Source organism: Pelobates fuscus, chromosome 3 (assembly GCF_036172605.1).
Source record: "Pelobates fuscus isolate aPelFus1 chromosome 3, aPelFus1.pri, whole genome shotgun sequence".
In the NCBI taxonomy this organism is placed as follows: Eukaryota; Metazoa; Chordata; class Amphibia; order Anura; family Pelobatidae; genus Pelobates; species Pelobates fuscus.
In genome coordinates this window covers 273,044,211-273,099,702 of record NC_086319.1, presented here as the reverse complement: position 1 = coordinate 273,099,702, position 55,492 = coordinate 273,044,211, and the positions used below count along the sequence as shown (strand labels likewise).

The 55,492-nt window shown below is 42.2% G+C and overlaps 4 protein-coding genes and 1 long non-coding RNA gene across 5 annotated transcripts; all 5 read left to right on the top strand.

Moving 5' to 3' along the window:
* The first annotated feature begins 4,778 nt into the window (after positions 1-4,778).
* Positions 4,779-9,612, top strand: LOC134603009 (interleukin-1 beta-like). Its single transcript, XM_063448575.1, has 7 exons — positions 4,779-4,802; positions 4,899-4,953; positions 5,633-5,678; positions 6,501-6,723; positions 7,392-7,571; positions 8,391-8,524; positions 9,093-9,612. The coding sequence occupies exons 2-7, from the start codon at positions 4,901-4,903 to the stop codon at positions 9,294-9,296; spliced, it is 840 nt and encodes a 279-aa protein (XP_063304645.1). The 5' UTR covers positions 4,779-4,802; positions 4,899-4,900; the 3' UTR covers positions 9,297-9,612.
* A 5,824-nt stretch (positions 9,613-15,436) lies between these two features.
* Positions 15,437-17,908, top strand: LOC134601770 (interleukin-1 beta-like). The gene is made up of 4 exons (XM_063446271.1): positions 15,437-15,584; positions 16,077-16,256; positions 17,081-17,214; positions 17,864-17,908. Exons 1-4 carry the CDS (start codon positions 15,437-15,439, stop codon positions 17,906-17,908), a joined length of 507 nt encoding a protein of 168 aa, XP_063302341.1.
* An 18,760-nt stretch (positions 17,909-36,668) lies between these two features.
* Positions 36,669-37,572, top strand: LOC134601117 (uncharacterized). Its single transcript, XR_010090400.1, has 3 exons — positions 36,669-36,718; positions 36,814-36,868; positions 37,527-37,572. It is a non-coding gene; the product is annotated as an uncharacterized LOC134601117 (long non-coding RNA).
* Positions 37,573-38,494: 922 nt separating this feature from the next.
* LOC134601769 (interleukin-1 beta-like) lies at positions 38,495-41,736 on the top strand. The gene is made up of 4 exons (XM_063446270.1): positions 38,495-38,642; positions 39,306-39,485; positions 40,305-40,438; positions 41,061-41,736. The coding sequence occupies exons 1-4, from the start codon at positions 38,495-38,497 to the stop codon at positions 41,262-41,264; spliced, it is 666 nt and encodes a 221-aa protein (XP_063302340.1). The 3' UTR covers positions 41,265-41,736.
* An 8,813-nt stretch (positions 41,737-50,549) lies between these two features.
* LOC134601768 (interleukin-1 beta-like) lies at positions 50,550-55,280 on the top strand. The gene is made up of 6 exons (XM_063446269.1): positions 50,550-50,724; positions 50,821-50,875; positions 51,043-51,088; positions 51,437-51,659; positions 52,380-52,559; positions 55,261-55,280. The coding sequence occupies exons 1-6, from the start codon at positions 50,550-50,552 to the stop codon at positions 55,278-55,280; spliced, it is 699 nt and encodes a 232-aa protein (XP_063302339.1).
* The last annotated feature ends 212 nt before the right edge of the window (positions 55,281-55,492 follow it).

Below are 55,492 nucleotides of genomic sequence, written 5' to 3'. Positions count from 1 at the left end.
CTAGTGCCCAGTTAAAATACTTGACTCTTACTTACCCACACTCAGTCATGCCATACACATTTCACCACTACTCTCACTGAATCCCTCTGACTACGGCTAAATTCATCTTCAACATCAGAACAATACTCCTAAGATTGGGTTGTATCCATGTCTCGGGTCTTTCATTTAGAATAGGGGCAGCTTCGGTCTCCTTCAACACTGACACTCTAGTGCATATTATTAAAAATTGGGCAGATGGAAATCCTCAGTCTACAACCGAAATATTCCTCATCCCGAGAAAAAATGAGGAAAGCTTTTAAAAGTTTGGCTTTGTAAATTTGATGCAATAAGTGTGTTTTTCTTTAATACCTTTTCACCCTCTTTGCATGAACCCGATTTACATATATTACTAATATGTTTCTGAACATATATATTATTCACTCACTCACTCACTCTCTGGGCCGGCCTAAGACATCATGCTGCCTAGGTCCAACGATAAATGACTATGGGGGATAATGTATAATAAACACAGGTTACTGGCTATGGGGGGGGGGGGGGGGGGGGGGAGTAATGTATAATAAACACAGGTTACTGGCTATGGGGGGGATAATGTATAATAAACACAGGTTACTGGCTATGGGAGGGATAATGTATAATAAACACAGGTTACTGGCTATGGGAGGATAATGTATAATAAACACAGGTTACTGGCTATGGGGGGGATAATGTATAATAAGCACAGGTTACTGGCTATGGGAGGGATAATGTATAATAAACACAGGTTACTGGCTATGGGGGGATAATGTATAATAAACACAGGTTACTGGCTATGGGAGGGATAATGTATAATAAACACCGGTTACTGGCTATGGGAGGGATACTGTATAATAAACACAGGTTACTGGCTATGGGAGGGATACTGTATAAAAAACACAGGTTACTGGCTATGGGGGGGATAATGTATAATAAACACAGGTTACTGGCTATGGGGGTAATGTATAATAAACACAGGTTACTGTCTATGGGAGGATAATGTATAATAAACACAGGTTACTGGCTATGGGGGGATAATGTATAATAAACACAGGTTAGTGGCTATGGGAGGGATACTGTATAATAAACACAGGTTACTGGCTATGGGGGGATAATGTATAATAAACACAGGTTACTGTCTATGGGAGGATAATGTATAATAAACACAGGTTACTGGCTATGGGGGGATAATGTATAATAAACACAGGTTAGTGGCTATGGGAGGGATACTGTATAATAAACACAGGTTACTGGCTATGGGGGGGATAATGTATAATAAACACAGGTTACTGGCTATGGGGGGGTAATGTATAATAAACACAGGTTACTGTCTATGGGAGGATAATGTTCAATAAACACAGGTTACTGGCTATGGGAGGATAATGTATAATAAACACAGGTTACTGGCTATGGGGGATAATGTATAATAAACACAGGTTACTGGCTATGGGAGGATAATGTATAATAAACACAGGTTACTGTGTTTATGGGAGGGATAATGTATAATAAACACAGGTTACTGTGTTTATGGGAGGGATAATGTATAATAAACACAGGTTACTGGCTATGGGAGGATAATGTATAATAAACACAGGTTACTGGCTATGGGAGGATAATGTATAATAAACACAGGTTACTGGCTATGGGGGATAATGTATAATAAACACAGGTTACTGGCTATGGGGGATAATGTATAATAAACACAGGTTACTGGCTATGGGGGGATAATGTATAATAAACACAGGTTACTGGCTATGGGGGGATAATGTATAATAAACACAGGTTACTGGCTATGGGGGATAATGTATAATAAACACAGGTTACTGGCTATGGAGGATAATGTATAATAAACACAAACACACACAAAAAAAGAATGCAGCTTCAGAATTAATCTAAATTGTATGCTGTCTAGGAGGTGGGAGGGTCTGGGAGGGAGGGTCTGGGAGGGAGGGTCTGCTGCTGATTGGCTGGAATGTGTCTGCTGACTGTGAGGTACAGGGTCAAAGTTTACTCAATGATGACGAATAGGGGGCGGACCGAACATCGCATATGTTCGGCATCCGTAGCGAACAAGCTATGTTCGCCAGGAACTATTCGCCTGCGAACCGTTCGGGACATCACTAGTGCTTAACATTTAAAATCATAGGTCTTAAAAGTTTCTTGCCACTGTGAGTCTAGAGAGTCCATGACACACTCACCATGGGTGAATTCCTAATTGCCACAACTAAATCGATAGGGGCAAGTGGAAATTATGAGCCTGCCAGAAAGAATGGGAGGAATTATGACTGCTCGCCAATGAGCGTGCACCTCCATGGACCTACTTAGAGCTAAACATATTCTATTAAAGGAGAAATGGGTGCCCTGGTGTCAACAGAAGCTCCTAAGCAGTTCCTAATTGGCTGTAATAAGTAGAGTGAGAGCATTGCTCAGCTGACCCGAGGAAAGAAGTCAAAATATTCTAAAATAGTTTGACTACTTACAATGTGGAACAAGAAAAGTCAGAAAATGTGCAAAATAATGGCGCTACAAAAGGTGCTGCCAAAAACCCCATAAAGGGAATAAATTCCCCAATTCCCCAAATATACAATAATACCACAAAGACACACTGGGTGGCACACTGAGCATGCAAACAGAAAGTGCAAATGCAGGATAAATAAATTAATTAATTAATACCCGATTTTGCTATTTTCTTGGTGATTGGCTGTGAAAAAATTAACTTGATATAGAGCAGTATAGTTCAAGAACATATGAACATCTCCCACATATATGTATAGGATTATATATTCACATCCCGCTCACATTTTTTTGAGCCTGTAAACAGACTGGCTCAGGTAAAAGCTTTTATTGAAGTGGTGATGGTAGTTCAGTATTTACTCCAGCAAAGAGCCTCTCTCCCAACATATATGAATGGAAAGGCACCATATTAGATATAAACATTTAATTTATTGAACAAATTTTTTTTTAAATCTTACATGAAAGTTCACAGTCTTCAGCTTAAATATGCCTATAAACACAATGCGTTTCAACCTCTCAGTAGGTCTTCATCAGGTGTAATGAAGTGTGTCCGGTCACCTAGGTGAATATATACCCCTCTGAATAAACTGAAAACTGGTACACATGAGGCAGGAGCCCTCCCCTCCTTCCCATATCGGATGTACCTTCCGCCACCTCTAACATGGCCGAACGTCCGGTTATAAACCAAAACACAAAACATACTGAAACAAGCAGCTTAGTCCCAATTTCTGTAATTTCGCTAGTTTGTAAATTGGCGTTGCGGTAACTTCCGGTGATGTATTTCTGTTTGGCGTCTTCCTGTTTTGTATCTTCAAATGGCGTCACGAAGAGAAAGTCTTTAAAGGGTCCATACCTTGGATGTTTCCATGGCAACATATACAACTCCATTACTTACATACATGGAAACAGACAAAATAGAGTTATATATAAAATAGATATATAAAATAAGGCTACATAACCTATAAAATAAATGTATATCCATTGCATTAAAAAGAGATATGTAATCAAATCCCATCACTCAGCAGATACAAACATCTATAATAAGGAGCCCTGAGAGACAGAAAAAAATAAGAACATTTAGAGAGAGAAACCACATCAAATTCATATAACAAAGAGCCCTAAATTGTTTAAAATATATATTCAAAATAACATATTAAATATTAAAAAAATTTGTATATTAGAATTTCTTATATTAAAATTTCTTATATTAAAAAAGGGATATTAGGGACACGAAAAGTGGTACAAGTAAAGGTTATATATAACCACAAACCTCAACATCTATATTTAAACCAGAAGGGGGTCAAAGTGTCCATTTCAAAGATCCATCGCATCTCACGTTTATTTAGTTTTTCAACATGGTTTCTCCCCCCTCACCCCCCCCCCTCCAAACTTCTTCCACTTTTTGTATCCCAATAAAGTGCAAGTACTTAGGATCTCCATTGTGAATTTGAGCAAAATCAGCATCCCCATCCATGATGCTCTCCCACCTCTGTAGCCCCTCCATGATGCCCCCCTCCTCCCCAGCCCTTCCATGACTCTCCCCCCCCCCTTACCTGCTCGTCGCATGGGGTACCCAGTCTGCCAGGAATTGCTGTCTCAGTGAGCACGTTCTGTCAGACTGCGCTCCTGTTTGGCCACGCTACATACAGTGACCGGCAGGAGGGGAGTGCTGTGTACTCCGCTCCTCCCGAGCTCCAGGCGACTGCAGGCCACAGGCCGGTGTGGCTGTGGCCCATGGTCCCAGGGTTTGACAGAGCGGCTGGGCCCCCTGGAGTGACGAGCCGCAGTTGCGACTCCTGCAACCGTGGTAGTTCTGCGACTGACGAAAACCACTAAAGTGCTCTGTTGCAGTCATGGTGATTGGAGGTTTCCTTTTTTTTCCAAATAATCCTAACCATCTTACAGATACATAGTCAATATTTAAGCATGTTTTTTAGACTTTGTGTAATTTATTTAAATAATACTATCTAAAATTAGTTATGATGGTGAAGAGTTCACTTGAATTGAATAAATTCTAAGTAAAGTTTTACTACAAAATTACTGCCAAGGAATATCCAAAATATTATATTTGGAAAAAAATCGAAGCACATCATGTTATAAATGGTGAAACATATTTTCCCACATCCTGCAATGTATATCTAGTGACAATGGCAGGAAACTGTGGTAAAACCTTTCTTGCACAATCATACAGAGGGCGTGTCTGCAATGTCTTATAAAAGCAGGACGAAGCAGATTATACCAAAGAAGATCTCAATCTCAGGACAGATCAATATCAGGTATTTATCATCCTGCCTGCTGTCTCATATCTACATCAGATGGATAAATCCTTCTTTTAGCTAAATCATTGATTTCTTTATTTTATGTCTAAACAGAAATGACAATGGCACAAGTACCAGACATGGAATCCGATCTAATGGACAATAACAGGTAACGTGGCTTAATTTAGCAGAATTACATGTTAACTCTCAGGAGCTTTTCTATTTATATATGTATTGTAGATTGTATATTTGTATATATATATATATGTATGTATGTATGTATGTATATATATATACAGTGAGGGGAAAATAATATTTGATCCCCTGCTGATTTTGCATGTTTCTGACAAAGAAATGATCAGTCTATAATTTTAATGGTAGGTGTATTTTAACAGTGAGAGACAGAATAACAAAAAAAAACCCCAACAAGAACGCATGTCAAATAAGTTATAAACTGATTTGCATGTCAATGAGTGAAATAAGTATTTGATCCCCTATCAATCAGCAAGATTTCTGGCTCCCAGGTGTCTTGTATACCGGTAACGAGCTGAGATTTATATTGTGGCTGGAGGTCGCACCGGGGCAAACACAAGACCTGGGAACTTAAGAGCTGGGACCGTGGAGATATGTATATGTATATGTATATGTATATGTATATGTATATGTATATGTATATGTATATGTATATGTATATGTATATGTATATATATATATATATATATATATATATTGTAGATTATATTTGCATTGCATTAGCATTTTCATTTCCATTATTGTATTTTTAGTATTTCTAAGTTTGCCCCTGAAAAGAGAAACTAAACACATGTGTTTCTTTATTTTTTTTTTAGTGAATATGAGGGAGATTTTTATGGAGTTCTTTCCAATGGATACAAGGTAATTTCCACCACAATTTATATTTAATTTAAATATAAAACATAACATATTATAATTAATACACAGTCCATTTATGGAGACTTGATTAAACAAGTCCTCTTCTTCTTGTATGGCTATATTTTTTTTCATAATCAATTTTTTTGATCTTGCGTTTAAAAATTGAACAAAACCTTTGATATTAAAAAAGTAATATATTCACATTAACCAGCAAAAATACAAATTTGCACAGGTTTATGTTCCTTACAATAACGTGTCCACCCAGGAAATACTACTATCTAAACTTGGCTTACAAAATAAAAATGTAACTAAAAGAATTATGAAGAATTAGAAAATGTGCATTTTTGTTCTAATAAAAAATAGGTGTAGACAGAGGTTTTATTGAAAAACATAATATGCTAATCCCAACCCACACAAATGTACCCAGAAAGGGGGTAGAGGGCAGTTGGTCTTGCATTACCTAGGCCCTCTTAGCACACCCCCTGCGCACACCTATGAACAAGGGGAAGTGTAACGTGACATGATGATGAAAAGAGAGAACTCCTATAAATTGATAGAAATTTAGTATTAATATAATGCTTATGCTCAACAGTCTATGTGCGGTATATCACTCCCTGTCCATGTATTCCCTAAAATCGCCAGGTTGGAAAAATAGTAAAACTGCAATAATGTTGGTTTAAACTTTCCAATCTGTTTCTCAGTTGTTGGTTTTGTTTTTTACTATTTAGTGAATAATCCCCTAAATCTGCCATGGGGTGTTTGACTGTCTTGTATTTGGAATATTATTTTAAAACATAGTTAATGTGGCCTATTGTCTTTTCACAGAAAGGGGTTCACAATTCCCACTGCATCTCCTGTCACAGAAGGTCCTGTGTGTGCAGTTCTGGAATACATCTGGAGATGGCCACAGAGGTGGATTCTGGGTACTCTTTCAGGAAAACCGTGGTACTCGTGGTGGCTGTTGAACAACTGAAAAAAGGGTTAATTTGCAACACGGGGTTCAAAGACACAGATTTACTAAATCTGATAAATGACATTTTTGTGCAAGGTAAGGAACAAAGTGGTTAACAAGAGTTTATTACATTCAATTTATCAGCACTGAGGGTTATAAACGAAGAGCATTTTTTTTTATTTTTTTTTAACAAAATGCCAGAAGTGGAGCAATCAGATGGAATATTTAATTGGTTGGCAAATGCTTCTTGTCACAAATATATCCCCAGAATGATTAGCCAGGTACCACAACTAGACATGTGTAGCGTGTGCTGTATTCTACAAACAGATGGAGATACTATGACTTAACTGCTACACAAGTTGGAGACAAGATGTATTACATATCAATAGCAATTACTATGAGACTGTTAAAATGCAAATGTATATTATAAAATAATCTTGTTTGCTTGTAAATAGAAATAGACATATAAAATATAATATTGTATTTCTTATTTAGTGGCAGATTGGTTAGTTATAAAACTATAGAGTTAAATAGCTGAAATAATTTTGGCAGCAGTGAATGTCTTTTGTTAATGATCATCTGAGTGCTCAGTGCCAGATGGATTTAGTGTCAGTATGGCTTAATATGTTGACCAAAAACATTGGAATTTTATTTAAAGTAGGAACACACAGCAACCAGTTCTGTAGAGTTTTCGAAAGTAAAAAAATAAGACCCTCAATGTCAAATTAAATTCTAACAGATTGACTTTTTTTTTTTTTTTTTAGAAGAAATTTCATATGAGAAGACAGAATTCACTTCCGCTTCCTTCCCCAATTACAAGTACATTAAAGCAAGTGAATGCAATATCAGAGATTCTCATAATAAGTGCATGGCTTTGCAGCAATTCCCTGGGAACGCCAAACTTGTAGCTGTTTCGCTTCAGGGTTTAAACACCCAGAGAGAAGGTAAGTCAGCGTTATAGTGTTGTCAGAGAGTGATAGGCATAAATCTCTGCTTATAATGATTCATTAGGAAATCAACAGTCAATCAAACCAATGATGGCTGTGAGAAAATACTCTTAAAAGACAATACACATTCTATGGTATAGAACTCTTGAGGATGCACCACTTTTCTGACCCCAATAAAATTAAATATGGCTGCCAGAACCAACAAGATTGTCATTGTCTGACCTATTATAGCAATTGAACATAAAACAAAACTTAAATTAAGAAAAAGAGAGATTTCTGGCGCTTGCTTTTTATATCTGTAGCAGCTCCAACTTCCCGAACCAGAGTCTCTTCCTTCTGGTCGTAGAACAAAACTTGTTTAATGCCCTGCATTTTGTCAGAAATCCCATAACCCAGAAACTGCTTTCAGTGTCAGACCATAGGCCAGGGGCCAACATTTGGTACTGTAGCCGATATAGACTATGTCTCCTATGATGCCCAGACAGTTGTCAAAGCTCACCTATCACTATCACAGGGTTATTCAGTAAAGTTAGTACTGTCAGGAATCCACAGTGAATTTCAAATTTAAGGCCAAAGTAGCTGAACTGGAAACACAGCTGACTTGGAGAATTGTTTTCATTGTGTATGATTTAAAATTCACTTGGCATTGCTGACAATTCTCAGTTTAGTGAATAACCAGTTTGTTGATAATGCAGATCCCCTTTAAATGCAGTGTTTATTATTTGTAGCGAATCCTTATTCATTATTATCATCATAATTTCTGCAGCAATTGATTATGGGTTGTTATATTAACATTTTTTTTTCTTTTCTTTACAGAGAAGATTACCATGTCTTTTTACGCTACTCAGAGTTTGAGCTCAGAGCAACAAGCAGTAACTCTGGGTCTAGCTGGGAAGAACCTCTACCTATCATGCACCCTTGTAGAAGGCGAAGCTCAGCTGCATTTGGAAGTAAGTAAAGTAGTAAATGTAACCAAAAGAGCATTTTCATTTCCCAGCATTGACGGGTATCTTACCTAGGCCACAACTTAATATTTTTGGATAAACTTCTAATATGATTTTTATTTTCAAAATATTACAATATAAAAAATATATAATATATCAAAACATGGATATTAATAATATACATTTTTTTTCTAAATATGAATAATTGTAAAAGCTTTCCAAAAACATTAGAAAATTAAATCTTCTTTATTCATCCATATCCTGAGAAAAGTTCACATAGATGAACTGAAACGTTAACTGTTGTTTTTTTGGATTTATGTATAAAGAAGATTTGATTTTTTTTACAGACCTTGAGAGCTAGCATAAGTATGGACTTGTGTGTGTGTGTGTATATATAGTGAAATAACGAATATATTTACTAGCAAGTTTACTACGACATTGCAGAGATAAAACGTATTATTATTTTGTAGACTACACATATATAGGACAAGTGCAGCTCAGCTGTTCAGCCATATAGTGACAAGCCAGTATTGCACAATATTAATAATTCCAACATTTCTTATTTTTTACTCAGGAGGTCAAGGACATTAAAGAAGTGAAAAATGAGGACTTGTTAAGATTTATTTTTCAGAAGTCTGCTTTTGGGTCTAGATTTACCTTTGAGTCTGCGTCTTGCCCTGGCTGGTATATCAGCACTTCTCAAGCTGAAAACGAATTGGTCCAGATGAAGCCTGAAGCTGATCAAAGATATATCAGAGAATTCTTAGTCCTTTCCTAGAATATATACTTATATATTGCTATATATGTGTAGCATAATCTGTTATCCAACCCAATATCCTGCATGTATGTACTGAGTACAAGGCAGAAATAACTATAAGCGTCTGGTATAGAAACAATCTTTATGCACACATTGTGCTGTCATATTCCAGTCACATGCATAGTTCTAAAGAATCAGTATGTAATGCATTCTGGGATTGATTGCAATGCAATGTGGGCATGGGTTGCAACCTTTTCACATGCAAAACAAAAGAAAAAATATTTGTAACATAAATCAATTATAGCACAATGTTCATATCAAAATATTGAAGCTCTACATACATACCAGACCCTTGTAAAAATGCAAACAGCATTTAGTTTTTATGTTTTAACTTTTATAAAGTTTACGTTTCTCTGTGAGAGATCATACAAGTAGCACCGATTGGGGTTGCTTATTTGTTTCAGTTGAAAATGAGCATTAATTTATTTTACATTTTGTCATTGTATGTTTTATACAGTATGTATTTATTCACTGCTAATTGTATATAATATTTAAAATTATTGAATTGAATTAAAATGCAAACATCAAATTCTGTAATTTCTATGTTTTTGTTTGACATTTGCATTTTTTTTTAAAGAATGTGAATGGTATTGCACTGCGGAATAAATTAATATTCGTATTTATGATGTCTGCATATTTGTTTATTAAAGGTGAGCAAAACTGTGTTTTGGGATACTGCCACCTGAATGAATAACACTGCCCCCTTCCCATGCTGAATTAACAACTTATTGTACCGTGTATGGTTCTTTCAGGGCCGGATTTATATGTCAGATGTTACTTTGTGTGTGAGACAATTTGGTTTTCATAAAGAAAAGGCTTGGTTACTTATTCAGAATGCATAGACATTAGGGTGCCTAGTTTGGTGCAAGATTTTAAGATCAATGTCATTTGGCTCAAACTGGAGTTTACTGAATGATTTGTAAGTAATTACTTTGATGGAAAAAGAAGCTGTATGAACAAGAAGCCGATCTTAATATGACGCTCTGAGAATAGAAAGCGATCTGCAGTCTTCAAATATGAAGCTGGCCAAATAAGAAGCTAACGTCCGCATCATAGTTTAGTGTTATTGAAAAGGGTGTTTGTGACATGAGGAATTTGAGGTTTATTTGCAGAGTACTCACTGTCCTATTTATTTTGTAGTCCAAACAGCCTTCTATGAATGATATTAGGGCTACAATAACTGGTATACAGTGTGCATCACTCAACACTTTAATTCTCTTCCTACAAGTAATTCCCCGTGTGAGAGGCTGTTAGCGGGCAGATGGGAAGTGATCACTTTCCCATTAAGTCCAGCCTCACACACAGACACTGGAGGAGCTAGGACAGCAGTGGGTTATACATTCTCTAAAACTGTTCCTGCAGCTCTGCTAACAAGCTTAGGTGACTGACTGGACTGCAGAAGACCCTAACCAAGTTACTGATCTCCCCACCAGTCAGCTTAAAGGGAAACTATAGTACTGAACATAACAATTGTTTTCCTTCTGTCCACGCACTTTGATTTTCAAAAAATTAAGTGAAATAAAGATGACTTGCCTCCTATCTAGTGCTGGGACTGCTCCTCTGCAGCCATCCTCTCCTCCTTCAGAGATGTCAGCATGCCTGCTGATGTCTTAACACACATCCTAAACTACTCTTTCATCTGGTGTTGTCACTGCTCCCCTTAAGCATGCTACTATTGAACCCATCCTAAAAAAGCCATCCCTAGACTTGTCTTCCCATTCTACCTATCATCCAATATCCCTTCTTCTTTTTCCTCAAAGCTTCTAGAAAGACTTGTCTTTACTTGTATGACTCACTTCCTGAATTCCAACTCCCTCCTCGATCCTCTTTAATCTGGCTTTCACCCCCTACACTCTACTGAGACTGCTCATAATAAAATTACAAATGACCTAAATCCAAAGGCCACTACTCCAAACTAATTCTTCTTGAACTCTCTGGCGCCTTTGACACTGTTGATCATGTCCTTCTTCTCCACACTCTTCAATCCCTCAGTCTCTGTGACACTGTCCTCTCGTGGTTCTCCTCCTATCTCTCCCAATGTTCATTCAGTGTCTCCTTTTACAATGACACCTCCTCCTCTCGCCCTGTCTCGTCTCTTTTGGATTCTGCTACCATCTGTATGCCAATGACACCCAGATCTGTATGCCGACGACACCTCTGATCTCTCCCCCGTGGTCCTACAACGTGTCACTGCTTGCCTTTCTTCAATCTCCGATTTGATGTCCTATCGCTTTCTGAAACGCAATCTCTTCAATCTTCTTATTTTCTCCCCTCATAATGCTGATCCTCCTCCTTCGCTTTCCCTGCAAGTTGATGGTGCTTGCATTAGTCCGTCCTTGCAAGCTCGCTGTCTTGGTGTTATCTTTGATCCTGGCCTCATCTTTGCACCTCATATCCAGAATGTTGCTAAAACCTGTCGATTCCACCTTAAAAACATCGCCATCTTCCGCCCCTTTCTCACGCAAGATTCTGCCGAGGAGCTTGTTTATGCTCTCGTAATCTCTCGCATAGATTACTGTAATTATCTCCTAGTTGGTCTCCCCAGAAGCCGAACTGCCCCGCTACAATCAGTAATGAATGCTGCCGCCAGGGTGATCTTTCTCACCCGCCGCTCCTCCCATTCCTCGCCCCTCTGTCGATCCTTACACTGGCTTCCTGTATCCTATAGGTGTTAATTCAAAATACAAACCCTTACCTATAAAGCTCTAACCAACTCTAGCCCCTCTTACTGTCAGGATTACAGAATGATCCAGCACATAGAATTGTGTAACACAGAGGTAACGTATACCGGACCTTAGAAAGGCTGTACTAACGTACCAAAGATTAGTCAGGAATAGCCGAGGTCAAGGGACACAGAAAGAGACACAACGATAAGGAAAAGCCAGGGGCCAGGGATGCCAGAAAACAGGGAAGTCAAATAACCAGAAAAAACAGAATCAATAACGCGCTCTCGGACAACCACCAGGGAAACCACGACAGAGCATTGAGCAAGAGGAGAACTGGGCCTAAATACCCCGCCTGTGCATCAGATTTGTTGTAACCGGCCTTTGACCCTAAAGGCAGTTACCAGGTTCCTATTTGCATGATTGCTGCTCAGCACAAACCCTCCTTTGGATTGATTGCTGCTCGGCACAACTTTTACTTTCAGGACAGTAATTTTGTTCGGCACAACTTTTCCTGTCAGAACAGTAAATGCCATTAATCACATTTTTATGTGCGGAATACGTTACACTTACATTTCTTCACTGATTCATAGATATGCCCCTTCTCGATCTCTCTGCTCTTCTGGTGACCTTCTCCTGTCCGCTGCTCGCACCTTTACTGCTAACTCGCGCTTGCAGAACTTCTTTCAGGTTGCTCCCTTCCTTTGGAACAGCATGCCTGCCCCCATCAGACTCTCCCCTAGTCTTCAACTGTTTAAAAAGTCCCTCAAAACGCATCCATTCAGAAATGCTTATGGACTCCCAGAGTAACTTATCTATACCTACCCATATCTGTCTCTTGCTCTCCTAAAGAGCCACACTCCACTCTCTCCTCCAGTTATGCTACTTTTCCACCTTGTTTGGTGTCTGTCATCCTTGTTGCCCTGTTGTGTATTTGTACCCCACCTCCTCTAGACTGCAAGCTCGTTTGAGCAGGGCCCTCATCTACCTATTTTTCCTGTGTCACTGTGTAAATATCTCATTTATTGTAAACGTCCTCCATTAATAATAATAATGTCTTCAGCAGTCTCCTACAACCCATATGTATGCATGGGAAATGCACTGCATTTGACCCCAGGACACCTATTACACAGCTCATGTAGACAGAAAATGGTATTGGCTAAATGATTTGGGTTCAGGTTTTGTTCAATAAAATACAAGGGCTTACAACAACAAATAGTGAATTATTATATGGGTGAAAAAAAACCTACAATTCTACTTAGATTTAATTTTAAGTCACCAAAAAGAATGGAATGGCCCACAAATGTTAAGTTTTCCGTAGTATTGCAACAAGTCAATTAAAATAACCTTTAAGTTTTGTGAAATGTACTATCGGGTCTGTCATGTACATGTTTGCATCTAGTAACACCCCAACTGGGACCAACATTTACTGCAGGATGTCTCACAGGGTCATGGTAGGGGATGATTTGACTGTAACTCTACACCATGGGTAGGGAGCCTACAACATTACAGATATTGTGGACATCTCCCCTGATGCTTTGCCAGCATTATGGCCATGAGAGCATTATGGGAGAAGTAGTCCACAACATCTGGAGTGCCAAAGGTTGCATACCCCTGCTATATACTTAATTGTGATACTTCTCAGGGTAGATTTTGCCTAAAATTCAGATTCAGAGAAATGACTTACACTTGGTGGATTACTTGAAAGGTATATACCTCCAAAACAGCTTTTCGTGACTTGTGACGTGTTTCCCAAATCATAATACTAGATCTATACCTGTTACAATGCATGTTAAAAATGGCTTGATGAACACAGAAAGTTTTTCTTTTTATTATTATTATGTAAAGGATTATTTACAAAAGTGAAAATTTTAAGTGAATTCAAAGTGAATATAAAATTATAAGCCAAAGCAGCTGAACTGGAAGCATAACTTAATTTTGAAATTCACTTTGACTTCTAACTTTAGTAAATAACTCTTGAAGTATCCAAAGCAAGGAGCTGGGCAAGAAGAGATCAGCTATATCAAGAATAGTTTAAACTAAACCAGTGGGAAGGGATACAAAGAACTGGCATCACTCTTCAATTCCATGCTGCATATTTATATGGCTATCAGCTTTGACTATAGATACACTTGGGGGTTGGTAGAACCAGAAACAGCGCTTACCATTTTAAATCATAGGCCTTCTAGTTTCTTGCCATTGCAAGTATAGCGAGTCCATGGCATACTCACCAGTGGTGAATTCCCAAGCACCACAGCTACATTTTTACTCCCCAACGAATAGTGGAAAATGGAAACATTGAGCCTTCCCAGATCCTAGACACCTGGATGTAGAATTATTTTTTTTGTGTCACCATGTAGGCGTGGTTAGCTTACAACCCCTCCCCTTTTGCAAATGTCCAGTTCAGACATGCATGTTTCTATGGCAACACCATATACACACATACAGACATACACTCTCATGAACGATACACAATTTCACTGATTTGAAACACACTCATTGACAGACAGACAGACACACACACAGACACACTCACTCACTGACAGACACACTCACTGACAAAAACAAAACCACACTCTCACTGATTTGAAATACACTCACTGACAGACACACTCACTGACACACACTCTCAATGACCAATACACAGTTTCACTGATTTGAAGCATACTCATTGAGAGACACAAACCCACACTCACTGACAGACACACTCACTGACAGACACACTAACATATATTCTGAATGACAGGCACACACTCTCACTGATTTGAAACACACTGACAGACACTGACAAATTGACAGACACACTCACACATTTACACATTCTTGCACACACACTCACGAAATCATTGTGGTATTATCTAGTTTTTTTAGGCCCATCCATCCTCCCTACATTTGGGAGAGCTGGTGTGCATCTTCTCCCTGGGGTCCAGTGGGGATCTTCTCCCTGAGGTCTAGTGGCTCCTGTAATTTCCATTCCTCACTGCTCCATCACGCAATGTTTAGTAATGCTGGGTCCAGAGTGATGTCACCTTACATTGCCACATTTAAATAATGTAAAACACTCTTATATATTTATATGTTGTATTGATATAATGTTTATGCCCAATGATTAGTGTGAGGTATTTCACTCCCTGTCCATGTATTCCCTAAACATTGTGTAGATGACATTAAAATCGCCAGGTTGGAAAATTAGTAAAACTGCAGTAATGTTGGTTTAAACTTTCCAATCTGTTTCTCAGTTGTTGGTTTTGTTTTTTACTATTTAGTGATTAATCCTCTAAATCTGCCATGTGGTGTTTGACTGTCTTGTATTTGGAATATTATTTTAAAACATAGTTAATGTGGCCTATTGTCTTTTCACAGAAAGGGGTTCACAATTCCCACTGCATCTCCTGTCACAGAAGGTCCTGTGTGTGCAGTTCTGGAATACATCTGGAGATGGCCACAGAGGTGGATTCTGGGTACTCTTTCAGGAAAACCGTGGTACTCGTGGTGGCTGTTGAAAAGCTGAAAAAAGGGTTAATTTGCAACACGGGATTCAAAGACACAGATTTAATCAATCTGCTAAATTACATTTTTGTGCAAGGTAAGGAACAAAGTGGTTAAGAAGAGTTTATTACATTCAATTTATCAGCACTGAGGGTTATGAATGAAGAACAATTACTGAATACTATGACTGTTAAAATGTAAATTATATAATATGATCTTGTTTGCTTGTAAATAGAAATAAACATATACAATATAATATTGTTTTTGTTATTTTAGTGGCAGATTGGTTAGTTATAAATAGCTGAAATATTATTGGCAGCAGTGAATGCCCATTAGTAATGATCATTTGAGTGCTCAGTGCCAGATGGAAGTTGGCAAAGTGACATTAACCAACCCAGGGAATTTTGACAACTAATAATGTAGTTGATACACTGACCTAATGTCAGTTAGCATATAGACAAAAACACTGGAATTTTATTTAAAATAGGAATACGCAGTCAGAAAGAAGACTGGTGTAGATTTTTTGGAAGTAAAATAAGTTCCTCAATCTAAAATTAAATTCTAACAGATTGCATGTTTTTATTTTTAGAAGAAATTCCATTTGAAAACACAGAATTCACTTTCGCTTCCATCCCCAAGTACAAGTGCATTAAAACAAGTCAATGCAATATCAGAGATTCTCACAATAAGAGCATGGCTTTGCAGCAATTCCCTGGCAACGCCAAACTTGTAGCTGTTTCGCTTCAGGGTTTAAACACCCGGAGAGAAGGTAAGTCAGCGTTACATGTTTCAGAGATTGCTAGGCTAGAATTCATGCTCCTAAGGCAGATCAGCAATGTTTAAGCTGGAGGGTTAAAACAGGGGGCATATGGCACCCAGACCACATCATTGAAATAAAGTAGTGTTCCCTTACATGCCAAGTAACTTTCTAGGGCCGGGGTAGACAACCTTCAGCACTCCGGATGTTGTGGATTACATTTCCCCTGCCAACATTATGGCTGTAAGAGCATTATGGGAGATATAGTCCACAACATCTGAAGTGCAGAAGGTTTCCAACTCTGCTCTAGGATATAGAACTCTGAGGATGCACCACTTTTATGACTCCAATACAATTAATGATGGCTGCCAGAACCAACAAGATTATCAGACTTTTTATTATAGCAAATAAATATAAAAAAACTAAAAAAACTTTAAAAAGAAATAAAAAAGCAAAACTTCCCATAACACATAAACTGCTTTCATTGTGAGACCATAGGCCAGAGGCCAACATCTGGAACTGTAGCTGATTATGTCTCATGTGATGCTCAGACAGTTGTCAAAAGTGAGTACTGTCAGGATTCCAAAGTGAATTTCATATTTAAGGCCAAAGTAGCTGAACTGGAAACACAGCTGACTTAAATAATTGATTTTATTGTGTGTAAATTAAAAATTACTTAAATTGCCCAATTCTCAGTTTAGTGAATAACCTGTTTGGTGATCATGCAGATCCTCTTTAAATGCAGTGTTTATTATTATTATTAATTATTATCATAATTTCTGAAAAGCAATTGATTATGGGTTGTTATATTAACATATTTTTTCTTTTCTTTACAGAGAAGATTACCATGTCTTTTTACGCTACTCAGAGTTTGAGCTCAGAGCAACAAGCAGTAACTTTGGGTCTAGCGGGGAAGAACCTCTACCTATCATGCACCCTTGTAGAAGGCGAAGCTCAGCTGCATTTGGAAGTAAGTAAAGTAGTAAATGTAACCAAAAGAGTATTTACGGGCATCTTACTTAAACCGCAATTTAATATTTTTAGATAAACTTGTCAAATCATATGATTATATTGGATAAACTTCTAAAACATTTGTTTTAAAGTATTAAAACATCTACAAAATATCATATATAAAACAAATATTAATACGTAAAAACAAAAAAATTTATATTAAAATATTTTTCCAGTTGTTAAATAATTATAAAAGTTTCTCCAAAAATGTTACAGAAAGTAGCATTTTATCTCTGCAATGTTGTAGTGAACGCGCTAGTAAATACATTTGTTTTTTACTTTTATATATACGTATATAAATGCACGTAGATCCAGCACTCTACCAGTCTTGTCCTTACCTGGGTGCCAAAATATAGGTATAGGTAAGGAAGGTGCACTCACAGGACTTTGTAGATACATTTTGAAGCTTTATTTTGCAATCATACACCAGAAAATGTGTCGATGTTTCAGTCCTCTATGGGAGTTTTCTCAAGTCTCAAGTATGTGTACATATATATATATATACATACATACATGATATATATATTGTAAATTTCTTTTGTAGACTACAAATATGATGGAGGACAAGTGCACAATAAAAATTCCAACCTTTCTTATTTTTTACTCAGGAGGTCAAGAACATTAAAGAAGTGAAAAAATGGGGCGTGGCCTGACCGTCAAGGGGGGCATGGCCTGACCGTCAAGGGAGCTGGACGTGTCCGACTAGAGCTCCGCTCCGACCGCGCTGCCTACAGCTAACATCAGCCTCACAGACTTACCCACAACCTTCCAAATGGAGAAACGACAATCCAGGAAGGCAACCAAGAGAGGCCCAGAGGGCAACAACACTGTTGCGGGCCTGTTTGCCGCCCACAGAAACAGCCAACAGGACCCACAAGATGGCGCCGAAGATGGCGCGGCATCCCAGCCGCCGTCGCCACGTGGAGCACCTGGCGAACACACGATCCCTGGCAACACCTCCCAGATACTCACCAAATTATCCGAGGTGCGTACCTACCTGGCCGGGGAGATTGTGAGGTCGACCGCCCTGCTGCAAACCGAGATCCAGGCCCTTGGAGCTAGGACACATCGCCTGGAGACTCGCCTGGAAACTACCACTAAGGCCCATAATGCAGTCGTGGCCCAAGTGAACAATCTCACACACCGCCTATCTGACGCTGAACTTATGATAGAAGATATGGCGAACAGATCGAGGCGCAATAACCTCAGGCTGAGGGGTCTGCCTGAGGATGAGGAAGAAGGGCCGGTTAGAGACCTCGTGCTGGAGGTGCTTCAACCCCTACTACCTGATATCCCACAAGATCACTGGACCATAGAAAGGGCACACAGGGCCTTGCGCCCCAGGAGGACGGACACAGCATACCCCAGAGATGTGGTCATTCGCTTCCTACACTACCAGACTAAGTAAGCCCTGCTCTGCAAGAGCCGTGAAGGCCCCATAAAATTCAGGGGGGCAGATATCACCCTGTTTCAAGACTTAGCACCGAGCACCTTACAGTGCCGCCCTGAGTGGAAGCCTATAACTGAAGCCCTCAGGTGGGCCGGAATCAAATATGCCTGGGGATTCCCTTTCAAGCTCCTGGCGTTCAAAGAGGGCCGAACACATGTCCTTCTGCAGAACGGGGACCCAAAAAATCTATTTCGCAGCCTGGGGCTACAACCGCCACTCAACTTGCCCATGGTGCCCACCACGCCTGAGGACTTGAGCAGCTTACCGACTGAATGGCAGGAGGCCGGAGGAAATGGACGTTAGCGGCTGTAAGGGTATCGTATAAGCAGGTTTCAGACTGACTTTCTCATACTGGGGACTACCACTTATCTATCGATTTACCATTGGGGACAGTTGGGGACTCCTTGGGCGGGGGACCGGGACTTACTCTGACCGCAAGCCACTCTCTATGGCGGCCTGGACCCGCAGGCAGCGGGCCCTTTATCGGGACTTTGGACACTGGGCAGGGGCGCTGGCGGGGCTTGCAGAGCTTTGCAGTATTCTTTTGGGTGGGGAGTGGGGGCTGGACATTCCCACCCCGGGGGTGCACAATGACCACAGAGTCATGTAGGAGGCCCACAAGACACCGCAGACCGCAGCACCATCCCTACCTGGGACACCCTGCGCCTTGGGGCGAGAACAATGTTGGACTGTGGTCCCCATGGACTCTTAGAGACTCAGTCATTAACTTGTCTAATACCTATCACACGTCGCCACACCGCCTCCGGGCGCTGAGGCTCTAGCTGGCGATGGCCTCCGTTAAACCGGCCCCCTACCAGACTGCCCCGGCCAGTTTATGCTTCCCCCCCCTGCCAGCCCAGCCGCCACTCTGCATGGGCCTTTGCACCCACTCAACCTTCATGAGTAACCATAGAACCCGTGGCACATCATATACCCCCTATCCACAGCGATTCCTACCACCGTAACATGCGGATGGGGGGCTGGACACAGGCCCAAGACGCGTAGTCCGCGTCTGGGGACCCCAACACCCCCATAAGACTCCTCTTGGGGAGTGGGTGCACTGCTCTGAGGGCAGGGCAAGAGGCAGGGGCCAATAGTGTTTTGTTAGCCCGCCCGACCACACCAACGCTTTACAATGGGATACATCTTCGCATGATCATGTTGTAATGTAGTGTATGAGATAATGCTGAATGCCCTGGGTACACACGCCCCCTTCACGCTCCTGGGCTTTGGGTCCGCCCCGCGCTACCGCACTGTATGGGGGCCTACCGCACGCTCAGGCGCGGGGCGAGCTCTGGTTCCAGCAACGCTGCCCCGCTAGGACGTGTGCCCAGGGCATGGACCCAGCCCTTGGCTATCAGACCACCCTATCCCTCCCCCTCAGAACCCCAGCGCAGACGGCTAAGCGGCACCTGCCCGGATCCCCGCCCCCCCATCACAGCTTCACCATCCAGCACCTCACTGAGGCCCCAGTAGGTCACCAGAGGAAGCGGACTGAGCCTGCCTATTTTAGCACACCAGGAATGTTTCACTGTTTCATTGTTAGGGGGTACATGTTCTTAATAGTTAATTTGACGTGTAATTGCTAACACGTTGTTATTGATTTGGGTTGTTTGATACAGCTTCTCCCTCACCTCGGGTGGGAGCGTTCCTTCCCAACGCCTGCCCGAGGAGGAGGGACAATTGTTACTGATAATAAGCTATGCAGCGCATCACGGTCATGGCTACCGGGCTCGATTCTCTCACTTGTGCAGGTCACAGTGGAGGAACGATCCATGGTACCCAGAGTACGTCTGGCAACTGGTAAGACCAGACCCGAGCCGCCTCCATATGGAGGCGTTTCATTCACTTTTTTCCTTTTCTCCCTCTCTTTCTCTTCCCTCTCTCTCCCCCCTCTTCCTTCACCCCGTCCCTACGTGGTGCTGAGCAATGCCCTCAGGTCAGATGACACAAACCTAGTGCCTACAGCGAGACTTTTGACTGGCAACTTCAGTGACAGCGGGTCTAGACGTGCGGAGATGGGCATACAGCATAATAAGATACTTCCAACACAGTCCTTAACGTTAAGGGCTTAAATTCCCCTACCAAGAGAAGACTGCTCTTCCGTGAACTAAAGAGAATGAAATCTGACGTGGCGTTCATACAGGAGACCAACTTACCCAGGCACTTGCAGCTACAGCTGCGTGACCACACATACCACACCACATTCGAGGCACGCGCACACAGGAAGAGCAACGGAGTAGCGATATTAATTAGAAACAGCTGCCCGTTCCGAGCCACTAAAACCGAGATAGACCCTGAGGGGCGCTACCTCATTGTAACCGGCACCCTGCTCTCGCACACTATTCACCTCGTCAATATTTATGCACCCAATCAACCCGAACGGCAGTTCTGGGAACAAATGCAACGCCTAGTACAAGCCCTCCCCCACGGAATGATTGTGGTTGGAGGAGACCTTAACGCCGCGCCCTGCCCCGCAGTCGACAGAAGTGCACACCGGGGAATACCCAGATCACACAACCGGGGCGGCCAAGACAAATTGCTCCACAAGTTCATGACAGAGACTGGCCTTGTGGATGTGTGGAGAGCGCATCACCCAGACACAGCGGACTTTACTTTTTACTCGGCCCCCCACGACACATATTCCAGGATAGACCTGTTCCTGGTCAACGACCATTGCATGGCCAGGGTCACGGACGCTTCCATCGGGTCCATCACGTGGTCCGATCATGCGGACGTGACCCTGACACTGGGCAACCTTAGCAGGGCCACCCCGTGGACCTGGAGGATTAATACATCCTTACTCAGGGACGAAGCCGTCACTACACAGATTAGGCAGTAACTCCTGGAATACTTCACCACGAACGACACCCCAGACCTAAAAGGTAGTATGATTTGGGCCGCACACAAAGCGGTGATCAGGGGCTCGCTCATTCGTCTAGCCACTAGAAAGAAAAAATTTAAATTCCAATCCCTCGAACAGCTACTCTTTGAGCTGCGTGCCTTAGAGCAGGCCCACCAAACTCACCCAGACAGATCGACTTTTCAGAGACTCGACGCCAAGAGGCATGAAATTAGGACGCTATTACTGGACGACACAGCCAAGTCCCTGACCTACTCGAGACGTACATTCTATGAAAAAGCAAATAAAATGGACACATTGTTAGCTAGGACCCTAAACCCCCGACAGAGACGGAAACACTTCACCGCGATCAGGCACCCGGACGGAAGGACCAAAACCTCCCCGACAGAGATAGCGGCAATCTTCACACAATACTACAAACATCTATACAACCATACCCCAAGTACAGCAGGCAGTAGGGCGACCGAACTCACTAACATTAACAACTTCCTCGCGGACCTACGACTGCCCTCGCTCCCTCCCGAGGCCCGGGCAGCCCTAGCCTCTGAAATTACTGAAGTAGAAATAGATAAAGCCATAACAGCCTTAAAGGGTAATAAATCACCAGGTCCTGACGGTTTTGACGGCGGTTATTATAAGGCGTTCAGGGAAGAACTAACACCCTGCCTCCTCCGACTGTTTACAGAACTCAGAAACGGTGGTATCCCAGACCAGGACATGTCCTTAGCCACCATAGTGCTGCTACCCAAACCTGAGAAAAACCCCATGCTCCCGTCTAGCTATAGGCCAATCTCCTTGATAAACCACGACATGAAGATACTAGCCAAGGTCCTAGCGTCCCGCCTAAACCCTCTCCTGACGTCACTTATAGACCCAGACCAGGTCGGTTTTGTCCCTGAACGGCAACTTTTCGAAAATACTAGGCGCAATATAGATCTAATATGGAGACAGGCCACCCTGAATACCCTGTCACTAATTGTATCACTAGACGCCGAAAAGGCCTTTGACAGGGTGACCTGGACTTACCTGTTCACAGTGCTAGAGCACCTAGGGCTACCAGGGGAATTCACCGCACCCATCAGAGCGATGTATAGTAATGTCCGGGCCCAGGTACAGATCTCGGGGGCTCCCCTCCACCCCTTCAGTCTTCACAGTGGTACCAGGCAGGGATGCCCGCTATCCCCACTCCTGTTTGTTCTAGCCCTTGAACCCCTGCTGCAGACCCTTAGGCAGCACCCCAGAATCACTGGAATCACAGTGGGGGGCAGCGAGTTCCTGGTCTCGGCCTACGCCGATGACGTATTGCTTACCCTCACTAACCCATCCCAATCCATGGCGGCTCTGCAAGAAGTCCTCCTGAGATACGGGGAAATCTTGGGCTATGTAGTAAACATGGCCAAGTCCAGCGCGCTTCCTGTGGGCATGTCGGCGAATGACGCTACAAAGATAGGACACGAACACAAGATACGCATCGAGCACACCTCCATTAAATATTTAGGAGTCCACTTAACCGCAGACCCCAGTAAACTATTCCAATACAACTACTCTCCCATTTTCAAAACCCTAGCTAAAGACCTGGACAGGTGGCTTGACAAGCCGATATCGTGGGTGGGACGGATTCACACTGTTAAAATGAATATCCTCCCACGTATCCTGTTCCTATTCCAGGCATTACCACTGCAACTGTCAAAAGCCCAATTACAACCACTGCAACGAACCATAGGCACATTTATCTGGCAAAACAAACGCCCCCGGATTTCAAGACAGATCCTTTACAGACACAAAACAAGGGGGGGACTTGGGTTGCCGTGCCTATATTATTATTACCTAGCTGCCCAACTAGCTCAGGTGGCGATGTGGCACACTCCTCCAGGCAAAAGGAAATGGGTAGATATTGAATCCCTCATGATAGGGGCAGACTTACCACAATTTGCCATGTGGGTACCGAGAGAACAAAAACCTATACTCAGAGCTACATGCCCGGCGATTCTAAACTCACTTAGATTATGGGACCACACCCACACGAAATACAGCCTGGCATCCTCACCCTCCCCCCTAATGCCCTACCTCCGCAACAGAGCCTTTACCCCAGGCATGACTGCCAGGGATTTCCGGAACCTGGAACACACCGGGATACAGAGGATTTGCCACCTCTATAACGGCCCCGACATAGTAGGGTTCACCGACCTCTCGCAGGGGAGACACCTCACACCTAGCCATTTCTTTAGATACGTCCAATTACAAGACTTCGCCAAACAACCACATATCAAAAGCGCAGCGTTGAAACCGCTTACATTCTTTGAACGCTGGTGTATATCAGAAAACTTGCCCCGGGGAACGATCACAATGCTGTATGCCCATCTTTGTGCTAAGACGAAAGAGTGGGGCCGACTAACTTACTGACCAATGGGAACAGGAGCTTGGAGAGGTCCTGGAGGGAACGGAGTGGCAAGAGATTTGGGAGGCCAACGCCACCGACTCTGTATGTGTGACCCTCCAGGAGCAATCATTTAAGACATTGTTTCGGTGGTACACCACCCCAGTAAAACTATTGCGGATGCGCAAAACTATAAATGACGAATGCTGGAGGGGTTGCGGACTAAAGGGGTCGTATCTCCACATGTGGTGGGAATGCCCCAGTATGGTCAGGTTCTGGAAGGGAGTCCAGACCCTCCTGAGCCGGGTTTTCTCCAGGACTGTAGAGCTGGATCCATGGGTCTATCTACTCAACAGACATATAGAGGGCTGGACCAGGGCTGAGCAGAAACTCATACATAAAATTACCTTAGCGGCCAGGAAGGCTGCAGCAGCCTCATGGTTAAAACCCTCAACCCCTACCGAGCCAGAAATAGTGGCCAGAATTAGAGAGATAAGGCTAATGGACGACCTAACAGCTAGACTCAGGGGGTCCACTAAAACCTTTCACAAGATATGGGACCTCTGGGATGACAGCGAATTTGGTTGAACCGCCTCCCCCACTCCCCCCCACTCTTTGTTGGCCTCCAGATAAGGAAAGACTGGCAGGGCCTCAGCACCACGTACATCCCCATCCCCTCCTCCCTTAGCTCCTCCGCTCTCCTTCACGTTAGGACTACCTCTATAAATTTTCTCCCCCCTCATCCCCATATGAGCCCCAGGGGCGGCCCTAAACCAAGGGCATACAGGTACCACACAATCCACATCCTTGCTTGCGAACCTAAGATGTATTCTATCCCGCTCACTGGGGGAACTATCCTTTTACATCTATGCACTACCTATAAAATAGAGCCTTTGCCGTCACTGTCCCGTCATAGGCAACAACTCTTCTTGACTAGAACAAAGACACAGGTCGCCCGCGATACCAAGCCACCTTCCATGAGCCCACCGTCTGAACCCTTACCTGGCTGGTAACCTCATGACACGGGTATCACCCACACAGAGAAGGGAACTAGACAACCAAAGCCGGGACACAGCATAGTGGTGGAGGACTGCAGCATTATCAGTCCCTATCTCCCCTATCCCCCTCCGCCCCTTTTATTTTTCATCTCTGTCCCCCGCTCCCTCTTACCTCTGTCCCCACTTCCTTCTCTTTCCCCCTTGCTGTACAAGGGAACCTCACAATTACAAAAACCTCGGTGGAATTCAGGGATACAAACCACTGTATATGCATATCCTACTATGTCACTCTTTCATTACTCTTCTTACTTATGTACTGTAATAACTGACACAGTTTTATGTGACGCGGGCTTCTGCGTAAGCCTAAAAGTTGTTAATTGCACTCCCTTTCCTGCCGAGTGAAAAAATAAAGAATTTAAAAAAAAAAAAGAAGTGAAAAATGAGGATAAGAATTATTTTCCAGAAGTCTGCATTTGGCTCTAGATTCACCTTTGAGTCTGCGGCTTGCCCTGGCTGGTATATCAGCACTTCTCAAGCTGAAAATGAATTGGTCCAGATGAAGCCTAAAGCTGATCAAAGATATATCAGAGAATTCTTAGTCTTTTCCTAGAATGTGCGTCTTAATATAGATATATTCCGTATATATAAAGAGAGAGAGAGAGAGAGAGAGAGAGAGAGAGAGAGAGAGAGAGGAGTTATATATGTATAGCATAATATGTTATCCAACCCAGTATCCTGCATGTATGTACTGCGTACACGGCAGAAATAACTGTGCTGTTTAATATAAGCATCTGGTATGGAAACAAAACTTTAAGCACACATTGTGCTGTCATGTTCCAATCACATGCATAGCTGTAAAGAACCGTTAAGTAATGCATTCTGGGATTGCCTGCAATGCAGTGTGGGTGTGGGTTATAAACTTCTCAAATGCAAAAAAATACTTTATCAGTTCTTAACAAAAATAGATCTTCACACAATGTCCATATCCAAACTAACATGATCTACATACATACCAGACAAAGTAAACAGCATTTAGGTTTTTATGGTTTAACTTTTATAAAGTTTAGGTTTCTCTGTGAGAGATTATACAAATAGCACCGATTGGGATTGCTTTCTTCCTACAGTTGAAAATTACGATTAATTTATTTTACCTTTTGCCTTTGTATGTTTTATACAGAATATATTTATACACTGCTGATTGTAAATAATATTTGAAATAATTTAATGGCATTTTGTAATTTGTGTGTGACATTTGACATTTTAATTTTTTAATAAATGTGAATGTTATTGTACTACAGATTAATGAATATCCATCTTTATGATGTCTACATATTTGTTTATTAAAGGGTAAGCAAAACTGTGAGCAGAAATTTAGGATACTTCCACCTGAATGAATAACACTGACTCCTTCCTATTCCTAATTAACTTCATGTAAAAGATGTGTTCCTTTCAGTCAGGTGTGTGTGAGCCAGAACGAGACAAACGAGGGAAACTATTCCCCCAACTAGTTGTAAACAATGTGTACACAATAATAATTACACCTAGAAAAGTGTGTGTAAATAGTACAGGTGGAATCTCACCTAAATGCTGGTTTTAAAACAAACAAAAAAGGCTTTTAGGATTGCTAAATATAGATAGCGCTATCTCCTGAGTGTCATTGTAGATACAATAAATAAATCTAGATATTACTAGGGTAAACCTATATAAAATAAATGACCTCGGAATGCTCAACAGGGAATATCGCCTACACACAATATTGTTAAATAAATACCGGTATATGTTTGAATAAGTACATTATTAGATAGATGCAAGATGGGTATACTTATAAGTACAAATGGAATGTTGCCTAAATAGAGATTTCGAAAATCAAACCAAAGGGGGGCAGTTTAATTTGGTAATGGTGGTTACTGCTGTTATCTGAGTGTCGTTGGTAACATATTGATTATAACTGAATATCATTAGGGCAAATGTGATCTAAATAAGTAGTCTTAGAGTTCTCCATAAAGGATATCGTTTGCAAGCGATTTCACTTGGTGAATATGTAAGTATATCTAATACTAGAATTGGTGTGAATATCTAGTTATGCCAGAGGCTTCCGACATTGGAAATGTTTATTAGCAAGTCGAGCCTTTGAAACATAGTATATACAATAACTATGTGCAATGTTGCAATCTCCCAGTGTTGGCATGTGGCTTATATGGTGATTCAGATACAAACATAAAGATACTATAATTCCTAAGTTGGTTAGACTGTCTCTCAACATGCCTTTGAGGGCATCTATCTATGTAATATAGTAAAAACCAAAGAAAAACAAGTTACCTGCGCTCTCTATGTATTTTTAAACAAATGGAGGTTTTTAAGTTACCTCCAATGGCCATGACAGGATGAGCCCACCTGCCAACGTCAAGGCAGACCCCCCTACGTGGATCCTAACTCTAACCATTCACCTTGCTTCCTTGAGCCTCTGGCAAAAATCTCTACTGAGACAGAAAGGGGTATTTTTTATATACACCCCTATACATTATTAACCCTTAATAGGGAACATATGGGATGGGCAGCTGCATTGTAACAAGGCTGAGTGATACAAAAAATGGATACAAATGCAGAAAGATAAGTCCTGCGCTCACTCCCATCACTGGGCGGCTGCAAATGACTACACTACACATCAGCCCCAATATATAGTAAAAACCAAAGAAAAACAAGTTACCTGCGCTCTCTCCTTAATCCCTATGTATTTTTAAACAAATTGAGTTTTTTGTTACCTCCAATGGCCATGAGAGGATGAGCCCACCTGCCAACGTCAAGGCAGACCCCCCCCCCACACCCCCCCCCTAGGTGGGTCCTAACTCTAACCATTCACCTTGCTTCCTTGAGCCTCTGGCAGATTTATTTTATGGAGATGTGCATGTGCATATACTCAATGTTTCAGACCAACTTCCTTGAGATATTAAGGAAAGTTTGGTAATGGAATTGAAATGGTGAATGTGTACTATTGCACAACTGTAAACAAAATTATAAAAAAAGAATCTGGTGTGGATTCCAAATTTACACAGTAACAAGGTGGAACTAGGCAGCAATTTGTGAAGGAAGAGTTTCCACTGAAAAACCTGCAGGGACATGCTACAGACACAAGAACCAGTACATTAAGCTGTAATCTTCTGGTAACTATGGTTAATGAGACATTGTCCCAGGCACACCCCCTTTTGTTTAATTTAAAGAATTACTTACAAAAGTGAAAATCTGAAGTGAATTCAAAGCAAATATAAAATTTTAGGCCAAAGCAGTCGAACCAGAAGCATAACTTGGCTATATTGACCTTAGTTTTAAAATTCACATTGACTTCTAACTTTAGTGAATAACCCTTGAAGTATCCAAAGCAAGGAGCTGGGCAAGAAGAGATCAGTTCTATCAAGAATATTTTGGACTAAACCAGGCTAATTGGATTCAAAGAACTGACATCACTCTTAGCGGAACAAATGTCTACAAGAGCTGAACGCTAACATCTTCAAGGCTGGAATTTAAAGACAAATCCTACTGCCAAATGCATTGCAGTTGTGTACATGATGATGTTTATCTGTGCGTCTCTTTGTGTCGGGTTGACACCATGTGCATCAATATGGCTGCAGTCAGGGCAGGACTGGGGAGTTTTGAAAACAGCAGCCCATTGAGAAGGGGGCGGGGCCAAAGAGGATTTTTTATAAATTAAATATTTAAAAAAAAATTGTATATTAGAATTTCTTATATTAAAATTTCTTATATTAAAAAAGGGATATTAGGGACACGAAAAGTGGTACAAGTAAAGGTTATATATAACCACAAACCTCAACATCTATATTTAAACCAGAAGGGGGTCAAAGTGTCCATTTCAAAGATCCATCGCATCTCACGTTTATTTAGTTTTTCAACATGGTTTCCACCCCCTCCCCCCCTCCAAACTTCTTCCACTTTTTGTATCCCAATACAGTGCAAGTACTTAGGATCTCCATTGTGAATGTGAGCAAAATCAGCATCCCCATCCATGATGCTCTCCCACCTCTGTAGCCCCTCCATGATGCCCCCCTCCTCCCCAGCCCTTCCATGACTCTCTCCCCCCTCCCCTTACCTGCTCGTCGCATGGGGTACCCAGTCTGACAGGAATTGCTGTCTCAGTGAGCACGTTCTGTCAGACTGCGCTCCTGTTTGGCCACGCTACATACAGTGACCGGCAGGAGGGGAGTGCTGTGTACTCCCCTCCTCCCGAGCTCCAGGCGACTGCAGGCCCCAGGCCGGTGTGGCTGTGGCCCATGGTCACAGGGGTTGACAGAGTGGCTGGGCCCCCTGGAGTGACGAGCCGCAGTTGCGACTCCTGCAATCGTGGTAGTTCTGCAACTGACAAAAACCACTAAAGTGCTCTGTTGCAGTCATGGTGATTGGAGGTTTCCTTTAATTTCAAATAATCCTAACCATCTTACAGATACATAGTCAATATTTTTTTTTTAAATTCTTTATTTGTCAGGTCATGCACAAGCTGGGTACAAAAGTGAGCACATTACTCATGGTAACATATACATAGGGAAACATATTCAATCGATTTTGCTTAGTCTCTGAGAAGGTCTAGGAAAGATGCCGGGTTAGCCATGCACATTTTACATATCTGTTACACATATACAGAGGGGCGGCCACACAGGGATGCCGGGATGGACACATGTTCATTGTAAGCTGTCTATTTACATTCAGTATGGTGGTTACAGGAAGCCTTCATAGTGGTTATATACAGGCATCATTGCTTTTGTGTACCCGAGCCACAGCCCCCATGCGCGGACATCCAGGCGGCCACACAGAGACACCAAAGATGGCCCTGCACCGCCGCCAAGACGGCCACACACAGTAGGCCACTCGTTCCCACCCCGACACCCGCTAGGGGCACTCCACACGGCATGCACCTTCAGTTCTTCTGGTTGCTGTTGGTGGTGCTTTTGTCAATACCTGGCCATTGTATTTCAACGTTGCGTATTAGTGTCGTTCCCTATCCGTAGTTTGTACTTTAAGTACTCATGCCACGATCGAGAGTGCTTGAGTTTAGGCATGAGTTTTCCTTTATTTTAGTAGAGGTGAGATGCAGTATGAGGTAGTGAAAGATAAGGAGAGAGAAAGAAAGAGAGGTGGGGGGTGGGGAGAAGCTTAGGGGGGAGGAGCGGGACGGACTTACACTTTGCAGTTGGAGCTTGGGCTATTCGTCTGTAAATGCGCGCAATGTTCTTGTATGTGTGTGCGAGTCAGTGTTATGTCGTCTAATGGTCGGTATAGTCTTCCCAGGGTTCCCACGTTTTGATAAAGGAGGGGTACGTGTCTCTGAGTTGAGCTGTGAGTTTGTCCATGATATGTGCTTCTTTTATGTTACCAGTAACTCTGTCCATTGGGGGTAAGTCGGCGTGCAACCACGTCTGTGCCATGGCTCGTCTGGCTGCTAAGTTTATTTTATTGAATAGTTTTTGTTCCCTGTGTGTCAGAGCATCTAGTGGTTTTGCGATTAAGAATGCACCGGGGTCCGGTTGTATGTGTTTGTGTAGTACTTCTGTTTGTAGCTTGGCTATCTCGCTCCAGAAGGCGCTCGCTTTTGGGCAAGTCCACCACATGTGGAAGTATGTCCCCTTGTCCCCGCATCCCCTCCAACATGTGTCTGTGGTTGTTTTACCCATTCTGCATAGTTTGACTGGGGTGGTGTACCACCTCATCAGGGTTTTGTAGCATTGTTCCTGGTGTAGGACGCAAATGGATGCCTTTGCTGCCGCCTCCCACACGTCCTGCCATTCCCCGCACTCAAGGGGTTGTTGTAGATCTGCCTCCCATTGTGCCACATATGTGGGTGTCTGTGTGTTTTTTGTTGGTGCGCTTAACTGTGTGTAGAGGAGGGTGATGAGGCCGGTACGTGGTCCCCCGGTTGTGCACATTGTTTCGTAGAAGGTAAATTTGGCCTGAGCTGCTGTGCGTATTTGCGGTTGTCCCGCAAAGTCACGCAGTTGCATATAACGAAAGAAGTCTTTCGTGGTTAGTGGGGCCAATGCTTTGAGGTCGTCAAATGTTTTGATGTGATTCCCCTGATATAGTTGGTGATAACGCTGTATGTCCGTATTTTCGATGTTGCGGAAATCCCTCGCCACTAGTCCTGGTGGGAATGCTTTATTACGGAGGTATGGGGTTAGTGGCGACACTTGGTGTGTTAGGGCATATTTATGTGCTGTTAAGTCCCAGATCCTGATTGAGTTCAGGATGGCCGGGCACCTCGTTCGAAGTTCTGGTCTGTCGGGTCGTGGCACCCAGATCCAGAACTGCGGGAGGTCGGAGCTCATGAGCAGGGTCTCTAAGTCGACCCATCTATGGGCATCTGGTGGTGAATGCCATTCGATGATTTGTGCAAGCTGTGCTGAAAGGTAGTAGAGGTAGAGGTTCGGGAGCCCCAGTCCCCCCTTGCTCTTTGGAGTATACAATGTCTGTCTGGCTATCCTGTGCCTCTTGTGCGCCCAGATAAAGTTGTCTATGGATGTTTGTAGTGTTTTGAGATCTCCCTTAGTTACTTTGACTGGTAGTGCTTGGAAAAGGAACAGGAGGCGAGGGAGGAGGTTCATCTTAACGCTATGGAGTCTCCCTATCCAAGAGATGGGTTTTTCGTGCCATTTATCAAGGTCTTTTATTAGGGTGGTCATGAGTCTCTGATGGTTTTCCGCATAGAGGTCCTTGGGGTCGGCGGTTAGTTGTACACCTAGGTACTTGATTGGTCGGGGGTGATGTGTAGGTTCGTGGCTCGTTGCAGCCAAGTCACGTCCGTCTCTGTCAACCCCAGTGGCATGCCCACCGACTTGTCCAGATTGATCTTATAGCCAGAGACCAGTCGGTACTCTTCCAGTAGGGTGATGAGGTTAGGTACTGAGCGTGTTGGGTCGGTGAGGGTGAGCAATATGTCGTCTGCGTAAGCAGAGACCACGAAGTCTGTCTGCGCTATAGTCATGCCCGTTATGTGGGGGTGGGCTCTGATGCGTTGTAGTAGTGGTTCAAGGGCTATTATAAATAGAAGGGGCGAGAGGGGACAACCCTGGCGTGTTCCGTTCGTCAAAGTAAATGGGCGTGTTTCAGCGCCCTGGATAAGCGTTTGCGCTCTGGTGTTGGTGTACAGGGCCTTCACAGCCGTTATAAAAAGGTCTGGTAGTTGTAGCTTACGCAAGACCGCGAACATGTAGTGCCACTGGATTCTGTCGAACGCCTTCTCCGCATCCAGAGAGAGGATCAGAGAAGGCGTTCGAGTCCTCCCGGCCCACCACATGAGGTCAGTGGCCCTTCTCGTGTTTTCATAGAGCTGTCTGGTGGGGACGAAGCCCACTTGATCAGCGTGTATGCATGTGGTAAGGAGGGGGTTTAATCTATTTGCAAGTACCTTGGCATAGACCTTCACGTCATAGTTTATGAGAGAGATGGGGCGATAGTTGGTGACTTGCGTGGCATCCCTCCCTGGCTTGGGGAGGAGTGTTATATTCGCGGTCGCCATGTCTGGGTTGGGGGCAGCCCCCCCAGTCCACTGTGTGTACATTTTCGTTAAGTAGGGTGTTAATTCGTCCTTGAAGGCCCTGTAGTAGGTGCCGTCAAAACCATCGGGGCCCGGGGCTTTGTTCCCCTTGAGCCCTGCGATTGCTCTTTCTACCTCTTCCGCATCTATGGGCTCTCCCAGGGGTGCCATAAGGTCGGCCCCTATCTGTGGTAGCTGGGTTTCATCTAGGAAGGAGGACACCGTTGCTGCGTATGTTGCATTATCTCCTGCTAGTGTGGGGGAGTGGTTATACACGGACTCGAAATAGTTTGTGAATTCCTCATTTATCTCTTTAGGGGTTGTGAGGACCTGTCCATGTTTGTTTCTTATAGCTGTTATGAAGGTGTTGGCAGCTCTGGGTCTAAGGGCTCTCGCAAGGAGGGTGTCCATTTTGTTAGACTTTTCATAGAAAAGTCTTTTAGTCCTGAGGAGGTCTTTAGCAACGTCATCTGTCATGAGTTCTCTGAGGGATCTTCTTGTGTTTGTCAATTCGCTAGTCGTGGCCGGGGTGGCTGTTTGCTTGTGTTGTGCTTCTAGCTTGCGTAGTTGATTTTGCAGGTCTACTAACCTCTCGTGTTTTTTTTGTTTTTGTCGTGTCGCTATCTTTATAAGGAGACCCCGGATTACTGTTTTATGGGCCGCCCAGAGGGTGGTTGGGGATATATCAGGGGTGTCGTTGGTTTGGAAGTAGAGGGCTATTTCTTTGAGGAGGTCCTCTTTGATGTGTGGATCCCTGAGGAGGGAGGCGTTTAGTCTCCACTTCCAGGGGGTGTGGTTGCTTGGGGTTTTTAGAGTAAGAGCAATGTCTGCATGATCGGACCACGATATGGGGTTAATCTCGGTGGTCTTAAGCCAATGCATGCCGAGTTTGTTTGTAAGGAACAGGTCTATACGTGAGTAAGTGGTATGTGCCGCGGAAAAGAACGTGTAGTCCCGTTCTCCAGGGTGCTGGAGTCTCCATGGATCCAGCAGGCCTGTGCTCTGGATAAACTGGTGTAGGAGTTTATCTTGCACTCCCCTGTTATGCGAACGGGGGAGGCGTGTGCCTCCACTACGGTCAGAAGCGGGACAGGGTGTGGCATTGAGGTCGCCTCCCAGGATGAGTATCCCCCTGGGGAGGTCCCTAATCAGGCTTGTTAGGTTCGTCCAGAACTGCGGGGTGGGGGTGTTTGGGGCGTATACATTTATTAGGTGATACGTATTAGCGTGCAGCGTGCCTGTGAGTACCACGTACCGGCCTTCAGTGTCAGTGTGTGTGCCCGTGATTTGAATGGGGCACCTTTTATGTATGAGGATCTCCACTCCGTTTTTTTTATAAGGAGCTCTGGAGGTGTATGCTTTTGTGAAAATATGGTTTGTTAGCTGCGTTTTAGCTGAGCGCGGTATGTGGGATTCCTGTATGAATGCAATGTCTGTTTGTTGTCTGCGTAGCTCCCTGAGAAGTAACCTGCGTTTGTTAGGGGCGTTAAGTCCGTTAACGTTCAGTGAGGTCAGTTTGAGGTCCATTTTTTGTCAGTGTGTGTTGTAAAGGTGTACTCACTCTGTGCCTTGTCGCTTACTGTAGGTCCAAGGCTCGCCCGTCTGCTTCCGTGTAATCTGTGTCCTTTCAGGAGTTGTAGCGCCTCCGAGGGGGAGAAGGTGGGGGGCGGGGGGGGGGAGAGAGAGGAAAGCAAGAGAGTGGTAGGAAGAAAAGAGAAGATGAGGAGAAGGGGTAGTAGACGATAGGTGGTCTGCTACCTTAGAGAAAGCAAAATACAATTTAGTATTGATCTGCGTGTTTACCGTTCACAGTTCTACAATACAACCCCCTAAGTGGTGGGTCGGTATAACAGTGTATAAATACGATACTGTAACAAAATAATAATATAACAATATAACAATTCCGGGTCTTACCAGTCGCCAGGAGCTATGGGGGTGTGCATCCACCGCGCCGAGGGATTCGCCTCAGGCGGGGTGGAGGCTCAGCCGCCTAGCACCCTAACGAGGCTCCCATTTAGAACAAATACAACCTTAGGTAGTAGGGTTCACATGCTGTTGTTGGTGGGCAGGGTAGGACTGGGGTAGGCATAGGGCCTGTCATTTTCCTTCTAGGGTTTTAGTATAGAGTTCGTAGGTGGTTGGTGCTTGTGGCTGTTTTTTTTTTTTTTTTTTTTTTTTTTTTTTAATATATCAATAAACATTTTTTAACAATCATATGGTTATTTATTTATTCCTAGTTTTTCTTTTTTTGTGCGTGTGCTTGTGCTGGGTCTCCCGTATCATGCCCGTAAGACATCGCTGTCCGATGGCTGCGGTTAGGTAGAGGTGACCAGGCTGCCCCCCGTAGGGCGGGCATCCAGGCCGCTCCCGGCTCTAGTTTGGCTAGCAGGCCTGCGGGTGTCCCCCTTTGCTGGTGGCTTATTGCCACGCGTTTGGGTGGTCGGAGTTCCCACATCACCCCCTGTCCGCACAGTAGGTGGGCTGGTGCTTGTAAGAGTAGCAAGGGCCCCTGAGGCACAACTCGTCTCCCCCCCATCCCTCCCCCCCCCGCCCGTAGTGACATAGTGCAAATTACCCCCCCACTATCCTATGTCCCAAACATAATGAGCTATCTTAGGTGCAATAACAATATGCAGTATGGCAATGTAAAACTTATGGTAATCAGCTGAAGCTTGCGTGTTTTATGTCCTTCTTATCTGGAGTCCCTCGTGCTGGGGTGGTGTGAGCCGCCAGCTCCCCACGCTTCTGGTAGAAGGGTTAGTCCCTCCGTGTTGCTGGTGGGGATATGGAGGTCCGCAGGAGCCGTGATGTCGACGCTCTTCAGAAAGGTATGAACGTCCATAGAGGGTAGGAGGACGGCAGGCTTCGCGCCATTAAATGCTATTATCTTGAATGGATATCCCCATGCGAACCGGATTCCCTTTGCTCTGAGGAGGTCTGTGATCGGTTTCCATTCTCGCCTTCGTTGTAACGTTGCCGGCGCTACGTCCTGGTATAGCTGCAGCTCTACTTCGTTCCATTTATATATTTGTGTTCTGTTGCGTTTCAGTATGGCTTCTTTGGTTTGGAAATAGTGCCACTTTATAATCACATCTCTGGGCGGGCTGTTGTTGGGGCCCTTGGCCCGGAGGGCTCTGTGGACTCTGTCGATTAGCCAGTGATGATCTGGTATGTCAGGCAGACCTTGGCGGAGGCAGTGTATAAGGGTAGTCTCCAGTTCAGCATCTGGTACAGACTCAGGTAGGCCGCGGACGCGCAGGTTGTTTCTGCGCGCTCTGTTAGAGATATCTTCTATCTCGAGTTCCATGTCCGTGATTCGCTGTTTCATGGCGTTGGAGGCTGCTGTGGAGTTGTTGTGTGCTGTAACTATGCGAGCCATGCGTTGCTCTATGGCCGTGGTGCGGGCCCCAATGGCGGCGATTTCGGCCTTAACTTCCGCCGCCGTTCGTGCGATCTCTGCTGCTAAATACCCCTTTACCTCTGCCAGGGATTGGAGGATGGCAGCGTTGGAGGCTTCTGGGGGGGCATCCGACCACGCGGGTGGGCTCTCGTCTCCTCTCTGAGATGCAGCCTGGTCTCTGTGTGCGCCACGTGCAGCGGGCCTCGGCGTGGTGAGCATGTCTGCTACTGATACTGCCTCTCTGCGGCCGTGCTTGCCGGTTTTGCGGCTGGACATCCGCGGGTACGGGGGTGCACCTCCTCGGGCTGAGTCAGGATCGGGATTTTAACGTGGTGAGTCGAGGTTTTCAGCGGGTTACAGGGCGGTATTGGGAGTCTCGGGTGCGGAGCTCCTTCTCTAGGCGGCCATCTCGTTCAGCGCTCAAACCACGCCCCTCAGATACATAGTCAATATTTAAGCATGTTTTTTAGACTTTGTGTAATTTATTTAAATAATACTATCTAAAATTAGTTATGCTGGTGAAGAGTTCACTTTAATTGAATAAATTCTAAGTAAAGTTTTACTACACAATTACTGCCAAGGAATATCCAAAATATTATATTTGTAAAAAAATCGAAGCACATCATGTTATAAATGGTGAAACATATTTTCCCACATCCTGCAATGTATATCTAGTGACAATGGCAGGAAACTGTGGTAAAACCTTTCTTGCACAATCATACAGAGGGCGTGTCTGCAATGTCTTATAAAAGCAACAGAGGACGAAGCAGATTATACCAAAGAATATCATCTATCTGGGAAACAACAAGATCTCAGTCTCAGGACAGATCAATATCAGGTATTTATCATCCTGCCTGCTGTCTCATATCTACATCAGATGGATAAATCCTTCTTTTAGCTAAATCATTGATTTTTTTATTTTTGTCTAAACAGAAATGACAATGGCACAAGTACCAGACATGGAATCCGATCTAATGGACAATAACAGGTAACGTGGCTTAATTTAGCAGAATTACATGTTAACTCTCAGGAGCTTTTCTATTCATATATGTATTGTAGATTGTATATTTTTATATATATACATGTATGTATGTATGTGTGTATAAAATATTTGATCCCCTGCTGATTTTGAATGTTTCTGACAAAGAAATGATCAGTCTATAATTTTAATGGTAGGTGTATTTTAACAGTGAGAGACAGAATAACAAAAAAAAAAAGAAAAAAAAACCCAACAAGAACGCATGTCAAATAAGTTATAAACTGATTTGCATGTCAATGAGTGAAATAAGTATTTGATCCCCTATCAATCAGCAAGATTTCTGGCTCCCAGGTGTCTTTTATACCGGTAACGAGCTGAGATTTATATTGTGGCTGGAGGTCGCACTGGGGCAAACACAAGACCTGGGAATTAAATGCTGGGACCGTGGAGATATGGATATGGATATGGATATGGATATGGATATGGATATGGATATGGATATGGATATGGATATGGATATGGATATGGATATGGATATGGATATGGATATTGTAGATTATATTTGCATTGCATTAGCATTTTCATTTCCATTATTGTATTTAAAGTATTTCTAAGTTTGCCCCTGAAAAGAGAAACTAAACACATTTGTTTCTTTATATTTTTTTAGTGAATATGAGGGAGATTTTTATGGAGTTCTTTCCAATGGATACAAGGTAAATTCCACCACAATTTATATTTAATTTAAATATAAAACATAACATATTATAATTAATACACAGTCCATTTATGGAGACTTGATTAAACAAGTCCTCTTCTTCTTGTATGGCTATATTTTTTTTCATAATCAATTTTTTTTTTTGATCTTGCGTTTAAAAATTGAACAAAACTTTTGATATTAAAAAAGTCATATATTCACATTAACCAGCAAAAATACAAATTTGCACAGGTTTATGTTCCTTACAATAACGTGTCCACCCAGGAAATACTACTATCTAAACTTGGCTTACAAAATAAAAATGTAACTAAAAGAATTATGAAGAATTATAAAAAGTGCATTTTTGTTCTAATAAAAAATAGGTGTAGACAGAGGTTTTATTGAAAAACATAATATGCTAATCCCAACCCACACAAATGTACCCAGAAAGGGGGTAGAGGGCAGTTGGTCTTGCATTACCTAGGCCCTCTTAGCACACCCCCTGCGCACACCTATGAACAAGGGGAAGTGTAACGTGACATGATGATGAAAAGAGAGAACTCCTATAAATTGATAGAAATTTAGTATTAATATAATGCTTATGCTCAACAGTCTATGTGCGGTATATCACTCCCTGTCCATGTATTCCCTAAACATTGTGTAGATGACACTAAAATCGCCAGGTTGGAAAAATAGTAAAACTGCAATAATGTTTGTTTAAACTTTCCAATATGTTTCTCAGTTGTTTGTTTTGGTTTTTACTATTTAGTGATTAATCCTCTAAATCTGCCGTGTGGTGTTTGACTGTCTTGTATTTGGAATATTATTTTAAAACATAGTTAATGTGGCCTATTGTCTTTTCAAAGAAAGGGGTTCACAATTCCCACTGCATCTCCTGTCACAGAAGGTCCTGTGTGTGCAGTTCAGGAATACATCTGGAGATGGCCACAGAGGTGGATTCTGGGTACTCTTTCAGGAAAACCGTGGTACTCGTGGTGGCTGTTGAAAAGCTGAAAAAAGGGTTAATTTGCAACACTGGGTTCAAAGACACAGATTTACTAAATCTGATAAATGACATTTTTGTGCAAGGTAAGGAACAAAGTGGTTAACAAGAGTTTATTACATTCAATTTATCAGCACTGAGGGTTATAAATGAAGAGCATTTATTTTTATTTTTTTAACAAAATGCCAGAAGTGGAGCAATCAGATGGAATATTTAATATTGGTTGGCAAATGCTTCTTGTCACAAATATATCCCCAGAATGATTAGCCAGGTACCACAACTAGACCTGTGTAGCGTGTGCTGTATTCTACAAACAGATGGAGATACTATGACTTAACTGCTACACAAGTTGGAGACAAGATGTATTACATATCAATAGCAATTACTATGAGACTGTTAAAATGCAAATGTATATTATAAATAATCTTGTTCGCTTGTAAATAGAAATAGACATATAAAATATAATATTGTTTTTCTTATTTAGTGGCAGATCGGTTAATTATAAAACTATAGAGTTAAATAGCTGAAATAATTTTGGCAGCAGTGAATGTCTTTTGTTAATGATCATCTGAGTGCTCAGTGCCAGATGGATTTAGTGTCAGTATGGCTTAATATGTTGACCAAAAACATTGGAATTTTATTTAAAGTAGGAACACACAGCAACCAGTTCTGTAGAGTTTTCGAAAGTAAAAAATAAGACCCTCAATGTCAAATTAAATTCTAACAGATTGACTTTTTTTTATATTTAGAAGAAATTTCATATGAGAAGACAGAGTTCACTTCCGCTTCCTTCCCCAATTACAAGTACATTAAAGCAAGTGAATGCAATATCAGAGATTCTCATAATAAGTGCATGGCTTTGCAGCAATTCCCTGGGAACGCCAAACTTGTAGCCGTTTCGCTTCAGGGTTTAAACACCCAGAGAGAAGGTAAGTCAGCGTTATAGTGTTGTCAGAGAGTGATTGGCATAAATCTCTGCTTATAATGATTCATTAGGAAATCAACAGGCAATCAAACCAATGATGGCTGTGAGAAATTACTCTCAAAAGACAATACACATTCTATGGTATAGAACTCTTGAGGATGCACCACTTTTCTGACCCCAATAAAATTAAATATGGCTGCCAGAACCAACAAGATTGTCATTGTCTGACCTATTATAGCAATTGAACATAAAACAAAACTTAAATTAAGAAAGAGAGAGATTTCTGGCGCTTGCTTTTTGTATCTGTAGCAGCTCCAACTTCCCGAACCAGAGTCTCTTCCTTCTGGTCGTAGAACAAAACTTGTTTAATGCCCTGCATTTTGTCAGAAATCCCATAACCCAGAAACTGCTTTCAGTGTCAGACCATAGGCCAGGGGCCAACATTTGGTACTGTAGCCGATATAGACTATGTCTCCTATGATGCCCAGACAGTTGTCAAAGCTCACCTATCACTATCACAGGGTTATTCAGTAAAGTTAGTACTGTCAGGAATTCAAAGCAAAATTTCAAATTTAAGGCCAAAGTAGCTGAACTGGAAACACAGCTGACTTGGAGAATTGTTTTCATTGTGTATGATCTAAAATTCACTTGGCATTGCTGACAATTCTCAGTTTAGTGAATAACCAGTTTGTTGATCATGCAGATCCCCTTTAAATGCAGTGTTTATTATTTGTAGCGAATCCTTATTCATTATTATCATCATAATTTCTGCAGCAATTGATTATGGGTTGTTATATTAACATTTTTTTTCTTTTCTTTACAGAGAAGATTAGCATGTCTTTTTACGCTACTCAGAGTTTGATCTCAGAGCAACAAGCAGTAACTTTGGGTCTAGCGGGGAAGAACCTCTACCTATCATGCACCCTTGTAGAAGGCGAAGCTCAGCTGCATTTGGAAGTAAGTAAAGTAGTAAATGTAACCAAAAGAGCATTTTCCTTTCCCAGCATTGACGGGTATCTTACCTAGGCCACAGCTTAATATTTTTGGATAATCTTCTAATATGATTTTTTTTTTCAAAATATTGCAATATCAAAAATATATAATATATCAAAACATGGATATTAATAATATAAAATATTAAAATATTTTTCTAAATATGAATAATTGTAAAAGCTTTCCAAAAACATTAGAAAATCCAATCTTCTTTATTCATCCATATCCTGAGAAAAGTTCACATAGATGATCTGAAACGTTAACTGTTGTTTTTTTGGATTTATGTATAAAGAAGATTACATTTTTTTTACAGACCTTGAGAGCTAGCATAAATATGGACGTGTGTGTGTGTGTGTGTGTGTGTGTATATATATATATGTGTGTGTGTGTGTGTGTGTATATATAGTGAAATAACGAATATATTTACTAGCAAGTTTACTACGACATTGCAGAGATAAAACTTATTATTATTTTGTAGACTACACATATATAGGACAAGTGCAGCTCAGCTGTTCAGCCATATAGTGACAAGCCGGTATTGCACAATATTAATAATTCCAACCTTTCTTATTTTTTTTTTACTCAGGAGGTCAAGAACATTAAAGAAGTGAAAAATTATGATTTGTTAAGATTTATTTTCAAGAAGTCTGCATTTGGGTCTAGATTTACCTTTGAGTCTGCGTCTTGCCCTGGCTGGTATATCAGCACTTCTCAAGCTGAAAACGAATTGGTCCAGATAAAGGCTGAAGCTGATCAAAAATATATCAGAGAATTCTTAGTCCTTTCCTAGAATATATACTTATATATTGCTATATATGTATAGCATAGTCTGTTATCCAACCCAATATCCTGCATGTATGTACTGAGTACAAGGCAGAAATAACTATAAGCGTCTGGTATAGAAACAATCTTTATGCACACATTGTGCTGTCATATTCCAGTCACATGCATAGTTCTAAAGAATCAGTATGTAATGCATTCTGGGATTGATTGCAATGCAATGTGGGCATGGGTTGCAACCTTTTCACATGCAAAACAAAAAAATATTTGTAACATAAATCAATTATAGCACAATGTTCATATCAAAATATTGAAGCTCTACATACATACCAGACACTTGTAAAAATGCAAACAGCATTTAGTTTTTATGTTTTAACTTTTATAAAGTTTACGTTTCTCTGTGAGAGATCATACAAGTAGCACCGATTGGCATTGCTTATTTGTTTCAGTTGAAAATGAGCATTAATTTATTTTACATTTTGTCATTGTATTTTTTATACAGTATATATTTATTCACTGCTAATTGTATATAATATTTAAAATTATTTAATTGAATTACAATGCAAACATCAAATTCTGTCATTTCTATGTTTTGTTTGACATTTGCATTTTATTTTAAAGAATGTGAATGGTATTGCACTGCGGAATAAATGAATATTCCTATTTATGATGTCTGCATATTTGTTTATTAAAGGTGAGCAAAACTGTGTTTTGGGATATTGCCACCTGAATGAATAGCACTGCCCCCTTCCCATGCCGAATTAACAACTTATTGTACCGTGTATGGTTCTTTCTGGGCCGGATTTATGTCAGGTGTTACTTTGTGTGTGAGACAATTTGGTTTTCATAAAGAAAAGGCTTGGTTACTTGCATAGACATTAGGGTGCCTAGTTTGGTGCAAGATTTTAAGATCAATGTCATTTGGCTCAAACTGGCGTTTACTGAATGATTTGTAAGTAATTACTTTGATGGAAAAAGAAGCTGTATGAACAAGAAGCCGATCTTAATATGAAGCTCTGAGAATAGAAATCGATCTGCAGCCTTCAAATATGAAGCTGGCCAAATAAGAAGCTAACGTCCGCATCATAGTTTAGTGTTATTGAAAAGGGTGTTTGTGACATGAGGAATTTGACGTTTATTGGCAGAGTACTCACTGTCCTATTTATTTTGTAGTCCAAACAGCCTTCTATGAATGATATTAGGGCTACAATAACTGGTATACAGTGTGCATCACTCAACACTTTAATTCTCTTCCTACAAGTAATTCCCCGTGTGAGAGGCTGTTAGCGGGCAGATGGGAAGTGATCACTTTCCCATTAAGTCCAGCCTCACACACAGACACTGGAGGCGCTAGGACAGCAGTGGGTTATACACTCTCTAAAACTGTTCCTGCAGCTCTGCTAACAAGCTTAGGTGACTGACTGGACTGCAGAAGACCCTAACCAAGTTACTGATCTCCCCACCAGTCAGCTTAAAGGGAAACTATAGTACTGAACATAACAATTGTTTTCCTTCTGTCCACCCACTTTGCTTTTCAAAAAATTAAGTGAAATAAAGATTACTTGCCTCCTATCTAGTGCTGGGATTGCTCCTCTGCAGCCATCCTCTCCTCCTTCAGAGATGTCAGCATGCCTGCTGATGTCTTAACACACATCCTAAACTACTCTTTCATCTGGTGTTGTCACTGCTCCCCTTAAGCATGCTGCTATTGTACCCATCCTAAAAAAGCCATCCCTAGACTCGTCTTCCCATTCCACCTATCATCCAATATCCCTTCTTCTTTTTCCTCAAAGCTTCTAGAAAGACTTGTCTTTACTTGTATGCAGGGCTGCCATCAGAAATTTTGGGGCCCCTGACAAAGCACAAGGTCTGGGGCCCCCCCCACCCTCTCCCTCCCGGGCCCGCCCACGCCCTACCTAGTCCGCTGACAATGATGCGGGACTGAATGTGGTGTGTATAGTGGAAGTGAATTAGAATGTGTGTAATGGATGTAGTGTTTGTGTGTATTAGATACTGTTTGTGCAGTGAATGCAGAGTGTGTTTGTGTAGCGGATGCAGTGTGTATAGTGAACACAGAGTATGTTTGAGTAGTGGATGTAGTGTGTGTACAGTGATGTAGTGTGTGTTTGTGTAGTGGATGTAGTGTTTGTATGTACTAGATGAAATGTGTTTAGTGGATGCAGTGTCTGTAGTGGATGTAGTGTGTGTATTAGACGCAGTGTCTGTGTATAGTGAATGCAGAGTGTTTCAATTTGTGGTGGATGTAGTGTGTGTACTGTGAATACAGGATGTTTGTGTAGTGGATGCTGCGTGTACAGTTGATGCAGAGTGTATGTTAGTGTAGTGAATGCAGAGTGTGTGTCAGTATAGTGAATCCAGAGTGTGTGCATAGTTTAGTGAATGCAGAGTGTGTGTTAGTGTGTAATAAATTCAGAGTGTGTGTTAGGGTGTAGTGAATGCAGAGTGTGTCAGTGTAATGAATGTAGTGTGTGTGTAAATTTGTAGTGAATGCAGAGTGTGTGTTAGTGTAGTGAATGCAGAGAGTGTGTTAATGTGTAGTGAATGCAGAGAGTGTGTTAGTGTGTAGTGGATGCAGAGTGTGTGTTAGTGTAGTGAATGCAGAGTGTTAATGTGTAGTGAATGCAGAGAGTGTGTTAGTGTGTAGCGGATGCAGAGTGTGTTAATGTGTAGCGAATGCAGAGTGTGTGTCAGTATAGTGTATGCAGTGTGTGTGTTAGTGTATGCAGTGTGTGTGTTGTATTAGTGTATGCAGTGTGTGTTGTGTCAGTGTATGCAGAGTGTGTGCTGTGTTAGTGTATGCAGAGTGTGTGTTTTGTTAGTGTATGCAGTGTGTGTTGTGTTAGTGTATGCAGAGTGTGTGTTGTGTTAGTGTATGCAGAATGTGTGTTGTGTTAGTGTATGCAGTGTGTGTTGTGTTAGTGTATGCAGTGTGTGTTGTGTTAGTGTATGCAGTGTGTGTGTTGTGTTAGTGTATGCAGTGTGTGTTGTGTTGGTGTATGCAGAGTGTGTTGGTGTATGCAGTGTGTGTTGTGTTAATATATGCAGTGTCTGTGTGTTGTGTCAGTGTATGCAGAGTGTGTGTTGTGTCAGTGTATGCAGTGTGTGTTGTGTCAGTGTATGCAGTGTGTGTTGTGTCAGGGTATGCAGGGTGTGTTGTGTCAGGGTATGCAGGGTGTGTTGTTTTAGTGTATGCAGTGTGTGTTAGGGTATGCAGTGTGTGTGTTGTTAGGGTATGCAGTGTGTGTTGTGTTGGTGTATGCAGTGTGTGTGTTGTGTCAGTGTATGTAGTGTGTGTGTTGTGTTAGTGTGTGTGTTGTGTCAGTATGTAGTGTGTGTGTTGTGTTAGTGTATGTAGTGTGTGTGTTGTGTCAGTGTATGTAGTGTGTGTGTTGTGTTAGTGTATGTAGTGTGTGTGTTGTGTCAGTGCATGCAGTGTGTGTGTTGTGTCAGTGTATGCAGTGTGTGTGTTGTGTCAGTGTATGTAGTGTGTGTGTTGTGTTAGTGTGTGTTGTGTCAGTATGTAGTGTGTGTGTTGTGTTAGTGTATACAGTGTGTGTGTTGTGTCAGTGTATGCAGTGTGTGTGTTGTGTTAGTGTGTGTTGTGTTAGTGTATGTAGTGTGTGTGTTGTGTCAGTGCATGCAGTGTGTGTGTTGTGTCAGTGTATGTAGTGTGTGTGTTGTGTCAGTGTATGTAGTGTGTGTGTGTTGTGTCAGTGTATGTAGTGTGTGTGTGATGTGTTAGTGTATGTAGTGTGTGTGTGTTGTGTCAGTGTATGTAGTGTGTGTGTGTTGTGTCAGTGTATGTAGTGTGTGTGTGTTGTGTCAGTGTATGTAGTGTGTGTGTGTTGTGTCAGTGTATGTAGTGTGTGTGTTGTGTCAGTGTATGTAGTGTGTGTGTGTGTGTTTGTCAGTGTATGCAGTGTGTGTTGTGTCAGTGTATGGTGTGTGTGTTGTGTCAGTGTATGGTGTGTGTGTTGTGTCAGTGAATGTAGTGTGTGTGTGTTGTGTCAGTGAATGTAGTGTGTGTGTGTTGTGTCAGTGTATGTAGTGTATGTAGTGTGTGTGTGTGTGTGTGTGTGTGTGTGTGTGTGTGTGTGTGTGTAAATGTGCAATCTGGGGGGAGGGGGAGAGGGAGGAAGGGGCATTTTAACATATTTAAAAAAAAAATTACATTTAATTAAATAGTTTCTCCCCCCTCCCTGCTTACCTTTGTCCAGGAAGGGGGGAGATTCCATCCCTGGTGGTCCGGTGGCATGGTGGGGCCCCCTGGGTTCCCTGTTACCACAGAGGGGGCCCAGGCAGCACACAGCTTCTTCTCTTCTCTCCTCCAACAAATCTCGCGAGACCCGCGGAGCGTTGCCATGGCAACCGGGTCTCGCGAGATTTATTAGCAGAGAGGAGAAGAGGAGAGGCTGTGTGCTGCCTGGGCCCCCTCTTCGGTAACAGGGAAGCCGGGGGCCCACGGCTGCACACATAGATAGCGATATTCGCTATCTATTTGTGCAGGGAGGGAAAGTGGGGCCCGAACTGCCAGAGCAGTCCGGGCCCCCCAGGGCCGCCGGGCCCGTGACAACCGTCATGGTTGTCACCCCCTGATGGCGGCCCTGCTTGTATGACTCACTTCCTAAATTCCAACTCCCTCCTCGATCCTCTTTAATCTGGCTTTCGCCCCCTACACTCTACTGAGACTGCTCATAATAAAATTACAAATGACCTAAATCCAAAGGCCACTACTCCAAACTAATTCTTCTTGAACTCTCTGGCGCCTTTGACACTGTTGATCATGTCCTTCTTCTCCACACTCTTCAATCCCTCAGTCTCTGTGACACTGTCCTCTCGTGGTTCTCCTCCTATCTCTCCCAATGTTCATTCAGTGTCTCCTTTTACAATGACACCTCCTCCTCTCGCCCTGTCTCGTCTCTTTTGGATTCTGCTACCATCTGTATACCAATGACACCCAGATCTGTATGCCGACAACACCTCTGATCTCTCCCCCGTGGTCCTACAACGTGTCACTGCTTGCCTTTCTTCAATCTCCAATTTGATGTCCTATCGCTTTCTGCAACGCAATCTCTTCAATCTTCTTATTTTCTCCCCTCATAATGCTGATTCTCCTCCTTTGCTTTCCCTGCAAGTTGATGGTACTTGCATTAGTCCGTCCTTGCAAGCTCGCTGTCTTGGTGTTATCTTTGATCCTGGCCTCACCTTTGCACCTCATATCCAGAATGTTGCTAAAACCTGTCGATTCCACCTTAAAAACATCGCCATCTTCCGCCCCTTTCTCACGCAAGATGCTGCCGAGGAGCTTGTTTATGCTCTCGTAATCTCTCGCATAGATTACTGTAATTCTCTCCTAGTTGATCTCCCCAGAAGCCGAACTGCCCCGCTACAATCAGTAATGAATGCTGCCACCAGGGAGATCTTTCTCACCCACCACTCCTCCCACTCCTCGCCCCTCTGTCGATCCTTACACTGGCTTCCTGTATCCTATAGGTGTTAATTCAAAATACAAACCCTTACCTATAAAGCTCTAACCAACTCTAGCCCCTCTTACTGTCAGGATTACAGAATGATCCAGCACATAGAATTGTGTAACACAGAGGACTGATAGGTAACGTATACCGGACCTTAGAAAGGCTGTACTAACGTACCAAAGATTAGTCAGGAATAGCCGAGGTCAAGGGACACAGAAAGAGACACAACGATAAGGAAAAGCCAGGGGTCAGGGATGCCAGAAAACAGGGAAGTCAAATAACCAGAAAAAACAGAATCAATAACGCGCTCTCGGACAACCACAAGGGAAACCACGACTGGGCATTGAGCAAGAGGAGAACTGGGCCTAAATACCCCGCCTGTGGATCAGATTGGTTGTAACCGGCCTTTGACCCTAAAGGCAGTTACCAGGTTCCTGTTTGCATGATTGCTGCTCAGCACAAACCCTCCTGTGGATTGATTGCTGCTCGGCACAACTTTTCCTGTCAGGACAGTAATTTTGTTCGGCACAACTTTTCCTGTCAGAACAGTAAATGCCATTAATCACATTTTTATGTGCGGAATACGTTACTTACATTTCTTCACTGAATCATAGATATGCCCCTTCTCGGTCTCTCCACTCTTCTGGTGACCTTCTCCTGTCCGCTGCTCGCACCTTTACTGCTAACTCGCGCTTCAGGTTGCTCCCTTCCTTTGGAACAGCATGCCTGCCCCCATCAGACTCTCCCCTAGTCTTCAACTGTTTAAAAAGTACCTCAAAACGCATCTGTTCAGAAATGCTTATGGACTCCCAGAGTAACTTATCTATACCTATCCATATCTGTCTCTTGCTCTCCTAAAGAGCCACACTCCACTCTCTCCTCCAGTTATGCTACTTTTCTACCTTGTTTGGTGTCTGTCATCCTTGTTGCCCTGTTGTGTATTTGTACCCCACCTCCTCTAGACTGCAAGCTTGTTTGAGCAGGGCCCTCATCTACCTATTTTTCCTGTGTCACTGTGTAAATATCTCTTTTATTGTAAACGTCCTCCATTAATAATAATAATGTCTTCAGCAATCTCCTACAACCCATATGTATGCATGGGAAATGCACTGCATTTGACCCCAGGACACCTATTACACAGCTCATGTAGACAGAAAATGGTATTGGCTAAATGATTTGGGTTCAGGTTTTGTTCAATAAAATACAAGGGCTTACAACGACAAATAGTGAATTATTATATGGTTGAAAAAAAAACTACAATTCTACTTAGATTTAATTTTAAGTCACCAAAAAGAATGGAATGGCCCACAAAAATTAAGTTTTCCGTAGTATTGCAACAAGTCAATTAAAATAACCTTTAAGTTTTGTGAAATGTACTATCGGGTCTGTCATGTACATGTTTGCATCTAGTAACACCCCAACTGGGACCAACATTTACTGCAGGATGTCTCACAGGGTCATGGTAGGGGATGATTTGACTGTAACTCTACACCATGGGTAGGGAGCCTACAACATTACAGATATTGTGGACATCTCCCCTGATGCTTTGCCAGCATTATGGCCATGAGAGCATTATGGGAGAAGTAGTCCACAACATCTCGAGTGCCAAAGGTTGCATACCCCTGCTATATACTTAATTGTGATACTTCTCAGGGTAGATTTTGCCTAAAATTCAGATTCAGAGAAATGACTTACACTTGGTGGATTACTTGAAAGGTATATACCTCCAAAACAGCTTTTCGTGACTTGTGATGTGTTTCCCAAATCATAATACTAGATCTATACCTGTTACAATGCATGTTAAAAATGGCTTGATGAACACAGAAAGTTTTTCTTTTTTATTATTATTATGTAAAGGATTATTTACAAAAGTGAAAATTTTAAGTGAATTCAAAGTGAATATAAAATTTTAAGCCAAAGCAGCTGAACTGGAAGCATAACTTAATTTTGAAATTCACTTTGACTTCTAACTTTAGTGAATAACTCTTGAAGTATCCAAAGCAAGGAGCTGGGCAAGAAGAGATCAGCTATATAAAGAATAGTTTAAACTAAACCAGTGGGAAGGGATACAAAGAACTGGCATCACTCTTCAATTCCATGCTGCATATTTATATGGCTATCAGCTTTGACTGTAGATACACTTGGGGATTGGTAGAACCAGAAACAGCGCTTACCATTTTAAATCATAGGCCTTCTAGTTTCTTGCCATTGCAAGTATAGCGAGTCCATGGCATACTCACCAGTGGTGAATTCCCAAGCACCACAGCTACATTTTTACTCCCCAACGAATAGTGGAAAATGGAAACATTGAGCCTTCCCAGATCCTAGACACCTGGATGTAGAATTATTTTTTTTGTGTCACCATGTAGGCGTGGTTAGCTTACAACCCCTCCCCTTTTGCAAATGTCCAGTTCAGACATGCATGTTTCTATGGCAACACCATATACACACATACAGACATACACTCTCATGAACGATACACAATTTCACTGATTTGAAACACACTCATTGACAGACAGACAGACACACACACAGACACACTCACTCACTGACAGACACACTCACTGACACATACTCTCAAAAACAAAACAACACTCTCACTGATTTGAAATACACTCACTGACAGACACACTCACTGACACACACTCTCAATGACCAATACACAGTTTCACTGATTTGAAGCATACTCATTGAGAGACACAAACCCACACTCACTGACAGACACACTCACTGACAGACACACTAACATATATTCTGAATGACAGGCACACACTCTCACTGATTTGAAACACACTGACAGACACTGACAAATTGACAGACACACTCACACATTTACACATTCTTGCACACACACTCACAAAATCATTGTGGTATTATCTAGTTTTTTTTAGGCCCATCCATCCTCCCTACATTTGGGAGAGCTGGTGTGCATCTTCTCCCTGGGGTCCAGTGGGGATCTTCTCCCTGAGGTCCAGTGGCTCCTGTAATTTTCGTTCCTCACTGCTCAATCCCGCGCTGTTTAGTAATGCTGGGTCCAGAGTGATGTCACCTTACATTGCCGCATGGCTCAAGAGTGCAGTGAGGAACTGGAAGAACATCGGTGCTCTCACCGCCACCTGTCTCCTCTCTCGAAAGTAAATTTTGACAGAGTAGGGTATACAGTAAGTGCCCGTCTCTGGGGTCCCCTGAGGTTGTCAGTCTGCCACCTCCTACACCACCTGTGTCAGGCGAAACACATGGTCCTGGTTTCACTTGCGACCTCTGTAGTTTTGCCATTGGTCTGTTCCTGTCATCACTCCCCACTTTTGGCACGTGGGCGCAGTGCACACTGTACACCCACCCAGGATATGCCCTGCTCTTAAACAGTTCTTGGCTGCAATAAGTAGTGTTGCATTGCATAGTGATGTGCATTGCCAAGCAGTGCCAGGTAGGAAGTCAAAACATTCTAAAACAGTTTGACTACCTACAATGCACCAGGGAACAGCTGGTACCAAAACCACTAAAGTGTTCTGTAGCGGTCATGGTGCTTGCAGGTTTCCTTTAATTTCAAATAATCCTAACTTAATAATAATCAAGCATGGTTTTTGGACTGTGTGTAATTAATTTAAATAACACTAAAAATTAGTTATGATGGTGAAAAGTTCACTTTAGTTTAATAAATTACAGGTACATTTTACTACAAAACTACAGTTGAAGGCATATCCTGAATTTTTTTTAGAAAATTTAGAAAAATTTCAAAGCACGTCATATGTAAATGGATAAATTTGTTTAGGAAACAAAATAGTTTCCCACATCCAGCAATGTATGGACAGTGCCAATTGCAGCAAGCTGTATTAAAACCTTTCTTGCACAATCATACAGAGGGCTTGTCTGCAATGTCTTATAAAAGCAACAGAGGACGAAGCAGATTATACCAAAGAATATCATCTATCTGGGAAACAACAAGATCTCAATCTCAGGACAGATCAATATCAGGTATTTATCATCCTGCCTGCTGTCTCATATCTACATCAGATGGATAAATCCTTCTTTTAGCTAAATCATTGATTTCTTTATTTTATGTCTAAACAGAAATGACAATGGCACAAGTACCAGACATGGAATCCTATCTAATGGACAATAACAGGTAACGTGGCTTAATTTAGCAGAATTACGTGTACACTCTAAGGAGAAATCGTCTCTTTTTTACATATATCTAGATATTTATTTTTTAAAATGTAATCATTATTGTATTATTAGTATTTCAAACTTTGTATCTTGTAGGAGAAACTAAACACATTTTTCTTTATTTAGTGAATATGAGGGAGATTTTTATGGTGTGATTTCCCATGGATCCAAGGTAAATTCAAACACAGTGTCTATTTAATTTAAATAATGTAAAACACTCTTATATATTTATATTTAAATGTAGTATTGATATAATGTTTATGCCCAATGATTAGTGTGAGGTATTTCACTCCCTGTTCATGTATTCCCTAAACATTGTGTAGATGACATTAAAATCGCCAGGTTGGAAAAATAGTAAAACTGCAGTAATGTTGGTTTAAACTTTCCAATCTGTTTCTCAGGTTTTTTTTTTTTACTGGTTAGTGATTAATCCCCTAAATCTGCCATGTGGTGTTTGACTGTCTTGTATTTGGAATATCATTTTAAAACATAGTTAATGTGGCCTATTGTCTTTTCACAGAAAGGGGTTCACAATTCCCACTGCATCTCCTGTCACAGAAGGTCCTGTGTGTGCAGTTCAGGAATACATCTGGAGATGGCCACAGAGGTGGATTCTGGGTACTCTTTCAGGAAAACCGTGGTACTCGTGGTGGCTGTTGAAAAACTGAAAAAAGGGTTAATTTGCAACATGGGGTTCAAAAACACAGATTTACTAAATCTGCTAAATTACATTTGTGTGCAAGGTAAGCAGCAAAGTGGTTAACAAGAGTTTATTACATTCAATTTATCAGCACTGAGGGTTATGAATAAAGAAAATTTTTTGTACAAAATGCCAGAAATGGAACAATCAAATTGAATATTTAATTGGTTTCCATGGCAAATGCTTATTTTCTAGTCCCCAGAATTATTTGCCAGGACTAGACATGTGTAGTGTGTGATGTATTCTACAAACAAATGGAGAAACCAAACCTTCCCAGCTAGAAGCATTCACTACACAAGTTGGAGACAAGATGTATTACATATCAATAGCAATTACTATGAGACTGTTGAAAGGCAAATTTATATTATAAATAATCTTGTTTGCTTGTAAATAGTAATAAACATATAAAATATAATATTGTTTTTCTTATTTAGTGGCAGATCGGTTAATTATAAAACTATAGAGTTATATAGCTGAAATATTATTGGCAGCAGTGAATGCCCATTAGTAATGATCATTTGAGTGCTCAGTGCCAGATGAAAGTTGGCAAAGTGACATTAACCCACCCAGGGGGAATTTTGACAACTAATAATGTAGTTGATACACTGACCTAATGTCAGTTAGTATATAGACAAAAACACTGGAATTTTATTTAAAATAGGAATACACAGTCAGAAAGAAGACTGGTGTAGATTTTTTGGAAGTAAAATAAGTTCCTCAATCTAAAATTAAATTCTAACAGATTGCATGTTTTTATTTTTAGAAGAAATTCCATTTGAAAACACAGAATTCACTTCCGCTTCCTTCCCCAAGTACAAGTGCATTAAAACAAGTCAATACAGTATCAGAGATTCTCACAATAAGTGCATGGCTTTACAGCAATTCCCTGGGAACGCCAAACTTGTAGCTGTTTTGCTTCAAGGTTTAAACACCCAGAGAGAAGGTAAGTCAGCGTTACATGTTTCAGAGATTGCTAGGCTAGAATTCATGCTCTTAAGGCAGATCAGCAATGTTTTAAGCTGCAGGGTTAAAACAGGGGGCATATGGCACCCAGACCATCGGTTAGGCCCTGAAACCCGAAAGACAACAGATGGCACCACAAAAAAAACGGAGACAAGGTTGAACGGATCCTCCAGGGGGCATGCCAGCACATAGATCTCCCACCCCGAACTGGGGGCAGAGAGATACCCGCAGTCGAAGGGTGACATCAAATACACCTGCTACCTTCCGGCCCCTGCACCGCCCAATCCCACGACAACGATAGAGACACATAACTGCACACGACAATTATCGCACCCTACCAGAGAACAAGCGCCAATCGGCTGCCACCAGACAAATTCATGCTCAAACGACCTACCCCACCAGTATGATTTCACCAAACCCACCGACCAGACGCTCTCTGAGCCCTCATTTGGGATCCAATAACACACACCCCCCTTACCTACTGGGTTGTACAGCCCAACCTACTTCCTGAACCGGTAGAAGTCTGACAAAGTCCACCACAAGTTATAACCTCAGAGTAGAAACACCTAGAAACCTAGAAATTATTGAATACCAAACTAAACATAGAATCCAGAACATGAGAGCCAGGGTGGAGAGAGGGGATTGGGAGGGTATACACCACTGGAAGACAACCTGGGACTAGGACAATCAAATACTATTGCTCAAAAGAGACCCATGGACCCTACCACTGCTCAATAGAACTTCAGCTTGTAACCAACTGGGCAGCGTATGCCAGAGCAGAGGGGAGTACCCCTGCTGTCCCCACAAGATAACCCTATAGCACACCCGACGCGTACATTATCAATATATTGTTATACTGATATATGTTTGTTTATTTTTTTCCTATAGACAAAAACCTAAATAAAGAATGTCAAAAAAAATAATAAATAAATAAATAAATCTAGTCCTACTTCCATAAGGTGGACCACATCACCCCTAAAATACATCACTGCATTTTTGCTCAAAGATGAGGTGATGCACCGTGAGCCCCCCATTCCCTTCACAATTTTAGAAACACATTTATTTAACTTGATCCTGCTCCGTTTAAGAACCCTTGTGTCCCTAGCCCCCTCCAATAATTCCGGCATTGCACCTTGGACCAAATAATACAAAGCTTCGGGAACTTGAGCCATAACTCGGCCAAATCCTTCTGGATCGTTTGACCCAGATCCCACACCGGAATAGTGCCAAGATTGTTTCTTCCCAAATAAATCAAGAGCACATCAGGAACACCACGTAGGCGAACCAACCGGACCATCACACGGGTAGTAGCAGGAGCCCGCCGGGGAGGTGAAAGAAGCCTTGCGGCCGCAGACCAACAGATCCACAAGGCTGGGCCTGCACTCCTGAGCCCAGGAGAGCCTGTAGCCTGCCCAGGAGGGGTAAAATGTTCCTGTGGCTGAGCTCGCCTCCAGTAACCCCTGTGATCGCCGTAAAGGGAGGCAGCAATTACCGCAGAGGCCTGCAGATGAACCAGCTGAGCCTGCAGGTGCAGACCCCCATCAGACTCAGCCCTGAGGGCAGAAAGGACAGCCTCGATGTCCATACTTAGACCTTGGCCTTAAACAGCACTTGGAAAGCAGGTACAATAGGAAGCAACTACCACACAATTACCAAGCTGTTACCAACCGATAATTAAGATGTCTGCTATCCAGTAAGCTGCCTACCTATTTATACTAACCAAGTCCCTTGCCCCCTAATGCTCCACCCACCATGAACAGATATCCTTACCAAATTTCTCTGTAAACACTCCCCTTCACACTCACATGTCCCTGTTCTGTTTAGACCTTGCCTGACTCCTCAGGGTCTTGATTGACACATTTGCATCTTAGATTATTTTGAACAAATTTTGTTTGCAAAATATGTCTTTACTATATCCATGCAGCTTATAGAGCTCGTAGAACAGTAGTATTGGGAGCTGTAGCAATCTGAGCATCTGGTTGCGTGCTGAACTTAAACACAAACTCTCTGAATACAATGTTCTGTTGGAGATCCTACATAGCCAAGCAGTATTGTGGGTGGGATTATGGGCATCTCTCTGGGTACTAAACATAAAGAGGAGTCTCTTCTTTCAGGAATTATTCTGGAGGATTGGAGTAAGGCTGGGTTCAAAATCTTTGCCTGAAAATTGTAGACCTGTTAACTTAATTTCTGTGGCTGGGAAAGTATTTGAATAATAATAGAATATTCAGGAATTCATTGGGAAGAACATTGTTATTAGCAATAATCAGCATGGTTTTATAAAACATAGGTCAATGTCAAACTAATTTAATTGCATGCTATGACGAAGTAAGTAGATGTATATATCAGAGTATTACAGTTGTGATCTACTTGCATTTTGCCAAGGCGTTTGATACGGTTCCTCCTCCTCCTCTTGGGCAGACTGGATGGGCCGAATGGTTCTTATCTGCCGTCACTTTCTATGTTTCTATGTTTCTCACAACAGCTTAGTGTACAAACTAAAAGAAATTGGTCTAGGTGGAAGCTCTTGTTCTTTGGTGGAACAGTGGATTAAAGACAAAGTACAGGGAGTTGTCATTAATTGTACATTTTCAAGCTGGACAAAGTTGTAAATCGAGTCCCTAAAGGTTCTGTTCTGGGACTGATTCTATTTAATCTATTTATAAATTATCTTCAAATAGGCATTGAAGGTCATGTTTAAGTTTTTGCATATGACACAAAACTGTAAAGTAATACAATGTGAACAGAATATTGTTTTGTTGCAGATGGATTTAGATAGATTGGGGGACTGGGCAGTCAATTGGCAGATGATATTTAATGTAGAAAAATGCAAAGTTATGAGGTTTAGATTGCATAAGCAACTTTGAGGTTTAGATTGCATAAACCACTTTGAGGTTTAGATTGCATAAGCAA

Coding starts and splice junctions, on each gene's coding strand:
- LOC134603009 (XM_063448575.1), top strand. CDS start 4,901: ATGACAATGGCACAAGTACCAGACATGGAATCCGATCTAATGGACAAT. Junction 4,954..5,632: donor GATCTAATGGACAATAACAG/GTAACGTGGCTT, acceptor TTTTTTTTTTAG/TGAATATGAGGGAGATTTTT. Junction 6,724..7,391: donor AAATGACATTTTTGTGCAAG/GTAAGGAACAAA, acceptor TTTTTTTTTTAG/AAGAAATTTCATATGAGAAG.
- LOC134601770 (XM_063446271.1), top strand. CDS start 15,437: ATGGCCACAGAGGTGGATTCTGGGTACTCTTTCAGGAAAACCGTGGTA. Junction 15,585..16,076: donor AAATTACATTTTTGTGCAAG/GTAAGGAACAAA, acceptor TTTTATTTTTAG/AAGAAATTCCATTTGAAAAC. Junction 16,257..17,080: donor TTTAAACACCCGGAGAGAAG/GTAAGTCAGCGT, acceptor TTTTCTTTACAG/AGAAGATTACCATGTCTTTT.
- LOC134601769 (XM_063446270.1), top strand. CDS start 38,495: ATGGCCACAGAGGTGGATTCTGGGTACTCTTTCAGGAAAACCGTGGTA. Junction 38,643..39,305: donor AAATGACATTTTTGTGCAAG/GTAAGGAACAAA, acceptor TTTTATATTTAG/AAGAAATTTCATATGAGAAG. Junction 40,439..41,060: donor AAGCTCAGCTGCATTTGGAA/GTAAGTAAAGTA, acceptor TTTTTTACTCAG/GAGGTCAAGAACATTAAAGA.
- LOC134601768 (XM_063446269.1), top strand. CDS start 50,550: ATGTATGGACAGTGCCAATTGCAGCAAGCTGTATTAAAACCTTTCTTG. Junction 51,089..51,436: donor TGATTTCCCATGGATCCAAG/GTAAATTCAAAC, acceptor GTCTTTTCACAG/AAAGGGGTTCACAATTCCCA. Junction 52,560..55,260: donor TTTAAACACCCAGAGAGAAG/GTAAGTCAGCGT, acceptor ATCTTCAAATAG/GCATTGAAGGTCATGTTTAA.